This window comes from Peromyscus maniculatus, chromosome 9 (assembly GCF_049852395.1).
Source record: "Peromyscus maniculatus bairdii isolate BWxNUB_F1_BW_parent chromosome 9, HU_Pman_BW_mat_3.1, whole genome shotgun sequence".
In the NCBI taxonomy this organism is placed as follows: domain Eukaryota; kingdom Metazoa; phylum Chordata; class Mammalia; order Rodentia; family Cricetidae; genus Peromyscus; species Peromyscus maniculatus.
The window spans coordinates 48,838,411-48,908,166 of record NC_134860.1 but is presented as its reverse complement, the minus strand read 5'-3'; the positions used below and the strand labels follow the sequence as shown (position 1 = coordinate 48,908,166).

The window sequence follows — 69,756 nt, the reverse complement described above, 5'->3', positions numbered from 1 at the left end:
TTGTCTTGTCTGTCACTCCAGGGTCTCCCGTAGAACGCTACCACTGAGGAACAGCACTATGGCTAAGAGGAGGGGCTCTGGAAGAAGAAAGCCTTGGGACTGGGAGTGTAGCTCAGTGATAGAGGCTCACCTAAGTATGCACCAGACATCAGACACCCCAACAAACAAAAAAAACCTCCAAACCTAACACAAAAGGAAAACAAAACATCTTCCTTTAAAACAATGTTTTGAGAGTAACCCTAGAGATCGGCTTTGTTCGGTGTATCTCGGAAGACGGCATAGCATGGGTGTTAAGGAACACATGTAAGGCCTAGGGTGAACAACCCTGGTCAGGAGTGATAAGCAATAGAATGATGTAAGTAAACCACAAATGGAGTAGTGATAAGCTATAAGCTATGTGTGGAAGTAGGGATAAGACCAGAAACCCAGCCAGGAAAGAATATAAAAGATGAAGCCTCAGACCCGACCAACAGAGCTCGTCAGGCCCTTGCGCGAGACGACTCTCCTCTGAGATCCTGTCCCCAGTGCAGACGTGGCTGACCTGAGGAAGGCTGACCCAAGATCCAGAGGAACAGACATGGTGAGTCCAGACCTGTATACCTGGAGAGGTACTCCTGCTTCCATTTGGAAGACAGGATGAATATTGCTTGTAATCTTATTGTGTGAATAAATGAGTGTTATACCAAGTCTGAATCAAGAGTGACTATTCCTCCCCTGTAACCGGGGTATGTGCTCGCTACAATGGGGTAACTGAAGGGTGGCACATTTGCTGGCAGAAGTCAGTACTCGGGCACAGAGAGGACATGTGACTTGTCACTACAGGACCCTCCGACAAAGGCCATGGGAGTCAGTTTGGTCCATGTGGGATGCCCTCTTCTGCTCATGTGAGATAGCCAGAGCCCTGCTGAGCTCCGCTTTCCCATGCCTCTGTGAGGGATTAGAAATAACCACAGGAAGAAGAGAGAGACAGAGAGGGAAGGAAGGAGGAGGGAGGGAGGGAGTGTAAGGGACATCAACCATTAATTTTTTCTACCAAGCATGTAAAATTTGTGTTGATGACAAAAAATTTAAAAAAAAAATTTTTTTTTATTTTAATCTCCCTAGCTGTAAAGACTTTAATGTAAATGTTCCCCACCCTCAAATGCAGTCAAACCTTTGTTCACCCAAACAAAGTGCAGTTCTGCACACTTGTGGAACTCTGCTGCATTCTCAGAACTTAAACAAGGAAAGTAGCTGACACCCTCCCCTCCCCTTCATTTCCTCTGTGTGGATGAAGCTTTTAAAAGTAGCTAAAGTGAAGATGGACTGCAGCTGGAGTCTTATTCTAACAGTCACCACCTGGGTTAGAATAAAAACAAAGTGTACTTCCTGCCCAGCATGCTTGCTCTTCAGAGCACACACCCCTTCAGCAAGAGTCAAGTTCTGCCCTGGCCAGAAACTTCATTTAGAGTGCTGGTCTCTTTTGTTGTGACCTCAAACCTATTTTGTTGTTGTTTTGTTTTGTTTGTCTTTCTTTTTTTTTTTTTTTGACAGGGTTTCTCTGTAGTTCTGGCTGTCCTGGAACTCACTCTGTAGACCAGGCTGCCCTTGAAATCACAGAGATCCGCCTGCCTCTACCTCCCGAATGCTGGGATTAAAGACCTGAGCCACCACTGCCCTGCTCAAATCTATTTTTAACAGGAGGGAGGGAGAGAGAAAGAGATTTTGAGACTGGACTCTGACAGAAGCAGTAGATCACAGAGCAGTTAGGGATCAGCGTTTCTGGAGAGGTGAGAATCATCTTCAGGGAGGGGAATGAGCAAAGGTGTCAGGACTCTAAAGACCAATGCAGGTCCATCAGTAGGCCAAGACTGGAGGTAGTGGCTGATACAAAGATCCACCGAGGGTTGCTGTGAGACCTGTCCTCCAAACTAGACAGGCTGAACTCTGCGGACTTCTGCATAGACTCCCTCGTGTTATGGCTTCTCCTTTAACAGTGCTCTCCATTCCATTTGCAAAAAAGAAGCACTGTTGTGGTCCCTGTCATTGCCCTAGTGGTGAACTCAAGGAAAGCAGGATATGGAAGGTGTGTGCCTGAAGGTATGCCTACTGTCCTCAAAATCTAGTTTCCTTGATGGAACCATCATGTGCAGCCTCTTGGAAGGAAAGTGGTATGCTTGAAGAAGTTGTCTTCCTAGGAGCTGCCTGCCTGCCTCCTTCCTTCCTTCCTTCCTTCCTTCCTTCCTTCCTTCCTTCCTTCCTTCCTTCCTTCCTTCCTTCCTTTCTCCCTCCCTCCCTCCCTCCTTCCTTCCTTTTCTTCTTCTTCTTCTTCTTCTTCTTCTTCTTCTTCTTCTTCTTCTTCTTCTTCTTCTTCTTCTTCTTCTTCTTCTCTTCTTCTTCTTCTTCTTCTCTCCCTCCCCCCCCCCTCTCTCTGTGCGTGTGTTTTGCCTGCATATATGTTTTCTGTGAAAGAGAGAAGCATTTTTTTTCTGTATCTCCAAAAGCTCTCTGAGGAAACTCAAAGAGTCTGAGTGAGGCAGGAGGATGAGGGGAACTGCACACTTGTGGGCAGGTGAGAAGCAGGGGATGGATCCCAGGGCTCCTGAAAGGAGCAAACAACCCCTTCAGCATCTTGGAGGTTATCATTCTTCATTATTCCCATTTGAAAAGACTTCCCACTTCTCCTCTTGCCCCTCTCCACCCCTGCATGAACTATGAGAAAAGATGGTTCAAATGTCCAAGGCCCTGGCTGAGGCCGTGTTAGGCACAGTCTCCTTTCCAGATGGTTGCCCTGAGCTGCCTGTGAGTCCAGCAGGTGTGGACAACAGTTTAGTCTCCAGAACACACAGGGCCTTATCTCCTCGCCCCACCTCTCAGACTACTGACACGATCGGCTTTCTTCAATCCCAAGGACAAGGCTCATTCACCATATGCCCTTTCCCACTTGTATCAGCCCTAAGTCTTCCTAAGTGGAGCAGATATTACCCAGCATGCCAGAAGAAAAAGACATGTCTCTCTGTTTTTTTTTTTTTTTTTTTTTTTTTTTTTTTTTTTTAATTACAGCAGACCAAACTACCTTTCAACCTGGTTGTTCCCAGGTCTTCAGGGAAACTTTTACCTTTCTATGTCAACATTTCCCTTCAGAGCAGGTAGCAGGGATTCTGCCCAAAGCTGAGGGGCAACTCATATGTCCCAAGTCATTCTCTGCACAACTCACTGTGGGGCCCAGAACAGCTTGGCCACACTGCTGCCATGACAGGCTTGATAAAAACCAGCTAGTAGTTCCAGAAAAAGCCATAAGATGACTCCATCCAGGGATGGGCCTATATCTGAAGGGAAAGTATTTGACATTCCAAATATTCCAACTGTTAGATAAGATTAGATAAGATCACTAGATGTCCCTGAACCCAGCACACACCTATTTCCCTTTTACCAAGACACCCCTAGACAAATGTCAGTCAATCACGGTCCTGAACCCTGGGAATCCCCTCACCCCCAGCCTCTACTATGATGAAAAACCCCACCCTACCCGGGCTCAGCATTCTCAGATCCCACTGCTGCATTGGACACATGGAGGGTCCAAACTCGAGCTTGAATAAAGGCTTTTTGCTTTTTTTTTTTTTTTTTTTCCGAGACAGGGTTTCTCTGTGTAGCTTTGCACCTTTCCTGGAACTCACTTGGTAGCCCAGGCTGGCCTCAAACTCACAGAGATCCACCTGGCTCTGCCTCCTGAGTGCTGGGATTAAAGGCGTGCGCCACCACCGCCTGCATAGGCTTTTTGCTTTTTACATACAGGAATCTGTCTCCACGGTGGTCTTTTGGGAGTCCCTGTGATCTGAGCATAATACTAACCTCTCAGGATTTCTGTGTGAAAGAAACCACTATTAAGAGAAAGAAAGACATGAGAGAGTCCTGGAACCACCTTGTGTTTCTCCTGAGATGCAATTAAATTCAGAATGCAAGACTCACTAAGGTTGAGAATTCTGTGTAGCAGAGTACAACTGGACCTTGGTGGGAGCTAGGGCTGAATCCAGGATAGTCCTTAAGAGGCAAAAGTAGAGGGAGGAAGCAGGGGAAAATTTAGAGCAAATACACTGTGTTGAGGGGACTTTCATGGGGAAAAAAACACCCATGCACCTAAAAATAAACTTTAGTGACAAAGACAGGAGAATTTGGGCAGAAAAAGGGTTAAAAGGAGAAGCACTGATACTGGGCATTGTCCACTTAGAAAATACCAGGTTTCCATATGTGACTGGATGGATGATGATGACAAACAAAAAAGAAAATCTAAACCAGTGTAGAAACATCTTGACTGAAAACACTGCAGACAGCTGTGTTGGAGAGGATGTGGAGTAAGGGGGACACTCCTCCATTGCTGGTGGGAGGGCATACTTGTACAGCCACTTTGGAAATCAATATCGTGGCTTCTCAGAAAATTGGGAATCAATCTACCTCAAGACCCAGTGATACCACTCTTGGGCATATACCCAAAGGATGCTCAATCATACCACAAGGGCACTTGCTCAACCCATGTCAATAGCAGCATTATTTATAATAGCCTAACAACCTAGATATCCCTCAATTGAAGAATGGATAAAGAAAATGTGGTACATTTACATAATGGAATATTACTCAGCTATAAAAAACAATGACATCAGGAAATTTGCAGGCAAATGGATGGAACTAGAAAAAATCGTCCTCAATGAGGTTACCCAGACCCAGAGAGATAAACATGGTATGTACTCACTCATAAGTAGATAGTAGATGTAAAGCAAAGGATAACCAGGTTAAAATTCACAGCCCTCAAGAAACTAGGTAACAAGGGACACACTAAGAGGGACTCATGGTTGACCTGGGAAGGGGAAATAGATGAGATACCCTGGGTAAACTGGAGGGCGATTGGTAGAGGAGAGGGGATGGGATGGGAACATGAGGGATGGCAGATGGTCTGGTCAAGTTGGGGGAGGGATGGAGAGGGAAAGCAACAAAGGAGATACCTTGATAGAGGGGTCCATTATGGGGTTAGAGAGAAACCTAGTGCCAGGGAAAATCCCAGGAATCCACAAGGATGATCCCAGATAAGACTCCTGGTAATAGTGGAGAGGTTGCCTGAACTGGCCTTTACCTGTCATCAGATTGGTGGATACCCTAACTGTCATCATAGAAGCTTCACCTAGTAACTGATGGAGGCAGATGCAGAGATCCACAGCCAAGCACCAGGCCGAGCTCCGGGAGTCCAGTTGAAGAGAGGGAAGAGGGATTCAAGACCATGAAGGGGAAACCCAGAGACAGCTGACCCAAGCGCATGGAGCTCACTGACAGACTCTAAACCAACAGCTAGGAAGCTTGCATGGGACCGACCTAGACCCTCTGCATGTGGGTGACAGTTGTGTAGCTTGGTCTGTTTGTGGGCCCCTAGCAGTGGGACCAGGATCTGTCCCTGGCGCATGAGCTGGCTTTTTGGAATCTACATCCTATGGTGGAATATCTTGCTCAGCCTTGATGCGGATGGGACGAGCTTGGTCCTGACTCAGCTTGATATGCCATGCTTTGTTGACTCCCATGGGAGGCCTGCCCCTTTCTGAGGAGTGGATGGGGGGATAGAAAGGAGGTGTTGGTGGGGGGAACTGTGGTTGGTATGTAAAATAAAAAGAAATGTCTCGACTGCCTTATGAAACAACTGCCGCGTGCAAAAGGCAAACATTGACCTCTGAACTCAAGCGATGAAACTTCTTCCCACTGTGCACAGAGGAGACTGGTGGCCGAGGCAGCCCCGGGGCTGGACAGGCCTAGCAGCCGAGCAGAAACCAGCCTTCCACAGCTCTGAGAGACTCCGCCGGGGGACTGAAGAAAGCTGATAGTGTCAGTCGTCTGAGAGGTGGGGTTAGGAGATAAGGCCCTGTGTGTTCTGGAGACTAAACTGTTGTCCACACCTGCTGGACTCACAGGCAGCTCAGGGCAACCATCTGGAAAGGAGACTGTGCCTGCCAAGGCCTCAGCCAGGGCCTTGGACGTTTGAACCATCTTTTCTCATAGTTCCTGCAGGGGTGGAGAGGGGCAAGAGGAGAAGTGGGAAGGCTTTTAAAATGGGAATAATGAAGAAGAACGATAACCTCCAAGATGCTGAAGGAGGTTGTTTGCTCCTTTCAGGAGCACTGGGATCCATCCCCTGCTTCTCACCTGCCCACAAATGTGCAGTTCCCCTCATCCTCCTGCCTCACTCAGACTCTCCTCAGAGAGCTTTAGAGACACAGAAAGAAATGCTTCCCTCTTTCACAGAAAGTGGCCCATCTATATTCTCAGTGAATCAAAGTCTATGAGTAGGACATAAACATGTTACTCTGCTCTGGGAGGTAAGAGTTGGGACAAATATTCAAGTTGACTGGGCTATATACCATCTGGAGTTTCAAAAGGAAAGAATGAGGGAGGAGAGAGAAGGGGGGGCAGACGTAGGGAGGGTAAGAAGCCTGCGCAATGTGCCGAAGAGATGAGACAGGGGGGAAGCTCACAAAGAAGCGAGTCCTCAAGAGAAAGCCCAGCTTGATGAAGCGGCTGCCTTCCTCCCCACACCCCTGCAGTGACCTCCCTTCCTCCCCACACCCCTTCAGTGCCCTTCCTTCCTCCCCACACCCCTTCAGTGCCCTCCCTTCCTCCCCACACCCCTGCAGTGCCCTCCCTCCCTTCCTCCCCACACCCCTGCAGTGCCCTCCCTCCCTTCCTCCCCACACCCCTGCAGTGCCCTCTCTTCCTCCCCACACCCCTGCAGTGCCCTCCCTCCCTTCCTCCCCACACCCCTGCAGTGTCCTCCCTCCCCACACCCCTGCAGTGCCCTCTCTTCCTCCCCACACCCCTGCAGTGCCCTCTCTTCCTCCCCACACCCCTTCAGTGCCCTCCCTTCCTCCCCACACCCCTGCAGTGCCCTCCCTTCCTCCCCACACCCCTGCAGTGCCCTCCCTCCCTCCGTATACACCCCTGCAGTGCCCTCCCTCCCTCCCCACACCCCTGCAGTGCCCTCCCTCCCTCCGTATACACCCCTGCAGTGCCCTCCCTTCCTCCCCACACCCCTGCAGTGCCCTCCCTTCCTCCCCATACCCCTGCAGTGCCCTCTCTTCCTCCCCACACCCCTGCAGTGCCCTCTCTTCCTCCCCACACCCCTTCAGTGCCCTCCCTTCCTCCCCACACCCCTGCAGTGCCCTCCCTTCCTCCCCACACCCCTGCAGTGCCCTTCCTCCCTCCGTATACACCCCTGCAGTGCCCTCCCTCCCTCCCCACACCTCTGCAGTGACCTCCCTCCCTCCCCACACCCCTGCAGTGCCCTCCCTCCCTCCGTATACACCCCTAGCTACCTTTAGGCTCCTCAGTACTTACACATAACTGAGCATCAGCTCTTGTATCTGCCCCAGAGTCTTTTATTGTTGCGGACAGTGAGGGATGGAAGAGGAGAATCAATTCTCAGAACAGAGGGATGGTGAGATGGAGATGCCCACTCATCTCCTTCCCTTGATTCTTTTAAATACTTTGTGTTATTACTCAGAAATTGTTTGGTCCTCTTCATAGTGAACCGTGTTGAAAGACCTTCATCTTTCCATTGTACCATTATAATCATAAGACAGTGTTTACACAGAAATATTTGGATTCTGGATAATGGCTGCTGTCGCCCAAACAAGAAAAACAAATAGTCGCTCTGAGATGTTTCAGAATCAAAAGCCTCAGCCTACAGGCCATCATGACCAGCACTAGAGACACAAATGGCTTTTTGTTGTTGTTGTTTTTTAATCCGAGACAGGTTATATGTCATATGTTGTCATTGTTGGTCTCAAGCTCATGATATAGCTCAAGTTGATAAGCCTTCTCCTGTCCCTCAGTGCTAGGATTGTGGGCAAGCTCCACCTTGCCTGGACAAATAGCTCGCCCTTTAAGGTTTGTTTATTATTCATTTATTTTTATGTGTCTGGGTGTCCTGCCTGCATGTATGTTTGTACACCACCTGCGTGCAGTGTCCTCAGAGGCCAGAAGAAGGTGCTGGATCTTGTGGTGCTGGTGTTACAGGCAGTTGTGAGCTGCCATGCAGGTGTAGGAACTAGAACCCCAACCTGGCCCTCTTGAAGGTCAGCCAGTGTTATAAACTTCTGAGTCATCTCTTCGGTCCTTGTTTGTTTGTTTTTAACTGCGGACCACAGAACTGAGTCCTTTTTGTTTGTTTTTAACTGAGTACCACAGGAAATACTAGCAAGGGCAAAGATATGGCTTTCCAACTGTGTGGAATTCTGAATCATTTCTTTGTTGTGAAACATGAATCTAAGGATTGATTCCTCGAAGAATTCACCATTGCATTTCTTTGTAATAAATCTGATAAAGTCCATTCTAATGACATTCAAGAGTAGTTTTTTCTGATTTTTCTTCCAGACAAAATCTCCCAGGTTGAAAATCATGATGAGGTTGTTTAGAGTGACGTCATGGAAAAGGTGGTCTTAACTATTAGTAACAGGAAGAGTGTATTATGGGTAGTATTTTGACATGTTTACATGCAATAAGGTTGAATCCAGTATCAGAAGTGAAATTTCTAAATCTGTGGGCCCAAGAAGGAATAACATGTTATTTCCAAGCATTATTGTGGCTTGCTTGGTCACAAAAGATAATGGGACTGTCTGTGGACAAAGGGGCTCAAGAGTTCCTGCAGACTTTGCTGAGTTTAATCAGGACAACTCAACCTTTCCAGAAAATTGTAGAGAGTAAAGACAGTGTCATTTTTGAATGAGAATTATGGTGTTATGTTCCCTTAAAGTGCTTGTCCCAATCACTTGTGATAAACGTTGGGATATCTCAAGTTAAAAGCACAAAATTGAATAGCTTTTTAGGGGCTGTAAAAGTTGTAGCTTTTTGGAAAGAGAATTCTTCAAATCATCCTGAAATAAATGCACCACAATTAAAACATATTCATATTTCTGGAGGATGAGAGCTGAAGGAGTGTCAGAAGGTGTCCAAAGGACCCTTGATGAATTCTTGGCCATGTTCCTCCTGTACAGATTTTCTGTGGCGGAATAGTGCCTTATCAGTTTGCACCAATGTTGATTTATTCTATCAGTCCATCTGAATTTCATGGAGACATTTACGTAACACAGAGGAGGAAACAGTCTTGTCTCAGTTGCTGCAACAGATGACAGATAAGCATATATATGTGTGTGTGTGTGTATATATATATGTGTGTGTATATATATATATATATATACATATATATTTAATGTAAGTTTTACATGGCAGAAAGTTTGAGTTGGATATTTATGGATCAGATTGTCTTTGAGCACTGGAATGTGAATGAAGGGTCACGCAGACTTTGTCCATCTTTGTTTTTCAACATCAGGGACTGAATGCGGATACTTTATAGTGGTTTCTGATTATCTTCAGAGATTTATCCTTTGGAGTGTACATACACACAAACAAGCAAATATCATCATTGTTAGGTCTCAGGAAGTGCTAGGTCTAGTACACTGTGAGAACCAAACAGAGGGGTTTGAGCTTAGGCAGCTAATCTCGGGAAAGAAGATAGGAAGATAAGAGCTGGCTTAACAAGGCTGGCTTTGTAGCTCTTTCTTATCCTCAGCTTTCAGCTCTGCCTGTAAGAATTTCTCTCTCTACCCTACCACGGGGTAATTTACCTCCTGCTCCTAGGGAAGGTCAGATGCCTTTCTTTACCTGCTGGTTTTCACATGCCTTTAATTCAAAGCAATGATGAGCATGACAGAGTGGCTTATTTGAGTTGGTGTGTTCAAGCGCCTTCAGAAATACCCACCTGAAACTGCTTGATAGCTGAATGGCTGTCTTTGAGCACCAGGGAAGATGTAGGTGAAGGGTCATGCAGACTTTGTCCAGCCTTGTTTTTGAAAATCAGGGACTAAATGTGGATATTTTATAGTGGCTTCTGTTTATCTCCAGAGATTTATCCTTTAGAGTGTACATACACACAAATAAGTAAAGGTCATCATTGTTAGGTCTCAGGCAGTGCGTATATCCAGAAATGAGTTCAAGCTTGACTATAGAAGGATTTCTGGTGGTTTTATAAAAGCCAGCATTCCACAGGAACGTGTGACAGAACTTGTCCCTCTGGCAGAAAGGACTTATGGTTTTCCTTTGACATATACCTGTGGTTGCCCATCACAGCCCACACTGGCTTCCAGACTCCTACCGTCTCTAGTCACAAATACCCGTTACACATTTCAAAGCTGCCCAGAGTAGCATCCTGGCCCTCTCACCACCTCTGCTCCCACTCCCATTTACCCTAAACTCCCAGGCCTGCTCCAGCTGATGGGCTTCCCTCCACCCAGCTTCTCATCCTCCTTACAATCCACTACCCTCTACTATTCTTTCTCTTGCTAGTCGCTGCTCTCGTTTCCCTAGTCCTGGCCCTGTCCTGTGTGTTTTTTTTTCTTTCTGCTTAGTACTCTTCCAGATGTTTCTGCATATTTTCTCTGTCTTATCCATAATAAAAACCTTCCCCCTAATAGAGTAGCCATGTCAGTGCTTTCTTTACTGTATTCTTTGAGTACCATCATCATCATCATCATCATCATCACTATCATCCCATCATCATCATCACCACCACCACCACCATCATCATCATCATCACCATCACCACCACCACCACCACCGTTATTATCATCATCATCAAAGAGTGGGCTAGACATGGTGCTGTGGGATGTCTTTCTGTAAGCTATGAATACGTGTTGCTCTCATTGGTTGATAAATAAAGCTGTTGGATGATGATGACGAGTCAGAATAAGGTTAGGTGGTAAATTCAAACTGAAGACAGAGATGAAGAAGGGTGGAATCAAGGAGAGATGCCAGCCCACCGCCCAAGGAACAACAAGATGCCAGCAGACGGGTAACACTACAGCCACATGGCAACATATAGATGAATAGAAATGGGTTAATTTAAGATGAAAGAGCTAGCAAGAAGCCTGAGCCATAGGCCATACAGTTTGTAGTTAATATAAGCCTCTGTGTGCTTACTTGGGCCTGAGGGGCTGTGGGACTGGGTGGGACACAGGAAAACTTCTGACTACAGACATGAACTTGCATGGCTTTAACCTCAACACTCATAAACAGGCAGATAAATATCTGTGAGTTTAAGGCCAGCCTGGTCTACATAGAAAGTTCCAGGCTAGCTAAGGATACATAGTGAAATCCTGTCTCAACAAACAAAACACACAAAATCAGATAGATGTCAGGTTTTCACCCTCTTGTGGATGGAGAAGTCGTTCAGCACTTAAGAGCACTTTCTACTTACAGAGGAGACTAGTTTATGGGCCTCTGTACTCATGTGTGCATGTGCATGCACACACATACAAGCTTGTGCCTGGTCAGGTCTTCCTCACCCCCACCTCCACAGTGGCTTCCTAGATCCTAGGGATGTTGATCTTATTCGGACAACACATGAAAACAATCTTACGTTTCTTCGTTGAGGAAATTTTCCTTCTGGGACTGGGAATGTAGCTGACAGCGTGTTTGCTTTGCAGGCATGAAGCTCTGACTTCCGGCCCTCGCAACGCGTAAAACGAGGTGTGGTAGGTTGCTCAGAGGTGGAGGCAGGAGGGGCAGTTCAAGATCAGAATAGAAAGCAGGCTTCTGCCACAAAGGACTCTCAGCCCCAAAGTGCGGCAGGGTAGGGTTTTTCAAGTGCGGTCACTGCATCCCACCAGGTCCAGGCTAAGGAAATCATTTCCCACTGCTCGGTCCTCCTTGTTTGTTTACAAGGGACCACTTCCCAGCAGGGAAAGAGGAACCCTTTGATCCATGTACCTTATAAGCTTTAGAAGAGACCCTTTGTTTATGTTGGGTCCCGGGGACATGCAAACAATGGGGAACAGACCACTGAAGTCTTTTTAACCAGAAGCTACCTTTATTCCAGACACTGTGGGCAGAAAGAAACTTCCAGCTCAGGGGCGCCACAGGCAGAGTTCAGGCATCTCACATTGTGACAACAGGGGTGGGGGTGGGGAGGCAGGCGTGGGGGGCAGGTTTGGAGCCTCTCTTTACAGTGAAAACTAAGCATCAGGTGTGGGTCAAAGAGTTTTGGGTTTTTTTTTTTTTCAATCTTGAGGTCAGTCTCAGTCACATTACATTTTAAGACTTTCAATTTTTGCTTATAGAGTGCTAGTTTAAGATAATTGCAAAAGCCTGTAGCTTTCTTGACACAGCTGCGTTCCCCATGGCTGGAAAGAATGCAAGATGATGCAAAGCAGAAGGTCACATAGAGGAAATAGTTAAAGGTTAAGGGAACTTAACAGTTAAAGGTTAAGGGAATATAAGTCACGCAGAAGCAACTGTTAAAGGTTAATCTTGGTCCACTGTAGCTGTTGGTTGTCAGGCAGAGGGCTATCGTTAAAAGAATCTTTGTCCATAGTGGCGGCTGTCTGTCAGCGCCCATCTCCCTGGAATGTACAGGTTCATAATCTTCATATTTCTGGGCTCTTCTGTTTACAGGGCAGGATGTGGGTCCCTGGGAGAGGAGGTACGCGCCCAGTCAGGGTAACCTGACCTCCCCCAAGCCATTTCACTGCGTTTTCTCCAAAACCATTTGCAATTTGCAGCTTTGGTTAACTTCGGTTCTGCGCTGTTCCTGTCTTGAATACTCCAGACCACACGTGGAAGACGGTGGGAAGTGGCCAGAAGCAGCGGGCCTTGCCTTGGAGGTCCCCTCCCTACTCAGGCACTCTTCCCTTTCTTTTCCAAACCTCCTGTAACTGTTCTGGAAGATATCCTTCTTCCAGATGACCCCTCTGGTCATCGGCTGCCAGGTTGTGGAGACAATGGACCTGTCTCAGTTAGGGTGACTATTGCTACAAAGAAACACCATGCCAAAACACACTTCACCTCCACATCAATCACAGTTCATCATCACAGGAAGTCAGGTCGGGAACTCAAGCAGGGCAGGGACCTGGAGGCAGGAGCTGATGCAGGGACCATGGAGGGGTGCTGCTTACTGGCTTGTCCATCATGGCTTACTCAGCCTGCTTTCTTATAGAACCCAGGACCACCAGCTCAAGGATAGCACCACCCACAGAGGGCTGGACACCCCCCCCCCCCACACACACACCCCATTGATCACTGATAAAGAAAATGCTCTTCAGCCAGATCTTATTTTCTCAATTGAGGCTTCCTCCTTTCAGATAACTTTAGCTGTGTCAAACTGACATAAAACTATCTGGTACAGACCCCAACAAATGAGAATTTCTCCAGGCTGTCCTCAGCTGCTGTGAAGGTGCTTGGCTTCGAGGAAGTTAAGGCAGCCTGGGGTGAGGCCCTCCTTACAGCTAAGTGATCGGCACCGTGGTGGCAGTTGGCACCATTGTCTACATCTCCGAGCTAGCCTACATCCACTCTGCTCTCATCCTGCATGAGGTGATGGACACAGGAAGGTAAGCAACGCCCTCCTTAAAGCAGCTGGTGTCAGTGGTGACCCCTTCTGGCCCAGCGTCAACACTGGAAGCCTCGCTTGCAACATGGTGGGGGTGGGGGTGGGGTGGGGTGGGGGGAGGGTGGGGAGGATGGGGGTGGTGGTGGTGGGGGGAGCGCTGCCTGGCCCCTCCCACTGTCCCTGCCCCTGCCGAGGACAAAGTGGGAGCAAAGAAAGAAGAATCCTGGGAGTCTGGTGGCGATCTGGGCTTTGGTCTTTTTAACTGAACCTCTTTTGTTAACATGTTTAATTAAAAAGCTGAACCTGTAAAAACCACCAACAAGAAAAATAAATTTCCCCAGGAGTCTCATGCTGGGGAGATAAAAGGCTGGGTGGGAGCTTGTGCTAGCCAGAGGGAGAGCTGTCTCCTGGAAAGAGATTTCACACAGTTCTGACAACTTGTCAGACCACTTTGCAGTAGAGACTGGAGCCAAGACAAGGATGGGTCAGTGATGGGAGGGGCCCCACTTTGATCTGGACTGCTTATTCATGAATACCTCTTGTCCTCCATGTAAGCCTAAAGTTCATGCCAGGATCCTGAAGATGAACTCGGGGTCACGGGACTCTATATTCCTTTTCCCAAGTCGCCACGTTGAATACACTGCCTTTCTCTGCCTTTGCTGTTCCTTGTCCCTTTAATTGATCTATGGAGGATGATTTCCTGTGCCTGGCCTGGTAAGACTGCTACAGCCCAGACTTGGTTGGCCCTACCGACTCCATCAACACTAGAACCCTTCCAGCTGCGGACAGGCAGCAGCCCTCTTAATCCCTCTTTCCTCCCGAGAAAGGCACTGTGGGGAGACCTAGAATTCTGGCTACCATCAACTTGGTTCAGTACTGTAGAGGGGAAGGGCTTCCCTCTCCCATGATTCCCAGGATTGGTATGTGACCTTTTAAACCTCCAGGTTGTAATTGGTGCAAACGACATGCTCATAGGTTATGCGGCTTCGTGAAGGAATGTGGAGTGGTGTGTTTGCCATTGTTCCAGTGACTTGCTCTGCTGCCCGTTGGGAATCAGCACATGAGGTTCAAATGCTGTTTTCCCTTTCCTTGGCAGCCCTGGGCATTTCCCATCCAAGCTTGGCCTTGTTTTTATCCTTCAGGTAAAATCGGCCAAGATTTACTCCGCCCATTTTCCTTGGAAGCCACACCTTTGTCTTCCATATAAGTCCCACACCACAGGGACCGAGTGGCTGCAGAGGCTGGCTTCCAGTCTGCCCCGGAGTTTACTCAGAGTTTAGGTAAGTGGCCCAGAGATGGCATCAGAGACTATTTCCGCTTGAGAGTTGGAACTGAGAGAGGCAAGGCCAGTCACTCTTGACTGACACTAACTCCAGAAGAGCTGGGCCGGGCAAACAGCTGGAGGCAGGGGTGGAGGCAGGACATAGTTAGGTATAAAAAGCACCACCTAGAGAGGCAGGAAGGACAGAGCACCCAGGTTGGGGAAGGGAGCATGTGTCTTTAGAATACAACTCAATCCCTTTATAACGCCAGGGTCAGGCTCTGGACCAAGTTCCCCAGTACTGTGAGACAATGAAACTATCAGCCACAGTCCTAGGTGTCGGTAATGAGTGAGTAACACGACTTAGCTCTCGGCATATTCAAAATGACCTTCCGATGAGCCATCTGAACACTGTGTATAAATGTGTTCTATCTTTCAAATGTATTCTATACGAAAGAAACTCCGCTATTCAGCATACTGCCAAGAATTTAGGTGACGCAGCCCACCACCCAGAGAAAAGAATGACTTCTCTTCAGTAAGCAAGGAAGGAAAACAGTGTCAGCACTTCCAAGATATCTCAGTGGAGGGCAATCTTCCAGGCTCACCTGCAGAACTTAATTGTCCTGGGAGGCTGAGGTGGGGGCGTTGCTGGGGAGGCTGAGGTGGGGGCGTTGCTGGGGAGGCTGAGGTGGGGGGGTTGCTGGGGAGGCTGAGGTGGGGGGGTTGCTGGGGAGGCTGAGGTGGGTGCTGCAGTTCTTCTGAGGGTGTGTTCTTTTTTTTTTTTCCTCTCCTTTCTCTGTCAGGCTCCTCCGAGCAACAAAGCTACCATGGGTCTGGAGAAGTCCCTCATCCTGTTTCCATTGCTCGTCCTGGTGGTTGGATGGGTCCAGCCTTCCTTGGGCAAGGAAACTTCCGCCATGAAGTTCGAGCGGCAGCACGTGGACTCGGATTCCTCCAGCAGCAGCCCTACCTACTGCAACCAAATGATGAAGAGGCGGGAAATGACGAAGGGATCCTGCAAGCCTGTAAACACCTTTGTGCATGAATCCCTGCAGGACATCCACGCCGTCTGCTCCCAGGAAAACGTCAAATGCAAGAACGGGCAGACGAACTGCTACAAGAGCCACTCGGCCCTGCGCATCACCGACTGCCGCCTGACGGGCAGCTCCAAGTACCCCAACTGCGAGTACAAAACCAGCCAGCAGCAGAAGCACATCATTGTGGCCTGCGAGGGGAACCCCTCCGTGCCCGTCCACTTTGATGCTTCTGCATAGGGTCCCACCTAGGCCAAACCAGCGAGATGGCCCTGTCTCCCATCCTCGCCCAGTCGATACCTGCCTCTCCTCTCTTTCATTCTTTCCCGGAAGTAACCCCTGTTAGGGCTTCCCTATGAGAAAAGCATGCTTCCCTCTCCCGTGCTCCCCCCCTGGGACAGATGAAGCAAGACAGCCCTCACCAGAACGTGGTGTCCCTTCAACCTGAGACTCCCTTGACTTCAGAACGGCGAACCAAATAAAATTCTGTTCATTAGAAGTTGTGCGGCCCGTGGTGTCCTTTCAGGGCCGCTCACAAAGGACCGCGGACAACAGGCCAGTCACCTCATTGGTCCAGACCTTCCGCACCCCGGGCAGCTTTCACCATCCTCCCAAAGCGAGCATTTCCTGCCTCTTCTGACTCACTGATGGCTCCTCCTTCTCCTACTTTTCTGTATAAGTCTCGCATCTATTGCAGCACTCAGTGGCCCGGTCTCCCCGAGTCCGTCAGCTCCCCACACCAATCCAGACCCGCCGAGATCTGTAGCTGAGAGGAGGCCTTGCTTTTGCTTCCGCCTCCCTGTGAGCTTCCTCTAGCCAGTTTCACTTCACACTTTCTCAGGGTGGAGGAAAGGCAGCTTCCCGTCTCGCCCTCCAGGGCCTGCTTCCTCTTCTCTTGCCTTCTTAGACTGACTCAGACTTCGTGGAGCAAGTGGGAATGCGTGGGGGCCTTCAGTTTCAACAACCGCAGTGGGGATCAAGTTCCAGGGATGCTTTTGGGGAAGAGTCCCGTGGATGATCCAGGATCCACGTGGGATTCTGAGAGGAAGGAGTGAAGGGTTAGTTCTGTAGAGCTGGCCACTGTCACATCTGGAATAAACCGTACAGTTGCTCTGCAGATCGGTCAATAGTTTTAGATATATTGAGTTTTCTTTCTTTTTAGCCAATGATGGATGGTTTTGAACTCTTTTTTGTTTTTTTCTTTTTCGAGACAGGGTTTCTCTGTATATTCCTGCCTGTTCTGGATCTCACTCTGTCGACCAGACTGGCCTTGAACTCAGAGATCCACCTGCCACTGCCTCCAGAGTGCCAGGATTAAAGACGTGTGCCATCATTGCCTGGTGGCTTTGAACTCCTGATCCTCCTGCCTCCACCTCTCAAGTACAGGGCAAAAGGTGTGTGTGTGCCACCTTGTCCCAGAGATTGTGGGAAGGAACCTCTTCTACGATTATCTTCCCATTTCCTTGTCTTCTTAAAAAAGAAAGAAAGAAAAGAAAGAAAGCAGACCTAGATAATTCTTTAAAAAATAAAAAAAAAAAGCAGGACTAGATAGAATGATGGATTGTCAGTTAAAAGCAATTACTGCTTTATCAGAGGCTCCAAGTTTGGTTCTCAGTACCCACATGGCAGCTCACAACGCCATTTCCAGGGGTTCTGAGGTCCTCTTCTGGGCTCTGAGGGCATTTGCACAGATGTGGTGCACATAAACTCATACGGGCACATACACATAAATGAAAATAGAAGAAATAAAGAGATAGGCTTTATCTTTCAGAACAATTTTAGCATCGGTTGTATTTTAAAAACGGTGGGAGGCGGCCTTGGCGGGTTGGAGCCAAGGGGCCCTACAGAGCGGGTGAGATAAAGACGTATAGTGCAGACTGCGCTCACAGAGAGGATTTTATTGGGGGAAGGAAGGGAGAGGGGGAGAGATAAAGGGGGCACAGCAGAGCGGGAGAGAGAGAGAGAGAGAGAGAGAGAGAGAGAGAGAGAGAGAGAGAGAGAGAGAGAGAGAGAGAGAGAGAGAGAGAGAGAAGGGAAGGGGAGAGAAAGAGAGGGGAACGGTTATGTAGGATGATGTTGTCAGGACCCTGAGCTGGCCAAGGTACTGCCTGCTTACTGGCAAGGTTCCCAAGGGGCCGGCCAGGTAATGCTTAAAAGCTAACAGGCTCACATGCTAATCTAGCCATGATTGTCTTCATAACTAAGCAGAGGACTTGCTCCTCTGAGTGGATGGGAGCTAGTGTGGTGGCTATGTTTTAAAGTTCATGATACCCGTGAGTTGTCATTTTCTAGGTTTTCCTTGCAAGTTGGGAAGGGTTTATACTGAAAGTCGGTTTCTTTCCTTTTGCACCTGCCCTGAGTCTACAGTGTTAGAAAGTTTGGCCTGGGCCCCTGACTTAGTCTAGACAACTACAGCTCCCTACACTCATTTTTCCCTGTCCACACCACAGCTTCCTAACACATGGGGATCGGCTTGTGTGGTGGAGCATGGTGGCATGCAGGCAGACATGGTGCTGGCTACATTTGATCAGAAATGGTCTGTGACACTGAACGAAGCTTAAGCAAAAGAGACCTCAAAGCCTGCACAAGTGACGCACTTTCTTCAACAAGATCACGCCTGCTTCAACCAAGCCACTATGAGCTTTATGGGGGCCAATTTACATTCAAACTGCCACAACACCCTTTGTTGTGGGCTAAATCGTACTCTCTCAAAGCTCATATGCTGAGACCTTAACCCACAGACCCTCAGAATACGACGGTGTTTGGAAACAGAGCCTTTAAAAAAAGTGATTAGGTTAAAAATAGGTGATGAAGATAGGATACAACCTGAAGGTCGGACACATAGACAGACACACCTGTCACATGCATGCACAGAGGAAGGAGAGGAGTTGTTCATCTGAAAGTGAAGGAGAGACCCCAGAAGAAGCTAATCCCGCCAGCACTGTCATCCTGGACTTCCAGATCCTAGAATTGTCAGGGAATAACTTTATGTCATTCCAGCTGCATTGTCTGTGTGTTACATTAGGAAAGCCCAGGCTCCCCTCTAAACGATCCTCCAGCTTTATTGTATTGATGCTGTCTGTTGCTTGGACCAGTGCTGTAGGCCATCCTCTTACACCCTAGTTCTCCAAATGACTCCCTTCCACGCTGCTATCACGTCTCTGGGGTGAGTATGTTAAAGCTTGGTGTTGGTAAGAATGGGAAGAAAGACTCCATTCTTTACTTCTTCATCCCAAGAATATTCATTACCTTTGCTTCTTATGGCATGAAGAATAGAATTGTAGGGCTGGAGAGATGGCTCAGATGGTTAAGAGCATTGGCTGCTCTACCAGGGGTCCTGAGTTCAATTCCCAGCAACCGCGTGGTGGCTCACAACCCTCTGTAATGAGATCTGGTGCCCTCTTCTGGCATGCAGGCCTATGTGCAGATAGAACACTCATATACATAAAATATGTGAATAAAAACTAAAAAAAGGATTGTAGAAATCTCTCAGGAAAACAGGAGAGGGGCATGCATATAGGTTACTGGGCTCAGTAAATAAAAAGGCTCAGAACTCCAGGGACTTTCTGAGTATCATTAACCCGAGTGTCCCATGTTTTCTGCAGTGAAGGACACAGGCTTGTCATTCAAGGGGTGTTTAATGCTGCCTCTTTCTCTGCTGTCCTTGACATTCTACTATGTCTAGATGAGTGTTTCTCTCTCTAAGACTTCTGAAGACTAAAGACAGCCTGTGACTCCCAGAGGTTGCACACGTGTTGCTGACCTTCCTTTACCTCAGAACGTTAGCTCAGAAGACTGTATCTGATAACTATCCCTTCCCCTCCCAACATCAGATGAATAAACTGAAGACAAATCCTGAGAATCCTTAAATGTCCATGGCAAAAGAAAGGATGGGGAAAAAAAACAACTCTGTTCCACCTAACAGACTTCTTTATTTTCTCTAGTTTTTTTTTTTTTTTTTTTTTTAAGATTTATTTATTTATTATGTATACAGCAAGTATGACTGCAGGCCAGAAGAGGGCACCAGATCTTGTTACAGATGGTTGTGAGCCACCATGTGGTTGCTGGGAATTGAACTCAGGACCTCTGGAAGAGCAGTCAGTGCTCTTAACCTCTGAGCTATCTCTCCAGCCCCTAGCTTTTTTTTTTTTTTTTTAATTGAAAATGGATTTTTAATATATATTCTGATCATTGGTAGGGAAAAAAAACCAAAACAAATGAAAACAGAAAGGAAACAAAACCACCTCATATTATCTAAGCTGTCAAAATAGGAAAAAATCAAATAGCACAGTGACAGCGGCAGGGTCTAGACTCATCCGAGGAGGCCCTGGTGCGTCTCTAGCTTGTGTTAGGTGGGTGAGCAGAGGCCCCCTGGATGCCGGTGACGTACTCTGCGGTCTGACCAGAAGAGGAGGGTCAGTGAAGCACCAGCGTTCTTCACTCTGCCTTCCGACGGCAGACTCAGTGCGGCCTCACGCCTGCTGCCACACCCTCCTTTGCCATGGACTGTGCCCTTCTTAAACCTTTCCTCTTATTAGGTACTTGGTCACTGCCGTGAGAAAAGTAACAGATACAGTAGGCACAGCTACTCTTGATCACACGTAATCTCAGCACACACGAGCGCTCTTGACAAGGCCAAGGTGTGCTCTTCCCAGAGCCAGGAAAAAAGAGAGTGTGAGCAAGTGAGTGAGGTACCTGTCATCCCAGCGCTTGCCAAGTGGAGCCAAGGATCAGGAATTCAAGGCCAACTTCATTTCCTTAGTGCGTTCTAGGCCACCCTGAGTACATGGGATTCTGTCTTAAGAGAGGGGGGCTGGAGGAATGAGATCAAATTTCACCCAGAACAAACAGAAGAAATTAATGAAAATCAGCATTGAAATCAAGGAAAGAAAACAAAACCACCTTTGTGTGGTTTCTGTTTGATGTGATAAAACACTATGACCAAAAGCAACTTGGGAAGGAGAGGGTTAATTTTATCTTATAGCTTACAGTCAGTTATCCAGGGAAGTCAGGGCCTGCCTGAACTCAAGGCAGGAACTGATATAGAGCTCAGGAAGGGTGTTACTTACCCGCTTTCTCCTCTCCAGGATGACTTACTCATCCTGCCTTCTGATAGCATTCAGAATATCCGTCCAGTGATGGCCTTGCCCACAGTGAGCTGGGCCCTTCCACATCAACTGTCAATCAAGAAAACGCTTTACGTCAGGTACAGTGCCATACACTTTTGATCTCAGCACTCAGGAGGCAGAGGCAGGCAGATCTCTGTGAGTTTGAGGCCGACCTGGTCTACATAGGGAATTTTCCAGGGCAGACAGGACTACACAGAGACCCTGTCTCAAAAAAATAAAGTGAAATAAAATAGATTAAAATAAAATAAAGAAGCTCCACAGGCTTCCCACAGACCAGTCTGGTGGGAGCATTTTCTCAACTGAGGTAGCTCTTCCCAAGTAACTCTGTTGTGGTGGTTTGAATAAGAAAGGCTCATCATCTATTTGAATGCTTAGTCATCAGGGAGTGGCACTATTTGAAAAGGATTAGCAAACATGGTCTTATTGGAGGAAGTGTGTCACTGGGTTTGAGCTTTGAGGTTTCAAAAGGTCATGATGAGCCCAAAGTCTTTTCTTACTGCCTGCAGATTTGGAATTCTCAGCTCCTTCTCCAGCACCATGTCTGCCTGTGTGCCACCATGCTCCCTGCCGTGATGATAATGGACTGAACCTCTGAAGCTGTATGCCAACCCCCATTAAATGTTTTCTCTTAGGAGAATTGCCCAGGGCCTGGAGAGATGGCTGAGAGGTTAAGAGCCCTGGCTGTTCTTTCAGAGGTCCTGAGTTCAATTCCCAGCAACCACATGGTGACTCACAACCATCTTTAATGATGATCTGGTTTCTTCTTCTGGTATGCATACATACATGTAGGAAAAAATGCTGTATATAGAATAAATCCTTTTTTAAAAAATTGTTACTTATTCTACATAAAATAATTATAAAAAAATTGCTATGGTCATGGTGTCTTGTCACAGCAATTGAACACTGACTAAGACTACTGTATAAACACAGCCTTGAGGTCAGAGGTTTGAGCCTAGAACCTCCACCCTTACCTGCTTGGCTGTGTGTACCTTTAGGTCTATGTGCCTACTTAACTTCCACATGGCTTGTGTGCAGCCAGTGTGTGCCTGGTGCCTGCTAGTGGCTGCCTCCCTGGCGGGTTCACAGCTTTAGGCTGGAGTGAAAACTGACTCTGAGTCCTCAATAGCTCTCCAGGCTCCTGGCTTCCAGTGACCCTCCCTCTTTCTTGGTGTGGGAGCATGAACCTCACAGAGCAGAAGGAAGGGAGACTAGCTGGAAGAAGGGACCCCGACCGAGTAAGTGTGGGAGAATAAGAGAAGACAACAGGGAGTGAAATTGACTGTAATTGTCCAAGGTTTTTTTTTTTTTTAAATTTAATAAATGAGTTGATAACCATCCTTGACTACATAGTGGTGTTGAATCCTGCCTGACCAAACCAGATGCTGTCAAACAAACAAACAAACAAACAAACAACCCAAACCACCACCACCAAAACAAAACAAACAAACCAGCAAAAGTTATACTCATTATACTGAAAAAGGAAATGATTTTATTTCTATGAGCATAGTACAATAAAGCTTGATCCAAAAACATAGCAGGATACATTGTTCAACTGCTTGGACTTTTTTTTCTTCTTTTTTGGGGGGTGGGGACCAGTGATGGAACCCAGGGGCCTTTGTGCAGTAAGCAAGTGTTCAGTTACTGAGCTACATCGGAACCCATGTACCCTTTATCTTTTTGCCTTGACTCTCTTCTGATAGCTTAGGTTTTCTAATTCTTTCAGTGCCTTCCTTTCTCGGTAGGAGCAAAAGACAAAGTGGGAATAAACAGTAAGAGAACCTGTGTCAACCAGAAGACATGTGCCCTAAGCCTTAGACAATCTCATCTAAGTGCACAGGAACCAGCTGGTAAGGGGGGTCATCCTTCTTGGGACGCTCACAGGCCACAATGAAGTATTTGTACTGCACAGCACCTCTGTAGCGACAGTATGGATAGGTTTCTCCAGTGTGTGCGCAGTCAATCATGCTGACAGGCTTTGCACTCATGTGGCAGTTCTTTCGACCATTCTTGCAGGTGATGTTGGGCAAACCACAGGTAGCAGCCACATTCTCGAAGGATTCATGCAGAAAGGTGTTTTTCTGTTTACAGTGCCGGGTGTAATTGTTGACACCACGCATTGCTGTGTTGCATTGCTGAGGACTTATCTGTATGTGCTGAATTTCAAACCAGCGAGCCTTGGTGAGACCCTTAGGCTGAGTCCCAAGTGGACACACTGGCTCCCACAGCCCCAGCAGCAACAGGAGAGGAAAGGATCGCCGAAGGTCTAGGGCCATTTTTTTTTTTTTTTTTTCTGTGCAGGAAGAAGGAAGATCGTGCTAATAGAAGAAGTTTTAAGAACAAACAAATCATGACTAGTTTGTTGGGTTTTTTTTCTTCCTTTTAAGATTTCATAGCTCTCAAGAAAGAAAGAAAGCCAGTCTCATAATTCTATGAAAACTCTGAAATCCAGTGAGGAAGACAGGAGATGAGCACACAGCCCTCTGGCTGGCACAGCTCGTCCTTCTCTTTGACCTGTGATCATATGCACAACGCTTCCCTGCTTCCCCTCCCCGGGTAATCCCGGGGTAACGTGTTTGTTTGCCTTCCTTCCCCAACCAGCATTTCCCAGCCAGCTCCCCTGCCTGCCAGGGCCCTGAAGTGCCTCTCTTACCAGGTGTTTTTGCTGTGTTCCTACTGAGAACACGGGCAGTGGGTCAGTCCCAGGTTCTGAATGTTTTGTTGGCTTTTCTCCTCCAAGCCAGTCTAGACAGCTGTCTAGGTGGGGCAGGGCCAGAAGGATCCTTAAGCCCGTGAAAGAGAAACCTTAGATTTTGCAGAAGTACAGTGGAGCGAGACCCCACCTCCCAGCAAGCTCGTTGAACGTTTCGATGTCAGTGAAGAGGAAGAATTAACTCAACTTAAGAAACAAGTAGACTCAAAACTCAGTTTTAAGGACCTGTTCTCTTGCTAAGGGGTTATAATGAACTTCCTTTTTGACTGGAGTTTCAGGTTGTTTTGAAGCACTTTGATTTCAATTTCTTAATATATATATATACTTTGTATATGTGTATAATAGTTACCACATACTTGGCAGTGTGAGTTCCTGCAAGCACACATGAATACATCATTTGTTTGTATATATGTCTATGGGGCCAGATACGAGGCTACGCATATTTAGGAGTTTACAGTCTAATGAAAGATAGTCAGGTAAATAAGTATGTTATGAATTAATAACTACAAATAGCATTCTTGGTGTGGTTCACACTAAAGGGGACAAGAGTTATTTAAAGACACCCACCCAAGTTGAGCTGCATTTTGAGGAATAATTAATTAGATGAATAGAGGGGTAAGGACCTTTAAAGGGAGAACTGTGTGTGAAAAGACCCAAAAGCATGAAGAAGAAGAGAAAATGTAGGGTATTTGCATCTGAGTCTCTTGGCTGCTGACCACTGGTGTGTACTACAGGATCGCTGCACCACATCACCTCATGGAAGGCTGCACTGGGACTTCGCGCCTGGGACTCCCCGCCTCTGGGACTCCCCGCCTCTGGCCTTATTTCTTCTAATCAATTCTGTATATTTATTATGCGTTATTCCCAGATTAATACAGTTACAACAGTACACTTTTATTCAAAGAGGTGTTTTTGTTTGTTCTTTTTCAGATAGTGTCTTTTTCTTTTTTTAAAGATTTATTTATTTATTATGTATACAGTGTTCTGTCTGCACATATTCCCCCAAGCCAGAAGAGGGCACCAGATCTCATTACAGATGGTTGTGAGCCACCATGTGGCTGCTGGGAATTGAACTCAGGACCTTTGGAAGAACAAGCAGTGCTCTTAACCGCTGAGCCACCTCTCCAGCCCCTCAGATAGTGTCTTGATGCTTGCCTGGGACTCAGTATCTCCTTGCATCCCCCTCCTAAGTGCTGGGATGCAGGTGTACACTGTCGTGTTCTCTTTGACTAATAACCACAGAGGGAGGTGTTTATACATGATTTAACCACCGTGGTTTGAGTGTTTCCCCATAGACTTGAGTGTTTAAAATACTTCGGCCCCAGCTGGTGGGACTGTTTGGGGAAGTTGTGGAACCTTTAGGAGGTGGAGATTTGCTAGAGAAAGTGGGTCACTGCAAGGGGGTCTTGAGGTCACTACCTACTGTAATTCCATCATCAGGGAGAACCTGATGTCTTTGGCTTCTTTGGGCACTTGCAGCCACAATCATGTATCTCTCCAACACCATATGCACCTTAAGAAAAACTTTAAAAGTAGCTTTTAAGATTAGTTTCTTCTTGACAATGCCATAAACACACACACACACACACACACACACACACACACACACACACACACACCATTCTGATCACACTCCCGCCTCCACCCTCTCTTTTTTAAACTTACAATTTATTCATTTATTTAATGTGTGTTTTTGCACACATGTGCGCTCACACACACATGGACTTGTGCCATGGTGTGTGTGTGGAGATCAGAGGGCACTTTGCAGGAGTTGGCTTTCCCCTTCTACAGTGTGGCTCCCTGGGATTATTAACTCAGATAATCCAGCTTGATGGAGGCTCCTAATCTGTGGAGCCATCTCCCTCACCCCCCTCTTCATTCTCTCTTGTTCTCCTCACACCCCCCACCATTTCCGCCTTCCGACCACCAGGCACTTTCATGTATTTAGTTTAATTTTGTTTTTGTTTGCACTTTGTAACTCACTGGGCTTCAACAGGGCTGCTCATGTGGGCGTGGATATAAAGCTATCTACTGGAGCACAAGTAACTCACACCGGCTGCTGCGTCACTGAAGACAATGACTGCTCCAGCAAGCCATCGCCTCCAATTAGCTCCCCTTGGAGGGGGTCTCATGAGCCTCTCCCCTATCTGTGACTGAATGTTTATGGACTCAGTCTTGTGCAGTCCCTAGCAAGCAACCACGGATGTTGTGAGTTCAGGCATGCCATGGCCTTGTTGTGTCTGTAAGACAGCATTACATGGCCACCGCTGCCATCATCATCATCATCATCATCATCATCATCATCATCATCATCCAGCTGTTACATTCTTTCCTCCCCACTCTTTCTTGATGGTTTCTGAGCCTTGGAGAGGATGATATAGGTGGCCCATTCAGGACTGAGCACTTGATATTCACCTGTTCTTAACACCTTGACCAACCACGAGTCTCCATTAATTGCCATTAGATGTGATTTTTGTCTTTCTCTCTACAGCTTACAACATACTTTCTTTGTTCTGCATATTCAGGGTTTCAACCATGATATGGGGATTTTATTTTCTGGTTCTATTTGGTGTTCTAGGTGTTTCTTCTCTTTGGATGGGCACGTCTTTCCCTAGCTTTGGGAAATTTTCTTCAATGCATTCATGGAAAGTATTTTCTACATCTTTTGTGCGGACAATCTTTTTCTTCTAGTCCCACAGTTCATGTTGTCCCAGAGATTCTGTGTGCGCAGTTCGTAGTACATTTCAGACACACCGTGGACAACACAAATTGGACTTGGTTTTTCTTGGGGGAGCGCACAAGTGTGGGTGGGTGAACCTGGGAGGAATGGGAAGCAAGTGTGATCAAGGTGAATTGTATGAAATTCTCAAATAATTAATAAAAACATTATGTCGGGGAAGAAAAGAATTCATTCAGGAGTTTGTGTCTTCTTTGAGCATATTTAAGTTGTTTTTTATTATTTTTTTTGTTTGGATTTTCATTTAAAGGGTTCTTCCTAGAGGTTTCTGGATGTTAGAAGTCTTTGGAGGAGACATACTGTCATGGTTTTTCATGTTACTGGTGTTTCCTACTGAGCTCATCCTGTCAGGATTAGATCGTTGATTCCGTTTTTGCTGTTTTAACTCAGGTAACCTTCCTTCTTTCAGAAGTGTTGAGGTGACCTTTTCCTTTTAAGCTGGCCTTTAAGGCTTTCCCCCCAGAACTCTCCAAGGCTTGAGAACTGTTTCCAATAAAAAATCGCAATGCTGCAGTAAACCCACCTTGAAAGCAGGGTAAGTGTTTGTACCTCACAGTCGCTCCTTCAGTACCAAGTGTTCTCGGTGTGGAAGGAACATTAAATATTAGTCTTTCTGTCAGACCCCATGAAGCTTTTGTTCAAGACAAGGAATTTAAATTTTTTTTCCCTACCCGCTACCTGGTAAAACTTTTGTTTATCCACAGGCCCTGCTGCATTCTTGGATCTCCAGATGCCTGCCCAGGCTAGCTTTCCTTCATTTCACCTGTACCAGTTCTTCTCAAACTAAGCAACCATGACAGGCTGAGGTTGGAGCTCAGCCAGCAGGGGAAGGACACAGCACTCTTGCATTAAGATAAAGGCTGTTGAGTTTCTTACTCTGTGGGTTTGTTCTTGATTAGCTGTGAGCAGCTTGCCCTTACAAATCAAGCTTTGCCCAACCGAGAGGCTTTCATTAGATTAGTGGTGCTTACTTTTGGACCTCGAACCGACTTCTAACCGGTGGAAAAGGGAAACCAACAGTACTGTGTGTGCCCGTCTCTTGGTTACTGTGGATCTGGCTGGGGAAATAAAGAAAAAGCAGCGAGAAGTCACAGTGGGATCAATGATGAGTATTAGGGTTGTTAGTTTAGATAGGAAGCAGGAAAGGGAGAGGTTCCAGAGGAGGGGAAATGGTACAGGCAAATAAATAAAATAAAGAGTGGGGAAGTCTTAATTGAAGATAGACTAAAAAGAAAGCGATAAAGATACGTCTTCAGACACTGTAGACCGGTCTTGTCTCTCAGGAAGCTGAGTCATCAAGGCCCTATATACCAGGAAAGGTGGAAAGGGAGGGAAGAGTTTGGGGTAACGGGAAGAAAAATGAGACCAAGAAAAAAAAAAGAGAGGAACCAGAAAAGGCACAAGCAGTATGAGAGACAAGGGGCAGGACAGATCCCTGTCAGACAGATGAGGAAAGGGACCACTGATGGACAGATGAGGGGCGGGACAGATCCCTGTCAGATGAGGAAAGGGGCCACTGATGGACAGATGAGGGGCTGGGCAGATCCTTGTCAGACAGATGAGGAAAGGGGCCACTGATGGACAGACGAGGGGCTGGACGGATCCCTGTCAGACAGATGAGGAAAGGGGCCACTGATGGACAGATGAGGGGCAGAACAGATCCCTGTCAGATGAGGAAAGGGGCCACTGATGGACAGACGAGGGGCTGGACGGATCCCTGTCAGATGAGGAAAGGGGCCACTGATGGACAGCAAAGATGGCAAGTTTCCAACATCTTCCTCACTTCCCCGACCGGAGGCAAAGCCCCCAGAGCCTTTTTCTCCCACAAGCTGGGCCTCCTTGCCACTCTAGGTGGGTCAGATACGTTCAAGGTGGGTCCTGAACATGTTTACCTGAAGCTGTGGGCTGAAAAACTCTCCTTCCTTTGTTTAAACTGATCCATCAAAAAATTAGGGGAAAGTGTGTTAGTCATGATTCTCTAGAGGAACAGAACCAGTGGGACACACCACACACACACACACACACACACACACACACACACACACACACACACATCAGTTTTAAAAAAAAGTAATAACAGCTAAATCACGCCTGAGATCAGAGAAAGTAGTTACTCAGCCCTTAAGCATTCAGAATAGTCCATGGCGGCTGTCTCTCACTGAGGATGGGAAAGGGGTAACAACCAATAATCGCTCAGTCCACAAGACCTCAGCAGTCCCAGTCTGGTGCTGGGCCTTCAGAAGATTCCTGGAGAGCAGCTAGCCCAGTAGGAAAACTTGGAAAATCTGGTTCTTATAGCAGTGAAGGAACAGGAGAGGAAAGGCCCAGTAGGAGGAGAGCTGATTTGGGCCACTTCCCTTTGATCTGAGCTGCTACCAAAAGATGCCACCCACAACTGGGGAAAGTCTCCCACATCCATCAAGGCGGTCAGGACACTTCCTCCAGAGAGGCTCCTTGTTCAGGTGATTCTAATTTGTGGCAAGTTGACATTAAAACTAACCATTATAGAAGATGATCTATCTAAAGTCACCCAAACCACTTAAAACCCCCAGACCTCCATAGGAAAAATGGAGCTGCCCTCCACCCCCAGCTCTTCAGGGAGTTTTTCTTTTGGCGCCCCACCCCCCACTTTTTAACAAGTTTATGTTGCCTATGACTGCCTGCTGTGTCAGAGATTTTAATGTCTGCATAACACAAGCTAGAGTTATCTGAAAGGACAGAACCTCCATTGAAGAAAAAAGGCTCCATAAGATCTGGATGTAGGGCATGTTCTTAATTAGTGATTGAGGGGGGAGGGCTCAGGCTGTTGTAGGCAGTGCTATCCCTGGGCTGGTGGTCCTGAGTTCCTATAAGAAAGCAGGCTGAGCAAACCACGGGGAGCAAGCCAGTAAGCAGCACTCCTCCATGGCCTCTGCATCAGCTGCTGCCTCCAGGTTCCTGCCCTGTTTGATTTCCTGTCCTGACTTCCTTCAATGATGAACTACAAGGGGGAAATGTAAGTCAAATAAACCCTTTCTGCCTCAACATGCTTTTGGTCTTGGTGTTGCATTGCAGCAAGAGAAACCCGAACTAGGACAGAGTTACTAGTACAGTAGGTACAATGCAACCAGATGGGCCCCTTCTCCTCCCTTCCCTCACACCCACTTGATTCCTGTCAATGCAAGACTGCCTCCCCCTCCTCTGCATCTATCAGGAAATCATAGACAGCCTGGCTACAGGAAATCTTCCCCTTTCTCTGATACCCTAAGAAAGGACACCCCACTCTGTCCCAGGAGCTTGATCTCTCCTCAGAGCCCTTCCATGCTGCCCTCTGTCTGTGTGTCCACCCAGGGTGTTAATAACTCTTCTAACGAATCTCTCACCAAATGTTCCCCCAAGTCCCCCTGAACTCCAAACCACAAACTTTGAGGTCCTAGGGATCTGAATGCAAGCCTTCCTGCTTGTGTATCAAGTACTTCACCAAGTAACCCATCTCTCCAGGTCCTAAGACAAATGAGTGAGTCAGTCAATGCTGTCTGTTCATCTGTGGTTGATGCAAGAAAGGTTTTAAGGGTTTTGTTTGTTTGTTTTATTTTTTAATGTTTTTATGGGGCTAGAGAGATGCCTTAGTGGTTAAGAGTACTTGGAGAAGACCTGAGTTTTGTTCCCAACACCCATATTGAATGGCTCACAACTTCTGGGGGATCCAACACCTTTTGGCCTCCACAGCACCCTTCCACACATGCATACACCCCCCCATAATAAAATTTTTTTAATTGTTAAAATGTATTATTATTATTGTTGTTGTTAGTCTATATGTGACATGCACATGTGGTGTGGTGTGTGCATGGCATGACATGATGCATATGGAAGCCAGAGGACAATTTTGTGCCATTACCTCTCTCCTTCTACCTTTGGGGTAGTTTCCAGGGATCAGCCAGGTCACTAGGCCTGTTAGCACTATCCCTTACCTGTTGGATTAGTTACCCTTCTGTGACTGTGAGAAAAGACCATGACCAGAAGCAACTGATGCAAGAAGGAGTTTATGATGACTATGGTTTCCAGGAGAGAGTCCATGAAGGAGGGGAAGCATGGCTGCAGGTAGGTGGAGCAGGAAGCTGAGAGATCACAACTTCATCCACATTCAGAAAGCAGAGATCAAAGTGGAATTTGATGGGATTACAAACTCTCCAAGACTGCTCCACTGGTGTGGTTTCTCCTGCAAGCTCCACAGTCTAAAGGTTCCACAGCCCGCCAAAGAGTACACCAACTGGGGACTAAATGCTCAAGTACGGGAACTTACGGGAAATTCTCATTCAAACCTTGTTATTTGCTGCTTAACCACATGGAATTCTGTCTTGCTCAGGGTTACTATTGCTTGATGAAACACCATGACCAAAAGCAATTTGGGAGGAAAGGCTTTATTTGGCTTACACTTCCATCACTGTTCATCATTATTGAAAGAAGTCAGGACAGGAACTCAAACAGGGTAGGAACCTGGAGGCAGGAGCCGATGCAGATGTCATGGAGGAGTGCTGCTTACTGGCTCAGTCTGCTTGTTTTGTTAAAGAACCCAAGACCACCTTCCCAGGGGTGGCCTCACCCACAGTGCACTCAGCCCTCCCACATCAGTACAATCACTAATTAAGAAAATGACCTAAAGGCTTGCCTGCAGCCTGATCTTAAGTAGCCATTTACTCAATGGAGGCTCCCTCCTCTCTGATGACTCTAGCTCATGTCAAGTTGACACAAAACTAGCCAATCCAACACCCCAGGAAAGATTATTTTTGATCAGGCAGTGTTTATGGCTTGCACACCAACGAGAGCCTAATATCTGTCTTGTTTTTTAAAAAAGATTCATTTTTATCATTTTTGACCGTGTGCAGGTGTGTGTCTTCATGCAGTGACGTGCACAGGAGTGCAGGTGTGTGTCTTCATGCAGTGGTGTGCACAGAGTGCAGGTGCCCTTGGAGACTAAAGGTGTTGGATGCCCCAGAGTTGGAGTCATAGATGGTTGCAACACCCCTGATGTGGGTGCTGGGAACTGAGCTCGGGTGCTCCGGAAGAGCAGCAAGTGTTGTTATCTACTGAGCCATTTCTCCAGGACCCTAATATTTGTTTAGTGTTAGAAATCTTCTGCAGTCGGGGAGAGCAAATGATTGGAACACCTTTCATGTGTGTTTTATCAAAGCTAAAATTAAAATCCCAAGCCAAAGGATAAGAAAGGAAAACAAAACAAAGCAACAACAACAACAACAACAATAACAAAAAACAACTACTAACTTCCTGGACCACCACTTATGAGCCAGAGACCTACCATGTTACTTGATTGAACATGTTAGTTACCTGTTCCCCTCTGCTCTGATTTCCCATTTGGGTTGAGCTAAAGATGCCACCACAGTCACTGTCCAAGTCGAGACTTGACTCTACACATAGGTATATCCACATGTATGGAGGTGCCTATATAAAATGCACCTTGAGCCAAAGTATAAAATATTCACATCAGTCATACTTCATATGATATTCAACTTCACTGCTCACACCAATACACAACACAACTCAACACATGATGTGTATATGTATGACACACAGTGGGATAACAATTTATTTGTGATAGGGAGGATCATGGGGTTTGGATAGGCATAAAGATGGTGACTTGGGGAGGGGGGACACCCTGACTGAGTCAAGAGAAGATGCTGTGTGGTTTAGCTGTCCAATGTCCTCCCACAGGCTCTGTTGTTGAAGGCTTACTTGCTGGCTGGGCCACAAAGGCTGTAATTAGCTTTGGCAGTGGGTTAATCCAATGATGAACTCATAGCTGGGTGGGTCTGAGGACCCAGTTGGAAGGGGCAGGCCACTGGAACCACAGTTGTCACATCTTGTCCCCATGCCCTTCCCCGTCCTTCTCTTTCTACTTCCCAGGCTCTATGAAGTGAGCAGCTCTGCTCGGCCACATTTCTCTCATCATGATGTTCTGCCTCACTCTCCCTCAGGGACAACAGAGCCAACAGACCACAGACTGAAAGACCCGAGACGAGGAGGCGAATCACTCCTCCCTTGAGTGGGTTCTCTCAGATATGTTTTCCCAGCAGCAGAAGCCGTGTGAGCCGCGTCATGAAAAAGGTGAATAGAAGTAAGTAGACAAGGGAAGAATGTTATTTTAGGCAGAGATCAACATAAGCATGATGGTAATACTGAGAATCAACATGGCTGGGAAACACTGGCATTCAATTGTGAAGTGGAGTAACGGTAGCTATGGTAAGCAGGGGGTTGACGTTTGAGAATTACTAACGGCTTGCCCAGAGCTGGCCAGCTGGCGAGACTTTCTAGTCAAAGATGGGCTCCAGCATCTTCATGTCCTCTATGCTGTCGACATGCCCATGTGCATTACAGTGAAAGAGAACATAGTTGTAGCTCCTTGTCTCTATGTATCTACTTATGTAATTATCCCAATGGCACTGCAGGACCTTAATCGGCATCTGAGCCCAAACATAGGAGTTTTTGTAACGATCTTTGAAGTTGTTACTAATGCATACATGCTCAACTCTGTACCATGACATATGAACAAATAAGTGTGAGATCTTGGGTTTCAGACCTTTATCTGTCATGAGCTCATCACATCTGTATGCACTGAATGCTCTGTTTGGATTCAGGTGATGGTATTCCATGAACGCCCTCCTGGAAGTGCTCTGTGCAAGCAGGCTGTACCGCAGGCCCAGCAGGAGCAGAAGCGTGCCCCAGGACTTCAGAGAGGACGCCATAGCAGGCACCAGGGCCACCTAAGTGGGCACAGGAAAGAGAAGGCACAGTATTGAAACACTAACCTGTAGGCTGAGCTGTACTTTACATTTCTATTCCCACATAATTTTGTTTGTTTCCCAGCGATATCCCTCTAGATAGTAATGATAATTGCAAAAAAAAAAAAAAAAGTTGAAGACTGAATGAACCAAGAATAAAAGTGTTAAAAAAAAAAGATGGAATTTATTTTGAAAACTCTAAGTTCCTTTTATATGCCCTCACTTCTACTCAGTGGAAGGAGTCCATCACTCTCTCACCAGCTCTAGCTAACTCCTCAACACTCAGAAGATCGTATATCCAAGAGACTTGTCTTCAGAGTTCACAGACTAATCCCCAGTGAAGGAAACAGAGCTGCCTGGGAAATATGCCAAGCACCAAGGCATTTTGGTCTCTGAAATTGTAGCCCGGGTTGCATGTCACACTGGTTGCACCATGATGCTTCTCCTGTCTTGAGCCCTTACAGCATTTCCAGCAAACCTATGGGAAATGCAACAGCATTTCTAAAGTCTCAAATCTTTTCTCAGGAACTGTATCCCTGTGTTCATTTCAAACCATCATGAGTTGCCAGAACTGCTTGTTGAACATGTCTAAAGGAACAGAAGGTCTGAAATACTAATATTAATGCAATATTAACATTCAGTTAACCAAATACCAAGACTCAAACTGGCTTCACAGGAGTGACTCTGGGTAGAAGACAGAGTGTGACGTTTGCAGAGACTTCTGCTTAAACAGAGTCTGCCCTCATTACAGAGTGTACCTGGTCTTTTGAATCATTCCTTTTACTCACAGCCCTTAACTCATACAGGCCGATAGATCTTTGAGAGCCAACAAAAATACTTAGGTAGAATGTCTGAGGGTGAGGTAGTGAGGGAGCCACATCTGTGGGGTTAATGCTGAGCTGAGTCTTGTTCTCTATGATTTGGGTCAGTTTTCATTCTTAACCCTAAAATGTCAGTCAATCTCTTTCCTGTGATTCCTGGCCTTTCAATCAAGTTTCCTGTACACCAGTCCTTCTAACTCACCTAATCAGTGCCCACGTCGCTGGCTGCGGTGGGTGCAGAGATAGGGGGATCTGAAGAGCAGAGTCTCTGTGCTCTCTGGAAGTCCACAGCAGTAGAAAGAAGAATGACAATAGAAGGAGAGCACTTTGGGTTTGTGGGGGTGGTGGCATGGAGGGCAGGGTCAGGATCATCTTTTTATGCCAGCCTGTTTCCGTATCTTCTCATGTGGAACACTTGGGTTCACCCTGAGAACAGCCTTAAGCAAGGTCCGCAAACATCAAAGAAGGACGCCCAGGCACAAAGCAATTTCAAAGCATTGGAGAGAGGCGACCCCTGAGAGGGATTGTTGATGGACAGCCAGAAACCTGGCCCTGAAACTTGTTTCCTGGACAAGCTTTCTGGAGAATTCCCATGAATGGCCAGGCCATATTCTATAGGGAATTGGGCAAGGATGTGATCCGCGGCCATGACACCAAGAAGTGAGAGTAGGTATCGAAAGTGCAATTGGTTGATACGCTGAGATAATGGAGTGTGCTTTCTACAGGTGATACAAGGGCTGCTAGCAGTTCAGCTGCTCTGGTGGAGTGTCTTTCCAGTTTGCCTTGGCATGAAAATGTCTGCACGCATCAGTTTACACCCAGAACTTATTTCCAGAGCCAGGTGGGCTGTGTATGTTGGCAATTTAACTAAGTAGGGAGCTGAAGCAGAAGACTCAGTTGTTTCAGGCCAGCTTGTGCAATAACAAGGAAAGCTTCTCAGAGGAAAAAAAATCCACCAACTGTTATCTGTGGATGCTAGAATAATTGGGAAGCCTGCACTTATGGGCTGAGGTGGGGCATTGGCTCGAACTACATTCTGCACATCCTCCTATTTTCATTTGTTTGATTAATTATTTATTTATTTCGTTTTTTTTTTTTTTTTTTTTTTGAGACAGGGTTTCTCTGTGTAGTTTTGGTGCCTGTCCTAGATCACACTCTGTACCCCAGGCTGGTCTGGAACTCACAGAGAACCATCAGGCTCTGCCTCCCGAGTGCTGGGATTAAAGGCGTTCAACACCACCACCCAGCATCCTCCTATTCTCTAACTATTCAAGGGACAGGGAGAGAACACCCAGTGGGAAATTGTGAGCACCTGAGTTTGGATAACTTAGGATAAGTCTGAGGAAGGATAAAAAGGCAATCCTATGCACAGATGTCCAGAGCTCTTTCTAACAAGTTTACAGAAACTACTGAAGTGTTAAATGCAAGCAGTGACTTGATGGATCCAGAGAAGAGGGAAGGACCTACTGAGAGGTGACAGAGGGAAGGAAGGAAGGAAGGAAGGAAGGAAGGAAGGAAGGAAGGAAGGAAGGAAGGAGGGAAGGAAGGAGGGAAGGAGGGAAGGAGGGGAGGGAGGAAGGGATCGAGGGAGGGAGAAAGGGAGGGAGGGAGGGAGGGAGGGAGGGAGCCAAGAAGGAAGGAAGAAATAATTCTTCATTTTGGTGGTGCTGGGAATTGCACCTAAGACCTTGAGCATGCTGGGAGAACGCTGTATTCACAGACCTACTTCCCCAACCCAAGCCATAGTCTTTTAAAGCGTCTCTCCTAGAATATGTTATTGAGCATCAGCAAGCCGTTCTGGGAATTCTAAGAACGTGTGTGAGGGCAAAGTGCCGCAGCCAAGCCTGTCCTCAGGCTCAGGATCACGGGCAGAATTGCTCTACCACAGGCCTTTCTGTCACCTAGTCAACCCAGTGTTCAGCAAAGAAGTGATAATCTACATCAAATGGGGAAGAGTATTTTCTAGGCATGCGTCCACAGATTGTACTGTATTCGGAAGCTAATATTACAAAGGCCTTTTGGATACACAGCCATGTTAGGAAGCCACCTAAGCTGCAGAGCCCTGTGTAATGCTGTAGAATTGTGAAACTGTTGACCTAGCTGAGGAAGGTAAGGCAACCATTATTTCTGGAAACTTATCGGCTTGGGACTTGACTTCGGAAGCTAGGTAGATTGCCTGTGAGCTTTCAGCTGTTCATCTGTCTTGACCAACCATCTTGCCATTGCTGGGGTCACAGGCCACCATGACTCACCTTTTTTTTTTTCTTGAGACTGGATTTCTCTGTGTAGCTTTGGAGCCTGTCCTGGATCTCACTCTGTAGACCATGCTAGCCTGAAACTCACAGAGATCCACCTGCCTCTGCCACCTTGTCTACCCTTTTCTCTGAGAGCGAATAGTTTGGCAACATGGACCTCCCTGAGAAACGACCCACATTCTCTTTACTAAATGACACGTGGTATAGCAAACAGAGCAAGCCAGGTGAGAACTGACTGGGTGGTTAGTTTAGTTACCCAGGCCTGTGTGACTAGAGTGTAATACAAGGAAAGGAAAATCTGCAAAGAGCTGGAGTTTGAGGTTTGTAAGAGCATTAGATAGTAGGATCGGTAGGGACTGTTTGCTGTTCTGGAAATTTCCACTCTCAAAGGTGTAGACAGACTGGAGTCCAAGCAAGTCCATGTGTTACCGATTTGAATGCCCTGTGTCTAGGAAATGAGGAAGATAAAGTAGAGTGCTGGGATTAAAGGGGTGCACTTGTTCTTTTTTTAAGAGAGATTAGACTCCTAGAGGTTTTACACTGTGGTCGGGAACAATAGCTCATTGGCAAAGGCAAATGAGTGAGCCACTTCAGCAGCATTTGCAGGAAGAGCAGAGCTTTCCCGGATCTATTGCAACACCCGGATGGCCTCTTCAGTCCCCAGGGCAGTATCAGCCAACCCCTCTAGCCAGATTGCTCTCCTTAGCGATCACGCTTTATTTAATAACTGCTAACAAATCTTGCATCTCTGAACCTTTCAAGAGAAGCCCAGAGAGTTTGCATGGCTCTAGGTCAGTTGATGAGGACTTAGGTGTGAATCACTAAGAATACAGACATGAGTAAGCAAGTCTTCTTCTCTGGAAAGGTTCCCCCTAATGGAGAGACAATGAGATGAACTCCCAAAGCAGAGTTGACAGCCTGTGTCCTCAGTGCCACCAACCTGAAGTGAAACCAGCTCCATCCCCCCCACACTGTGGGAACTCTAGGTAAGAGCAGTCTTCTCCAAGTGTGCCTGTCTAGGTGTGAACATGCCTGCAAGTCAGCGCCCCAGGGCTGCCTGTTTGCATCTGTCCTGCCCCAGCTTCTGAGGGAGTTCTGTTCCTGCTACACAGAGGAACAGCCCTGCTGAGGGAGTCTGCAGATGCTGACAGGCTGTCTTCTTCCTCCTGCTAGAGCAAGTCAGTCAATGATGCCCTTGTTCCTGTGCCAGACTCAACATCCCCACCAGGGTTCTCATGTGGGCCAGGGCGCTTTGTCCCTCGCCTCTGCCTCTACCCCCTCATTATCAACCTGGAGGTGGGTTGTTTTTTTTTTCACTTTTTATTTAATTATTTATTTAAAAAAAATTAGTGCTGCTTATATTACCCACAAATATCTAGACAGAATAATGGAGCAAAATCTAGAAAATGACAAAAAGCTAAAATATCTCAACCTTGCCCTCCATACAAGATAAATGTGTAACAATTCTTTCAATTTTACATATTATTTACTTCCTGTGTGTGGGTATTTTGTCTGCATGTATGTCTGTGTACCAGGCATATGCAATGCCTGGGGAAGCCAGAAGAAGGCATCATTATACATGGTTATGAATTGCCATGTTGGTGCAGAGAATTGAGCTTGTGTCCATAACCACTGAGCCATCTGCCCAGCCCTGAAGATTAATATATAACAATTCTAGTGAACTTCCATACTACCACCCTATGTGCTTTTTGTGTCAGAAGTCTGACTCTGAGGTTTATCTACTGTGTAGTCTTGGTGATTCCTAATAAGCAGAGCAAAGGTACACAATACTTTCTTTACATACTTTCGGTGATGGTTAGATGAAGGCTATTGATTTTCTAATTGTACTTTAAAGAACAGAAGGTTGGTAGCAGGTTTTGTTTTCTGGGGTGGGATGGAGGGAAGTCAAGCCCGGGAAATGTTGTAAAGGTATTTCTGAGGCTTCCAGAGGTGGGCGCACAGCTGCCTCTCTCCGTCCTCTAGACTTCTTCCAGAGAAGTTCTTGAGATTGACCTTAAGATCAGAGATAATGGTTTTGCATCTACCATATGCCATATGAAGAGCGGAACCTCAGTCCTACTGTGAGCAAGGGGAAGGACCATGCACATTAGGAAGAGGCAGCTTTGGAACAGAAGACCATGCCTAGCAAACATCATCATCTCTGAGCAAACATCTGATCCACTAGGTGGTCAATATTTGGCCCGGGAATGCCCAAGGAAAAGAGAATGACTCCTTGTTTGTCCACTATTTCTGTCGTTGGTTTACATCTCTCTGACAAAGTACGTCCTTAGAAATGCTCTCCCCAACCCCCTCTCATGAGCCCTCTATATAACCAGACTGAGAGGAGCCTCTAGCTTCACACTGCTGGACCTGGTCTCCAGGAGCAAACAGCCAGACTCCACTCCAGTTGGAGGAAAGCTGGCCAACTTTGGTAAGACTCTTCCTCCTGGGTACTCGACTACTCTATTTCGAGCCATTCATCTATTTTAATGAAACCAATCATCTCTCCTTAGGACTTCTGGACCCAAGCTCAGGCATTAAAAAGAAAATGAGTCAGAGCCTAATTAATATGAAAGCAGGTTTCTTTGGGGATAGTTTGTACCTGGGTGAAGATAAGTGAATGGATTTGAGAGCAGTTGACAGAGGTGTAGGAGGGATTCCTCAGTTCTGATAAATTTCCAAAAGGCTTGGGAAACCCTTTGCCCAAGGGCATCTGACCTGTCCCGTTCCCTCCATAACAAGCGTATGGCTTGGTAGGAATAAAAAGAAAAACCCCGAACCAGGAAGGATGCTTTCAGCACTGTTTCCCACTCATTTCTTTCCTTTACAAAAATGAAGGATGCTCTTTAAAAACAAAGTGGAATGTGTCCCAAGATCCAAAGATGGTAGCTTGGGGGAAGGAAGGAGGAATGATTGGAAGGAAGACTAGGCATCTGGTGTTAGGGCTTCCCTCTGGGAGTGTTGCTGGAGATACACAAGTCAGTGAGGGTGCAGCTAGGAAAGGTTGCCACCGGACTGTCAACGCTGCTGCAGCTCTTGGGTACAAAGCGCTGCCAACGGGGAGAAGCAGGGAACATGTGTTCTTGTGAGGACTGTGAGATCAGTTTAAGAACGGATAGAATGAGTCTAGAGAAGAGTGGGAACGGGTTCTCCTGTCAGAAATCTGAATGACCATCATGTGCTGTGGATGGGACTAAGTTCAGCACCTTTGGCCTTGGCAGATTTACACCTGCACCCCAAATAATCTAGCTGTCACTTGTTTTCCCACTATTATACTTCACCTGGCTTTGGGGGAAATTTTACTGTGTTAGCGAGACAGTCGCAAGAGTGGACAGTAGACATTGGTGGTGATGGTGTGCTGCTGGGATTCGGTTTCTAGATCTTTTAGAGAAATGAAGTCATAATAAGCCTGAGAACTGTGTTAGGTGAGTTGGTAAAAATTAATGTGCAATTTCTGTAAATTAAAAACAAGTAACCGCTTTACCTGGCCACGTAGACCTGAGTGCTTTCGAAGTCTAAAAAGCAAGGGTCGTTTTGGGAGGTAAAGCCTCCCGTGTAGTGTTAGTCTACAGATGATATTGGAGCTTGGCTTACACAGACAACCTTCATGGAAGATGTGTTTCTGCCATCTAGGCCAAGGTTGTCCCATCACCTCTTCCTTCAGTGGGTGTCTTGTACCATCAACTAATTTATATAAATTTCTTCCATAATTTCAACACTGCTGAATCGTGATAAAGGATCTGTTAGCCTAGTGAGAACCATAGACTCCCAGATTTTCAAAGCTAGAACGCCTCATGTTTATGGATAGTAAAAGGCCTGAAGAAGAAAAGGAAGTAATTCCCCAAGGGGATTATTGAGAGTCTGCTGTGAAGCCAGCACTATGATTCAAGGTAAAGAATGCAAATACCGCTCAATTGTAGATTATACAGCATCAGGAGAAATGGACGGGAAAATGGTTGTTTGCCCAAGATCACATGAGTAATGGTGTGCTTGGAAACAGAGGCCATGAAATCTGATAGCCAGTAAATATCTGCTTTGTAAATTCCTTAGCGTTTGGATCCTCCACGTTATGGCTTTTGCTTTGGTGTCCTAACTACCTAAAGCCTGGCAAGTTTGCTTGCCAGTTCACATTCCCCACAATCTGTACTCCTTCCTACAATGTTTTAAGTACAGGTTGGTGCCTCCACAAAGGTCAACTGTCCTCCTACCAAATGGCAACATCCTAGCCACTGCTTCCACCTGCTGATTCTTTCAGGTATTACCAGCATTTGTTATTGTGTGTGTTTAGGTTGGCATGGAGCTCACTAGGTAGCCAGGCTAGCCCCAATCTTCCATTAGTCCTTTTGCCTGTTTTATGATTGCTTGCATGCATATATTGTTCCTAATTTCTGAAGAGAAATCAGCCCAGGAAAGATAACCCCAAGACAAATGTGAAGAGCTCAGCAAGAGGGTTTCCCGCAGCTGGGTTTCTCTCTGCCAAGCGGCTCTGCTAGAGCAGCCGCTGCACGTGAATGCTGGTTATTCTTCAGGGTGGCTGTCCCTTCTACATTCGGGCACCATCTTTTCTCAATAGACAACAAAACACACTGGAGTTTGATTCTGTTACAGATTATCATCTGCATGCTTAAGGGAAGCTTGTTATTTCAGGACTGTGAAATCACAAGAAGTTGGTGTTCTTTAGCCATGTACCGAGATGGTCTACAGTTATCATGAAACAGACAGGGTGGGTTAGCGTCAGAGGCTAATTAGGAAGACAGCACATTTCCTTCTCCATCACGTGTCTCCCACATGCTCAGTAAGGTCTTAGACACACTGGCCTCAGAGATTCCTGCCACCTTCCTCAGCCTGCACTACGTACAGGCTGAGTGCCTTCTTCAGACACACACACACACACACACACACACACACACACACACACACACACACACACACGGTTAAAGTAAAACTGTTCAGACTAACAAGCAAGAAAAAAACAAAATAAAATTAATGATTAACTCAAAGCAGCTGAAATGTACATTATAGGGAAATGAAGAAAAAAAACCCACTTTTTGGTAGGGCTGATCTTCCCTTTCAGTAACATATCTTCAGGCTGAAAGATGCAACGTTCTTTGTAATTATTTATTTACAGACAAGGTCTCATGTATCCCAAGCTGCCCTTGAGCTGGCTATAGAACCAAGATGAACTTGAACTTCCGATTCTCCTACCTCCATTTCTCCAGAACTACATTAACTGGGCCTGGTGGTTCTTAATCAGAGTTTGAGGCCAGCCTGGGCTACAGAGCAAGACCCTGTATACAAAAAAAATATTCAAAACTTAAAAGTTGATTGTTGTTGTTGTTAAATGTGGGGCCATTTGTATATTGGGGTATAGGCCTATATGGGTTTTGTAGTGAGGCGCATATTTGGATATATGTTCCTCAGAAGCCATCTACCATGTTTTCTAGGACCCTAAACTCACCGGTTACTGGGCCGGGGAGTAGGGGAACCCCATGTTTCCCTTTCACAGCAGGTCCTCAAGCTCAGCTTTTTACCTACTGAACCACTTTCTCCCTATAGAGCTTTAAAAAAAATTATTATTATTATTATTATTATTATTATTATTATTATTATAAGTGTATGCATGCGTGTCTGTGGACAGGTATGTGTCCTGTGGACAGGTGTCCACACAGGCCAGAAGCATTAGATCCCCTGGAGTGGGGTTGCAGGTAGATGTGAGCTGCTGCTCAGTGTGAGTGTTGGGACCCAAACTCAGGGCCTCGGGAAGAGCAGTATGTGCTTTTACCTGCCAAGCCATCTCTGCAGACCCACTATGAGGAGGGCTGTTAGGTTTTGGGGTGATCTTTACATTTTTCTCCAAAGACCTAAGGGTATTATCAGACACTGCTCAGCACAGACAACCTAATGCCTCTTGATTCTCTGAATTCCAAATTTCATGAGAAATAACATCTTTTAAAAGCCCACAAGGGGGTCAAGCTCCAGCAGAGGTACCTTTGGCCCTAAGGTGTGTGGTCTGTGATGGATGCATGTGGTGCCAGGTGAGCTGAGAGGCTCTCGAAAGATGAAGGAGGCAGTCTTCGCTCTGTCCTTTCCAGAGAGATCTTACAGCATATTGTAAGTCCTTTGGCTTCATGAAGCAATCTCAGTTTCGTTTTGTCATGGTTTGTTGTACCACACTGGAAGATCTTGTGCCTGTGTTGACCACATTACAAACCCAGGGCAGACTAGAAACTGTTCTCCCGAGTCATCCAAGGGCTTCTGAAGAGACTGAGGAACAAGCCGGAATTCCCCCGTTCACTCCTAAGCTTCTCTTCCAGGTCCACTGCTCCATTCTTCCTGTGCACTGAATGGCAACTCTGCCCTCTGGGAGAAGCAGACCTGCCCCCCTTCACGCCAGGGTGACTTCCTCTCAACAGCTTTCCTCATTGGTGTGGAACTTAGAGACCCGAGTGCCTGGAACCCCATCTCTGTAGCCTTGGGGGATTGGCTGCCCCTTGTGCTCATGGTCCCCGGATGTCATTTCTCATGGCTCTCAGCTCCTGTGTTAGCACCTGTCTCACCTCAAGAGGCCCCATTGTTTCCCCTGGATGCCACATCTCTATTCTATTCTTCTCTGTCTTCCCCAAAGGGAGTTTTCTATGTTGCCCAAGCCTGTGTGGAACTCCAGGGCTTGAGTAATCCTCCTGCCTCAGTTTCCTAAGTAGCTGGGACTTACAGACACACACCACTGCCCCTGTCCTTGGTATATCTTAAAGGTCTTTGTGTCCCAGGATCTAGCACAGTTCCTGGGCCCAACAGGGAGTTGAGTAGTAGTTATCAAGTTAAGTAATAAGTGACTACGAATATAACTAGTTTTTAACTGTGCTATGGCGCATGGTGATCCTGAAAGACAGAGGGAGATGGCTGGGTCCTGCAGTCCATTAGGAAGGCCCAAGCAGAGGATGAGTTAGATGACTGAGGACTACTGATTTATAATGTCCTATCAGAAGGAAGTCCCCACACTTCTAGCCTAAGTTAGAATGTGGTTCCAAGACCCTACCATTCCTCCTTTTTTGTTTTTGGCAGGAATCTCTATTGGAACGATGACCATGAGTCTGGGCCCCTTGTTGTTGGTCTTTGTGCTGGGTCTCGTTGTGACCCCATCAACTCTGGCTCAAAATGACGCCAGGTATATCAAATTCCTGACTCAGCACTATGATGCCAATCCGACGGGCCGGAACGACAGATACTGTGATAGTATGATGAGACAACGAGGACTCACTTCTCCCTGCAAAGATCGCAACACCTTCATTCATGGCAACAAGGACAGCATCAAGGCCGTCTGTGGAGAAAACGGAAACCCTTACAAAAATAACTTAAGAATAAGCATCTCTGAATTCCAGGTCACCACTTGCAGTCATAGAGGAGGGTCTCCCCGGCCTCCGTGCCGGTACCGAGCCTTCAGAGGTTTCAGACGCATTGTTATTGCCTGTGAAAACGGCCTGCCTGTCCACTTTGATGAGTCTATTATTAGACCAAGGTAGGCAGGCCCCTCACCCAGAAATGGCTCTGCTTCCTTTTTATCCCCTCTTAACCCAGAACAATGATGGCAACTTTCACTGTCAATGGCCAGAAAATGAAGTATCTGAAACTTAGGTCTCAGATTGATGATGCACATAAATAAAGATGTCTCTAAAGCCATTAACAATCCGTCTGGAAGAATCACTAGTTCCTAGATAATTTACCTTTTCGTATATTTTCTACTCAGCTGCTCCCTGGGGTGAGGGGCAGGAGCAGAGATGTTCTTCCTTACCTGCCAGTCAGTGGGACGGTGGACTTCATCTTTCTGTGGTGGTGAGGATGATAACTGATTTACAGATGGGACAGATGAGAATTTTTGAAAGAGTCAAGTAATAGGTCACCAAAGGAGCCTTTAGAGAAAGGAGTTACAGTTAAATGCTGGTACACCAAAGATATCCTCCCCACCCACTCCTCCTTTCTCTTACACACAGCACACAAACCAGCAGAGATGTGAGCACTGGGGGGGCAGACACAGCTTCATGCTGCCCATCCTCAGCAACTTAATGAGTTCCATTAATTTCTTTAAGGACCTCAACTCTGGCCAAATCAGATTCATGGTTTCACACACAGAAAAGAATTTCAAGACTAGCCTGTGTGAAGCAGAGTTGGGGATTTTTATCAAGGATAATTTTAACATAGACTATCAACATCAAGGTTGTGAGAGAGGCACTCAGAAAGTGAGACATCCCAAATGTGGGTATGGGCTTCCCAGCCGAGTTGCCCTAAACTGGGCCCAAAGTTCCACTTTTCCAGTCTTCAAGCTGTGGACCAGTACTTGAGTGAGCCCAGCCTTCCTGACAGTATTCAAAGTGGGGGAGTCAGCTGCTGATGCTCAGCCCAGGAATCACCACCATCTCTTCAGAAAACAAGAGGAAGTTTCCCTATGTCTCTCATTACAAAAATTATCTTTTAAATAAAAATTCAAAGGCCAGTGAGGTCATTCAGTGAGGTAACGTGGTGGCCACCAAGAGGGATGACCCAAGGTTTTTCAGGGACTCACATGGTAGAAGGAGACATCCTGCAACAAACAAACAAACAACAATAACAATAAAAATCACATGCCTGGATGGGTCTTTCTCACCCATTGATGGAGAAGCAGTCCAACACAGTCTTGGTGTGTTTGAACTGAGTCTCTTGCTCTATCATAATGCAAAGCTATTTAGAGTGAAATGTCAATTTACAGGGAAGGCATTGTGTCTCAATAAGACATTTGAGAAACAGAAGACGGAATCATAGGTAATTGCTGGCTGTACAAGGAACAGACAAGAAACACTCTCAAATTTCACAGAATGGTGACCATGTGAGGGCGAAAATTTCATGCAACTGGAGAGGAAATTCTCCCAGGGGACACAACATGAATAACTAGACCTCCGATTTTTTCAGAGTGTGATCAACTCTCTAAAATAAAGAGAGTCAATAATACTGAGCATAACACACTGTAGTCAGATGCTATTTTCTGCTAAGTGAAGAAAACAGAGGAAGAAAAAAGAAAGAAAGGGAAGATAGTTGGCTCTGAAGACCAAGCTGGCATTCCTTTTTCTGTTCTGCAGTAGTCGGTTTCTGGCCCATCTCACCCACGGCCTGCTTCTTCCCTGTTCTTCCTATGCACTTCCTATTACTATGTAGTTATTCTGCCTCCTGGAAGCAGTGGACCTGTCCCCCTCCATCCCAAAGTGACCCTGCTTTCAACTCCTTTCCTCATAGATACATGCTCAAGGATAATACTGGACACATGAGAAGCCATTGCCAGCCTTTACTGATCACTTACTGTGTGCTAGGCTTTGTGATAAGACCTCCCATTAAACTGTTTAAATTTTGTTTCTCACAATATTGCAACAGACAGGTGTCATGATGGCTGTGTAACTTACAAAGTGATATGCTGAGAGAGGTTGAGGAATCTCCCAAAGCCACGCACCGTGTTAGTCTTCTTTCCATTGCTAGGATGACATATTTGAGCTAATCAGCTTAGAAAGAGGAAAGAACACTTGGACCTGTAGATGTAACCAACCGTCTTATTAAATAAGAAACACAGAACCATTGTAAAAGAGAAAGCCGAGAGGTCAGAGCTCAGAGCTAAAATCTCACCCTTCCTCCTGTGGTGTCCCAGCTTCCCGAAAGAGAGCTATTTTCCTGTGTGTAAGTCGTTTCATAGTCATTCTGCCTTCTCATTGGTTGTAAACCCAAACACATGACTGCCTCGTCACTGTCTGTATGTACAGGCCCCAGGTCTTAAAGGCATTTATCTCCAATGCTAGCTGTATCCCTGAACACACAGAGATCTAGGGGATTAAAGTCGTGCGCCACCCCCGCCACACTCTGTCTATGGCTCTAATAGCTCTGACCCCCAGGCAACTTTATTTATTAACATACAATCAAAATCACATTTCAGTACAATTAGAATACCACCACATGGACCCGTTTCTCTTGTACCTATGGAGAGACAGTGATTTATAGCAGGAGAGCATGGCAGAATGGATTCTCACCTCACAGCATCAGGAGAACAAAAAGGAAGGAACTGAGGTCGATGTAAGGACTCTTCAAGGGCATGCCCTCAGTGACCTCACTTCCTCCCCGAGGACCTTGGACACATGGGCCTTTGAGGAACTTTGAAACTCTGAACTGTGTAGCAGCTAGCACAGGAGACTCATGGAGTCAAAAGAAGTTCTTATTGAGAATCTTTGACACAGCGGGAGAGCCTTCGGGGAGAGTTCTGGTTAAAACTATACTAAATAGGAAAGCCTCTCTCTTTCCTGGAGCCAGAGCTGGCCTGGACTTCTGCTATTCCCTCCTTTACCTCCTAAGCATTGGGTGCCCCAGCATGCCTGGCTGCGTGTGCTGCTGGCAATAGAACCCAGGGCTCCATGCATGCTAGGCAAGCCCTCTGCTGACCATCACAGCTTCATCTCTAGCTCCTTCATTTTCTCTGATAGTGAGAGTCTTTGAGATGCACCTAAGCGTGTCCGCGTTGGACTGCTCCCCTAGGATGTCGTACTATGTCTTACTTACTCATTGGTTAGAATATCTGAAGTGTGTGTTTGCTTTTACATGAATACCTTAGGTTTTCTGTGGAGCCAATTATCTAATCCAGATTTTAAGTTTAAAAGAAAGCATGAGTAGAGAAAGTAATTAAGACCCAGGTAAAATGGGAGGGGGTGGCAAATAAGCACCCCGTTCAGCTGAAGCTAAAACATAAGTACTGGGTGTCCCTGCAGAATCTGTGTCTGCGATCTTGGAGAGAGAGTTTTCTGGTTTTTTTTTGTTTTGTTTTGTTTTGTTTTTCCCACAGGTCCAGCAATTTAGTAAGAGTTGCCCTCACACCACCCCCGCTGTCCATGTCTGTGGCCTCACCAATTGCATGGGGGCTCACATGGGAAGTGCTCTGCCAGAGCAAGTGTGGATGTCTGTGAGAAAGGCTCATCAGTGACCCACTTCCACTAAGTGTCCCCATGGCTCTGAGAGCTGGCAAGTGATCAAATCAAAGCCACCTGTGCTGGGGGGATGGGTGTGCAAGGCTACCGAGTGTCTGCGCGCCCCAGCCATGCTGTTCACGCTTTCACAGCTGGTCCAAAATCTCTCTCTAGAGGTTGGACCACGGTTCCTCAATGCGCTCCACTTCCCTCTGCAGCCGAGTTTTCTGTTTTGATCCCTGCTGCTGTGATGAATCCTTGGCGAACATAAAGTATTGGGGTGCAGGAGGGTCTGCTTGACTTACACCTCTAGGTCACAAAAGGTCACTGAAGGAGGTCAGAGCAGGACTGTAAGTAGGTGGAAGCAGAAACCATGGAGGAATACTGCTGGCCGGCTGGCTTGCAGACTCATGTCTAGCAGTTTTTTCCCACAGTCCTTGGAACAGTGTTGCTCACAGTGGGTTGGGTACCTCGACATCAATTAACCATCAAGACCCCCAAACCAGACCTGCCCATAGGCCAGTCTGACATGGGAAATCTCTTAAGTGACTCTTGGCCAGTGGTTCTCAACCTTCCTAATGCTGCAGCCCTTTAATACAGATCCTCATGTTGTGGTGACCACCCAACATAAAATTATTTCGTTGCTACTTTATAATTGTAATTTTACTATTGTTATAAACAATTACAAAAATATCTGATATGCAGGATATCTGATACGTGACCCCCAAAGGGGTCGTGACCCACAGGTTGAGTACTGCTGCTCTAGGCTAAGACAAGCTGATAGAACTAACTGGGCCAGAAGTAAATCAAACAGCAGCTTTCTCTGCCTCCGTTCCTCTCAGGACCACGTACTTCCCCTCTGCCTGACATGCTGTTAGCAGAATGTGCTGTTCCCTCTTTTGGGTGCCCTTGATAAAGAAGAACTTAGAGTCAGACTCAGAAGGAAGCTTGAGAATAATTTTATTGGAGTTTAAAAGAAAAATAATGGAGGGCAAGCTGTAAACCTTGGCAGCTACCAGAGGAAGAAGATGGAGAAGAGGAGACAAAAAGAATATCTTCTGAGTTAGGGTCTAGGAAAGCAGCCATGTCCAGCAGTGGAGTTCAGCAAGCAGCACAAGGTAGGGGTGGAGGCAGGGGGTTAGGGGAAGAGTAAGAAAGCCCCGAGTTCTGGGAAGGCGTGGTTAGCAATCTGGCCAGTATCTGAAAGAAAGGGATAGAATGGACAACAAAGAAAACACGGCTTTCTGAGTAATCCAGAAGACTTAGCAGGCTGCAGGCCAGCGGCGCGGTAAGTGGCTGTGCTGGGGGATGGACTTCTGGGAAGGTTAACTGCACTAGCTCATTAAAGGAATAATCGCCCATCCCTCTCCTTAGTGTGCTTTTAGATCATCAGTCTTTCTGAGGGTCGGTTTCTTGGCCAGGTGATTGACAAGTAGAGCTGGATTAACCCCTAAGGAGGAGAAAATAGTAGGTTATGTTCGAATCTTTGGAGTGGAACAGAATATCACCTAACCACCCAGGGCAGATATTCCACTCTTAACCAGGAAGCCCACAGAGTGCCAAGCTGATGCTCACCTGTCTAGTGTTACCAGGGAAACAGGAGGTAGAGCCCAAACCAAACATGAGGGAGGGCCCAACCTCAAGTCCCTCAAGGCCACTAATAACTGTGGTAATGCTGTCTCAAATCTGTAGCTGGGGGCACAGAAGTGGTCATAGACATGGCTGTGAAATTGGGGGGATGTTAAAGAGTAATACTTGCATTTGGTATTGGTAATTATCACCTACCAAAGCATAGGCTTCAGGTGGGATGAAGTACACATGACCATAAGGCATTTCAGCCATGTGCGGGATCTGCCATCCTGGAGCCGCATCTTTGAAGAGAAGGACGATGGTGTCTCTGTACTCAAACAAGCTCTGAAGAAGGCAGCTCTTGGACTGTGCTTGCATTGTTAAGTCTGCTTGATCTTAAACAACTGTCCTGTTACTTTGAGGTGTCCACTTCTCTTACATCAGGGATGGTTTTTATTTGCTCTTGTCAACGCACCTGGGAGTCAATCTGAGGACTGACCGCCAGAGGGCAGCATCTGATAGCCATTTCTTAAACCATTCCCAAACTTTTCTTGAAGTACTGGCCATGTCTTTATGGTCCTGTTTTGTTTGTTTAAATAATTTTTTTTTATTAATTCTTTGAGAATTTATACAATGTATTTGATCATATTCACTGTCCTCTCCCAGCTCTTCCTAGATCTACCCCCCTCATCCTACCCACCCAGCTTCATAGCCCCCTTTTTTATTTTTTAAACCCATTGAGTTCAGTTTGTTCTACCCAAATACTCTTGGGTGCGGACTATCCTCTGGAGCGATCAACGTACCAGGGGTCACACATCCTTAACGAAAACTGACTCTTCCTCTCTAAGCCGATATCATTTGCCAATGGCTCCTGAGTTAGGGGTGAGACTTCATGCCCACCTCTCCCCTCCAGGCTGGGATTTTGTCTGGCTTGAGTCCACATAGGTCTTGTGCATGCTGTCTAAACAGCTGTGAGTTCATATGTTCAAGTTGCCTGTTGTGCCCAGAAAACCCCGGCTTCAGTGCAGTCACCCCTTGCCTTTCAATCTCTTCCCTCCCTCCCTCCCAATGATCCCCTGAGCTTTGGGAGGAAGAGGGTATTTGTTTGGTTTGGTTTTTTGAGACAGAGTTTCTCTGTGTAACAGTCCTGGTTATCCCAGAACTCACTCTGTAGACTAGGCCTGCCTCGAACTCACAGAGACAAGTATTTGTTTTTAACAGAGGTGTAAAGAGTTTCCCCCAAACACCCTGGAACATGAGATTTACTCCACTAACAAAATAGTCACGGGAGAGGAAAGGCTAGATGGAAGTCTGTTCTACTTTATCTTCCTCAGTTCCTAGACACACGGCATTCAAATCGGCAACAGGTAGACTTGCTTGGACTTGAGTCTATCTATACCTTTGGGAATGGAAATTTCTGGAACACCAAACACTCCCTACCGATCCTACTAGCTAATGTTCTTACAAACCTCAAACTCCAGCTCTTTGCAGATTTACCTTTCCTTGTTTTACACTCCTGTCACACAGGCCTGGATAACTAAACTAACCACCCAGTCAGTTCTGCCCTGGCTTGCTCTGGTGGCTGGCTATACCACCTGTTATTTAGTAAAGAGAATGGGTCGTTTCTCAGGGAGGTCCATGTTGCTAAACTATTCGCTCTCAAAGAAAAGGGTGGACAAGGTGGGAGCAGGAAAAAGTGAGCAGACTGTGAGGGGAAGGAAGGGGGAAGGGAAGAGTCTCCTGAGACTTCACCTTACCATTCTGAGAACCTCTCCAGTGCCCAGTCCTTACCCTTTCCTCCTCTTCTTGCTTCCTTCTCAGGCCCTTCCTAGGTGGTGATGGCTCTGCAGAGGACCCAGTCTTGGCTTCTGCTCTTGGTGCTGACCCTGCTGGGGTTAGGGCTTATGCAGCCCTCCTCTGGCCAAGATCCAATGTACCAGAGGTTCCTGAGACAGCATGTTGCCCCCCAGGACACGGGTGGCGATGACAGGTACTGCAACATGATGATGCAGAGAAGGAAGATGACTGCTCCTCAGTGCAAGCGCTTCAACACCTTCATCCACGAAGACATCTGGAATATCCGCGGCATCTGCAGCACCGCCAATATCCAGTGCAAGAACAGCAATCTGAACTGTCACGAGGGCGTGGTGAAGGTCACCGACTGCAGGGAGACAGGGGGCTCTCGGGCTCCCAACTGCAGATACAGGGCCAGGGCCAGCACCAGGCGGGTGGTCATAGCCTGTGAGGGTAACCCAGAGGTCCCGGTGCACTTTGACAGATAGAGGTCATCCCGCAGCTGCAGCAGCAGGTCACCAACCGGTGGTTTACCTCGGAGTCAGTGAGAGTCGCAATGAGGGATGTATTGAAATGCCTCGAGCTTTGTTCCCGTTGCCCATGTCGTATACCCACAGATACCCACTGTAACCCATTGCATGAAGTGCAGCACATCCAAGAGAGGAAGAAAACCTCCCCTGACAGCTTGCTTCTCCCTGATTCTATCCTGAGGAACGTACGCGAGACAAGTATTGAGATAGTATTTCAACTGTTACAAAGTGCCTTTTTTGTCCCCGATGTTTCATTCCAATGCCCTCACCCCTCCCTTGATGCCAATACCGTTACTGTGATCAGAAGTTTAGAGTTAAGGGATTTGAAGACCATGAGAACAGTGGAAGATCTCAGACAAAAATCCAGCTGAACTGGCTACTCACCCAGGGCTCCCCCTCCTTCACTATGTATGTGTCCTGCTATTCCTAAATGTCCTCCTTAGGGAAACCTTTAAGAACTTGGAAATAACATGCTGGCACAATGAAAGATATGAGTTACTTGATATTATTATAGCTTGTGGTTACTAAGGTTTTTAAAATGCTGTGTCAAAAATGTAGTAGATCACCAGGATTTTTTTTAACCCTCCCCTTAACTGAAAGATTTTCCGCATGTTCATCATAATAAAGAGCTGTCTGTGGAACCCACTGTGTCATGGATTTGTGTTCCCTGCTCTTTCAGTGACTCTCCAGTCTGTGGACACTCCTGCCCCTGAGTGTCCCTATCCACCTGGTCAAAGACAAATACTCATCAGATCCATTACAACAGAGAAACTTTGTCTCCTTCACGGCACAGAACGTGATCCCACTCAAGACGAGACCTGGAACAAGAACCTGGAGGCAGCCTTGTTTACCGCCTCCAGCTCTTCACGTGGCAAATCAGAGTGCTGCATTATTGGCTTTTTCTTTCTTTCTTCTTTTTTTCATTTTTCTTTTTCCTTTCTTTTCTTTTTTCCAAGACAGGGTTTCTCTGTGAAACAGTCCTGGCTGTCCTGGAACTCACTTTGGTAGATCAGGCTGGCCTCAAACTCACAAAGATCTGCCTGGCTCTGCCTCCTGAGTGCTGGGATTAAAGGCGTGCGCCACCACCGCCTGGCTTTTTTTCTTTCTTTTTTTTTTTGTTTGTTTTTTTGGGTTTTTGGGTTTTTGGGTTTTTCGATTTGTCAAGACAGAGTTTCTCTGTGGAGCTCTGGTTGTCCGGGAATTCAGTCTGTAGACCAGGCTGGCCTCACACTCAGAGATCCACCCCCCTTTTCTCCCAAGTACTGGGATTACAGGCAGGTACCACCACCACCCAGTTTTCAGTGTGGAACACTTCATAGATTTATGTGTCATCATTGTACAGAAGCCATGCTAATCTTCTCTGTGTCATTCCAATCTTTCTTTCTCTCTCTCTGCCTTTCTCTGTGTCTCTCTCTCTTTCTTTCTAATGTGGTGCTGGAATTCGAACCTATGGCCTTCTGTATGATAGACCAAATCCATGCTCCCGAACTACGTTCCCACCCCTTTTGGCATCACTAATGTTTGTGACTGCATGTGCCCAGTGGGTGCCTGACAGTAAGGTAACCAGTGTGAAGTTTCTGGCCGAGTGTGATTTGTCCTTCGTGAGTCTTCTGTGGTGAAATGGAGTCCAAGATCAACATGTGGGTAAACAGAGAGTAATGGCTTTCCTCTTCAGGATTTTACATGTGTGTGTGTGTGTGTGTGTGTGTGAGTGTGTGAGTGTGTGTGAGTATGTGTGTGTATGAGTGTGAGTGTGTGTGTGAGTGTGTGTGTGTGGTGAGTGTGTGTGTGCGTATGTGTGTGTGTGAGTGTGTGTGTGTGAGTGTGGGTGTGAGTGAATGTGTGTGTGAGTGTGTGTTTTTGGTGAGTGTATGTGTGTGTGTGAGTGTGTGTGAGTGTGTGGTGAATGTGTGTGAGTGTGTGTGGTGAGTGTGTGTGAGTGTGTATGTGTGTGTGTGGTGAGTATGTGTGAGTGTGTGTGTGTGTGGTGAGTGTGTGGTGAGTGTGTGGTATGTGTGTGTGTGAGTGTGTGTGTGTGAATGTGTATGTGAGTGTGTGTGTGTTTGTGGTGAATGTATGTGTGTGTGTGAGTGTGTGTGAGTGTGTGGTGAGTGTGTGTGAGTGTGTATGTGTGTGTGTGGTAAGTGTGTGTGTGGTGTTGTGTGAGTGTGTGTGTGTGAGTGTGTGTGTGTGGTGAGTGTGTGTGTGTGAGTGTGTGTGTGGTGTGTGCACAGGTATTAGCAAGAGGTCACAGGACAACTCTGGGAGTTGGTGCTCTTTTCACCGTGGATTCCAGGGAATGAACTCAGGTTGTTGCTTGCAGGGCAAACATTTCCCCACCGCGCCGTCTCCCTGGCTCAGACAATGCGTCTGACCATCCAGACATCACAGTGGCCTGACCACAGCTGGACAGAAACTGCTCACTACTTCCTGCCTCCATCCATTCCCTGTGTAATCTCAGCACTTTGGCTCGCCCCTCAGAGACAGGATCAAGACGTCAGTGTCCTGGCCTTCTCAGCACACTGACACTGGTTAGAGCTCCTCTGTGGTTCCCATGTTGCCTTTCCTGTTTGGTTTGGTGATTCAGTGGCAGGACCTCACATACTGGGACCACAAGAGTAAAGCCCCGAGCCCAGCGCTCCAATAACACCTGTTCCTTCCCACTTTGGACACTTAAGGGGACATTAGTGTACAAATATTGGCTGCTCACCAGGGCAAACAAGAGGTGGTGAGAGGCAGGAATGACAGAGTAGTGAAAGCTTTTTGTTTTGTTTTTGTTTTTATTGGTTTGCTTGCTTTTTTGTTTAAGTTTGATTTTTCTATATTTTCTTTTGGGGTGCTGCATGCATGAGGGGAGGACATGAGTTGAGTATGACATGAGCGGGATTAAAGTGCATGATGTGAAATTCCCAAAAAATAAATAAAGAAATTATGTTAAAAAAAAGATGACATTTGAATAATAGGAACTAGAAAAAGAACACGGTCCTTGAAGCATAGGATGCCAGTTGATACAAGAGAAGATTTTCCTCCCAATGTCATATCTGCGTAAACACATTAGAGTGAGGAGACAGGGTGGGAAGAGAAATCCTCCCCTGGGTACCCTCCAGGGAGCCATGAGAGCTGGTCATTCATGTGTCACCTTAGTTCGGGCACAGAGTTCCTGCCTGCTGTTTCCCGAGTAATAGCACTGATCAGGCCTGCGTTTATGCTAATGAAGTGACTTAAAGACCTAAAAATCTCAAGATAAGTAAGTCAGGAAAAACACCCAGTGTTGAGACAGTTGAAACGCACAGCCCTTCCCACCAGTCTCCAGGAATAAGGGTGGAGATTTAACTCTATAAATCTCCCGGACAAGGCCCTTTGCTGAGCCTTTAAGGACTGAGTATGTGGAGATGCTGCATGAGTGACGTGCCCAACGAACCTGGACAAACCTCATTCCATGCTCTATACCTTGCCTTATGCATCATTTCTGCCAGTGGAAGTGGAAATGCTCACAATACACAATGGACTTCTTACATCAAGATCCTACAAGTGGAGCCACAGAGGTGCACAAGAAGCTTGCATGCACATTCCTCTCTCTGCAGTCCAGGAGGCCTTGACCTTCCGCCAGCCTCCCACGGAGCTGGCATGACCTGTGCCGCCAGGCCCAGCTTCACCAAGTATTTCTGAGGAATCCTCAAATATTGCTTGCCATCTTGTAACAGGCCTAGCCCCAGAACTCCTGCAGTATTCCAGATAAGCCAGGATGGTTGCCTGCCAATGGCCGTCTCCAGCAATGAGCTAATGCCACCTTTTCCCATGTGCTCCTGAGGCAATGAACTTTGGTTTTGTTTGTTCTGTGTTTTTCCCAGACAGGGTTCACCTATGTAGTCCTGGCTGCCTTGGAACTCACTATGTAGACCAGGTTGCCCTGGAACTCACAGAGATCCACCTGCCTCTGCCTCCGGAGTGCTGGGATTAAAGGTATGCCACCATGCCTGGCTATGAGCTTTTCTGAAGCTGTTCACCTGCATTTCTTTTGTTTAAAATTCCTATTTTCCCCAACTCCTTCTACTGTGTTTGTATTAGTCAGTATTCTCTAGGGGAGCAGAAGTGATAGAATATATATACATATAATATATATAATAGATATATGGTATTATTAATCAAGAGTACTAGGTGCTGGAGGCTGGAGAGATGGCTCAGCAGTTAAAAGCACTGGCTGCTCTTCCAGAGGACCCAGCTCTGATTCCATCACCGGAGCAGCAGCTCACAACTGTTTATAACACCAGTTTCGGGGATTCAATTCCCAGCATCCAAATGGTGGCTCACAATTGTCTGTAACTCTAGTTCCAGGGAAACTCACTCCCTCTTCTGACCTCTGTAGGCACCGCGCACACACGTGATACCCATGCAGGGAAACACTCATGAGCATGGAATAATAAAATCATTTTAAAATAAAAAAGGAGACAATAATACTTATTATTTTTTATATCATTCTTTGAGAGAGTGCCTCATGCTGTAGCCCAGGCTATCCTGGAATTTATTTGTGCAGCCCAGGCTGACCTTGCATCAGTCTTTCTGTCTTCACTTTCTGAGTGCTGAGATTATACGTGGGAAACACCCTGCACATCAATGATAGCAATGTAACAATCCTAATTTGCAAAATGGTTTTGAAACAGGCACTTAGAAGCTGTTTCAGGAGAGAGAGAGGGGTATGGGGGTGTGGGGGTGAGGGTAGGAGATGAAGGCAACTAAATACCAGATAAAATTCCCTCTACCAAGATTAGTTAGCCTGATTCCTTGTCGTTCTTTCTCTGTATAATCTGTTTTTCATTTTGCGGAAATAAAGCTTCCCACAAACCTTCTAAGTAGTGCAGCCGCTCACCTCTAGCAATTTGTCCTCAGCCTTTCAGTTAAGACGGTATCCAGACAGTGGTTCAGGAGAAATGTGAGGCTCGGTGGCCTTGGTGTAGGTGAACTTACCTCCAGTACACAAAAAGAGACGATAATGAAGACCAAGGGAATCTCAGACACAAGGCTGATGACCTGGACAGAAGGACAAGCCTAGACTTTGGAATGGTTTTTGTTCTCATTTGCTAGGAAATACACTTAGGAGAGAGACAGACTTCCCTCTGATTTCCCAGACAGCCAACTCTCTGAGTGCAGCAGAGTTTAAAGATGGGAAGGATTGGTTTATTCCGGCAGACATTATGAGCCCAATTCTGACTTCAGCATCACTGGCCTAGTCAGTGCTTTGAAATGATAGCCAGTGTTCAGAGAGCAGAAAGAGAGTGGAATTTAATAATAAACTCCATCCTGTCTTAGCCCACCTGTTTCCGGTTCCAGCCCTCTTATTACTAAGATGTGACTGAAAGCTATTTTTGTTTGTTTGTCTCTGTTTTCTGTTTGTTTTTGAAGGAGATTCATAGTTATTCCAGATTTCCCCCTTGAATGTGGGACTAGGTCAGACAGACCATGTCCACCCGGGCAAGAGCGACACTACCCGACCGCGGGAGAGTGACCCCAGAGGAACCGGTCTTCGGATGGTGAAAGGCACATGGTGAATCAAACCAAATGGAGCTTCAAGGTGTCCCAGCCTCAAGGGGAATGGAGTCTGGGAAGGCCAGAATGAAGCGCTCATGCGAGCCTTCCCGAGCAGCCTGCATGTTCTCTTTTCTCTGTGCGACAATGTCCTCTCAGGGGCCGCCTGGCTGAAGCAGTTGGGACAGGGCAGAGCCCGGCCTGGCAGCAGCTGTCCTCAGTCCTGAGCAAACAGCAAAAATCCACCTTGAGCTCCTGGCCCTGGTGAGAAGGTAACCTGGAGATGGTGGTTGAAAATTCTCCCAGACTTGCAGTGACAGCCTCCTTTCTACCCAGCACGTCCCCCTTAGGAATCGAAGCAATATTGATTTCTAGCTGTAGTTTAGTGAAAATTAAAAAAAAAAAAAAAAAAAAAAAAAAAATTCCTGAATTGTGTTTGCAGCCGCCGCCGCCGCCGCCGCTCCCTCACGCCAGCGCCACCTCTCCCTTGCAGAGCTCCAGCCGAAGGAAGGAGAAGGGGTGGGGGTGGGGATAAGTAAGGAGGTGCCCATACCATGGCTCCTACAAAGCAGACTGCCCGCAAATCCACCGGTGGTAAAGCACCCAGGAAACAACTGGCTACTAAAGCCGCTCGCAAGCGTGCGCCCTCTACTGGAGTGGTGAAGAAACCTCATCGTTACAGGCCTGGTACTGTGGCACTCCGTGAAATCAGACATTATCAGAAGTCCACTGAACTTCTGATTCGCAAGCTCCCCTTCCAGCATCTGGTGCGAGAAATTGCTCAGGACTTCAAAACGGATCTGCGCTTCCAGAGTGCAGCTATTGGTGCTTTGCAGGAGGCAAGTGAGGCCTATCTGGTTGGCCTTTTTGAAGATACCAACCTGTGTGCTATCCATGCCAAACGTGTAACAAATATGCCAAAAGGTATACAGCTAGCACGCCGCATACGCGGAGAACCTGCTTAAGAGTCCACTATGAGGGGAAATATTTCATTCTCAAAAATTTTTTCCCTCTTATTGTTGGCTCTCAAAGATCTATCAGGCCTGTATGAGATAAGGGCTGTGAGTAAAAGGAATGATTCAAATGACCAGGTACACTCTGTAATGAGGTCAGACTCTGTTTAAGCAGAAGTCTTTGCAAACATCACACTCTGTCTTCTACCCAGAGTTACTCCTGTGAAGCCAGTTTTAGTCTTGGTCTTTGGTTAATTGAATATTAATATGACATTAATATTACACATTTGATTGAGGGGGTCAAGACATGAGAAGCATCATGGCGCAACCAGTGTGACATGCAACCCGGGCTACAATTTCAGGGACCAAAGCCTTCCTGCTTGGCAATATCTCCCAGGCAGCTCTGTTTCCTTCACTGGGGATTAGTCTGTGAACTCTGAAGACAAGTCTCTTGGATATACGATCTTCTGAGCGTTGAGCAGTTAACTAGACCTGGTGAGAGAGTGATGGACTCCTTCCACTGAGTAGAAGTGAGGGCATATAAAAGGAACTTAGAGTTTTCAAAATAAATTCCATCTTTTTTTTTTTTTTAGCAATTTTATTCTTGGTTCACTCAGTCTAAAAAATATATATATTTTTTGCAATTATCATTACTATCTAGAGGGATATCGCTGGGAAACAAAATTATGTGGGAATAGAAACGTAAAGTACAGCTCAGCCTACAGGTTAGTGTTTCAGTACTGTCCCTTCTCTTTCCTGTGCCCACTTAGGTGGCCCTGGTGCCTGCTACGGCGTCCTCTCTGAAGTCCTGGGGCACGCTTCTGCTCCTGCTGGGCCTGCAGTACAGCCTGCTTGCACAGAGCACTTCCAGGAGGGCGTTCATGGAATACCATCACCTGAATCCAAACAGAGCATTCAGTGCATACAGATGTGATGAGGTCGTGAAAGAGAAACGTCTGATGAGAAGGATCTCATACACATTTCTTCATATGTCACGGTATGAACTTGAGCAGGTATGCATTAGTGGCAACTTGACAGATCGCCTCAAAAACCCTATTTTTGGCCTCGGGTGCGGATTAAGGTTCTGCAGTGCAATTGGGTTAGGTATACCTATAAAGACACAAAGAGACACAACCACGTTCTGTTTCACTGTGGTGATGAGGGCTATGTCGACAGAATAGAGGATGTGACAGTTTTGGAGTCCATCACTGACTACAAAGTCTCGCCAGCTGGCCAGCTCTGGGCAAGCCGTTAGTAATTCTCAAACGTCAACCCCCTGCTTACGATGGCTACCGTTTCTTGCACTTCACAATTGAATGCCATTGTTTCCCAACCATGTTGATTCTCAGTATTACGATCATGCTGATGTTGATCTCTGCCTAAAATAACATTCTTCCCTTGTCTACCTACTTCTCTTCACCTTTTTCATGACTCGGCTCACACGGCTTCTGCTGCTGGGAAAACATATCTGAGAGAACCCACTCAAGGGAGGAGTGATTCGCCTCCTCATCTCGGGGCTTTCAGTCTGTGGTCTGTTGGCTCTGTTGTCCGTGAGGGAGAGTGCGGTAGAACATCATGATGAGAAAAATGTGGCCGAGCAGAGCTGCTCACTTCATAGAGACTGGGAAGTAGAAAGAAGGACGGGGAAGGGCATGGGGACAAGATGTGACAACTGTGGTTCCAGTGGCCTGCCCCCTCAACTGGGTCCTCGGACCCACCCAGCTATGGGTTCATCATTGGATTAACCCACTGCCAAAGCTAATTACAGCCTTTGTGGCCCAGCCAGCAAGTAAGCCTTCAAAAAAGGAGCCTGTGGGAGGACATTGGACAGCTAAACCACACAGCATCTTCTCTTGACTCAGTCAGGGTGTCCCCCCTCACCAAGTCACGATCTTTATGCCTATCCAAATCCCATGATCCTCCCTTCCACAAATAAATTGTTATTCCACTGTGTGTCGCACATATACACATTATGTGTGTTGAGTTGTGGTGTGTATTGGTGTGAGTACTGCAGTTGAATGTCATATGAAGTATGACTAGACGTGAATATTTTATACTTTGGCTCAAGGTGCATTTTATATAGGCACCTCCATACATGTGGATATACCTATGTGTAGAGTCAAGTCTCGACTTGGACAGTGACTGTGGTGGCATCTTTAGCTCTACCCAAATGGGAAATCAGGGCAGAGGGGAACAGGGAACTAACATGTACGGTCAAGTAATGTGGTAGGTCTCTGGCTCATAAGCAGTGGTCCAGGAAGTTGGGGGTTTTTTTTCTCTCTTAGTTTTTGGCTTGGGATTTTAATTTTAGCTTTGATAAAACATACATGAAAAGTGTTCCAATCAGTTGCTCTCCCCGACTGCAGAGATTTCTAATACTAACAAATATTAGGGATCCTGGAGAAATGGCTCAGTAGATAACAACACTTGCTGCTCTTCCGGAGCACCCGAGCTCAGTTCCCAGCACCCACCTCAGGGGTGTTGCAACCATCTATGACTCCAGCTCTAGGGCATCCAACACCTTTAGTCTCCAAGGGCACCTGCACTCTGTGCACACCACTGCATGAAGACACACACATGCACTCCTGTGCACATCACATCACTGCATGAAGACACACACCTGCACTCATGTGCACATTACTGCGTGAAGACACACACCTGCACTCCTGTGCATGTCACTGCTTGAAGACACACACCTGCACTCCTCTGCACACCACTGCATGAAGACACACACCTGCACTCCTCTGCACGTCACTGCGTGAAGACACACACCTGCACTCCTGTGCACATCACTGCATGAAGACACACACCTGTACTCTTGTGCACGTCACTGCATGAAGACACACACCTGCACTGCTGTGCACATCACTGCATGAAGACACACACCTGCACTGCTGTGCACATCACTGCATGAAGACACACACCTGCACTGCTGTGCACATCACTGCATGAAGACACACACCTGCACTCCTGTACACACCACTGCATGAAGACACACACCTACACACGGTCACAAATGATAAAAATGAATCTTTTTTAAAAAACAAGACAGATATTAGGCTGTCATTGGTATGCAAGCCATAAACACTGCCTGATCAAAAATAATCTTTCTTGAGGTGTTGGATTGGCTAGTTTTGTGTCAACTTGACACAAGCCAGAGTCATCAGAGAGGAGGGAGCCTCCACTGAGTAAATGGCTACTTAAGGTCAGGCTGCAGGCAAGCCTTTAGGTCATTTTCTTAATTAGTGATTGTATTGATGTGGGAGGGCTGAGTTGTAGATGTAACCAACCGTCTTATTAAATAAGAAACACAGAACCAATGTAAAAGAGAAAGCCAAGAGATCAGAGCTCAGAGCTAAAATCTCACCCTTCCTCCTGCAGTGGTCCTAGCTTCCCAAAAGAGAGCTATTTCCCTGTGTGTAAGTCGTTTCATTTTCATTCTGCCTTCTCATGGTTGTAAACCCAAACACGTGACTGCCTCGTCACTGTCTGAATGTACAGCCCCCTAGGTCTTAAAGGCATATGTCTCCAATGCTGGCTTTATCCCTGAACACACAGAGATCTATGGGGTTAAAGGCGTGCGCCACCACCGTCACACTCTATCTACGGCTCTAATAGCTCTGACCCCCAGGCAACTTTATTTATTAACATACAATCAAAATCACATTTCAGTACAATTAGAATACCACCACATTTTCCCTTTTCTATTTTAATAAAAAGGAAAAAAAAGCAAAAGGTTATAACTAACAAAAGAAAAACTATATACAAAAGTACAATAACAAGTAATAAATACCTAAACAGGTATTTGACAAATCAAAGAACATAATTCCATTATCTATCGTTTTTGGTAAATCCAAGATGTATCTAATGCACTTTCTATCCTAATTAATTTTCAACTATAACTAACTAATCTTCAACCATAACTAACTAATCTTCAACTCCCTCAGAGACCCAAGAAGGAAATAATATTAGCTAACAAAAATAAAAACAGGAAGTGCATGCAAGCAACTTCCAAAAAATTTGTGAGTTGACAGAAACAGCCAGCTGCCTGGGCAGTCACCTGAGGTTTCTCTGCAGTGTTGGGGCATCATCTTCAGCCTATAGGCTTAGTGTATCTGACAGACTCATTTGTGAAGTAGGATGTACACAAGGTCAACAGTTCAACCTCACATTGGGTGAGAGCAGTCCACGTACCAGAAACACCTGAATTCCACTAGTGTCCTGTCACGATTCAGGATTTTAAATTCTGGAAATTGTTGACAGTTTTTGAATTCATCTGTCCATTCTTCTTGTCTGTGTATATATGGCTTCATCTCAGCATCCCCTTCTTCTCCATATCCCTCTATTAAATGCCAGTCTACTATCGAGAGGCGTGAGCTTTCAGCTGCTGTTCCATTGCACAACAGAAGCCATCGGCCCTCTGCCTGTTAAGCTGCCTTCGAAGAAAAGGGCACTGCACCTTTTCTGGATTGCGAAGGCCACTTCAGGGATGGGGCCGTATTGTCCTGGCCTCAGAAGATTCCTTTTGATAAAGATATAACCACACTTGTTTTGGCAAGAATCAGTAGTCCTTTGTTTCGTGTTCTGTCTGTCCATTTTGTCCTGTTGATTCGAGGATACTTTGTTGTCCAGTGGCTAACTTTTGCCACAATGAAAGTTGACTCCATATGCAGTTTCTTCAATGCCCATATTTTCTCTGAAGTAGATTGGTACTGCCAGGAGCCGACATGTCTCAAAAAAGAAAAATTTTCTAAGTCATTAAAACATTTTAAATGCCATATTCTGTAGATCTCTGAAGGGTTTGAAGATGACCTGTCTAAAACATCTCTGCTCAATTTTTAAAACATATCTAACATGACTACAAGTTCTATTGTAATGTCTAACTACTAACTTTCATTTCTTTATATCCTAATAGTTGGTAATAATAACATTCAAAAATGAGAAAATTGCATTACATTGTTAAATGAATGGTATAAATACAATTAGAAATATACATATAGCATTTTCTAACAATATCATTTTCAAATTTGTATACAATATAAAACAATCCAATCCAATGTAAAGTATTTAAAACTAGTAATTGTCTTTCTCTTTTCTTTCTTTCTTTCTTTCTTTCTTTCTTTCTTTCTTTCTTTCTTTCTTTCTTTCTTTCTTTCTTTCTTTCTCTCTCTCTCTCTCTCTCTCTCTCTCTCTCTCTCTCTCTCTTTCTTTCTTTCTTTCTTTCTTTCTTTTTAAACAAGAACCTTAAATCTAATCTCCTTTTCTTAGCCTTTTTCCTAACCCTTGACAACAACTTGTAACCAAACCCCCTAAACAATGAAAATTATCCCAGACCCAAAACCCATTAAAAAGACCAAAATACCACCTGCCCCACACCACCTCTTTGGGAATGTGGGCGTCGTATTCTTAAAATTGTTTCCTACTGGATATGGGTGAAGTTTTCTTTATCCTGAAAGAAAAATTTTAGGTTAATTGTCAAATTCTAGGAAAGGTAACTATATCCTTCATTATCCAGTCTGTGTATAAAGCCATAGTTCAGGCTTTATCTCAAGTCCTTATTCAAGTAGTCATTGAGACTTCATCATCTCAGCTAGTCATCTCAAAATTGCTCTGAGCACCTTGTAGTTCAAAGCTGATCTATAGATGATGTTTGTCAGCTTAATGATATTATTACTGTCCAGGTGGAATTGTTGTTGTTGTGGGGCCCCATCTTCTTCCTGGAGACTTCAGTTGATGTTAGGCCTGGCTGTGATTTCCTGCAAAAAACTGATAAGAGACTCAAACACAAAGACATATGTACTCTATATGACCATTCATATCTTAACAAAGTTTAAAATGTATATATATATATGTTAATCTTGTAAATTTTGATATAAAATTCATACATTAAGAAAAGTTTAAAGAATCAGAATAGAATCAAAGAGTTGAGATTAGTAATAGAATAGTCCCTTAATTAATTTGGCTTTTTTCCTGTCCCATAGCAGAAGATGGCTCTTTTATTCTGGCATGATACAGGGAGTTTGCATTTTCCTTTTAACAACATGCTTGAGTTTAAAGAAGGAGAGAGCCATTCTCCAACTACAAAGTCAGCTTTAAATTTTAATTGAACTGGGACTATTAGAAGACCAATAGTGCTAAATCTTTAGAGAAAAGCAGAAACAAACATTTAGGAAGACATAAAATTTTTTGGATAATATATACCCATACGCCGTTTCACTCTGTTTCTTGGGATAGATGATTTGTCCCTTTTCTTCAGTTGTCTCATTTGTCCAGTGTTCTTCAGATTCTTTAACCTTCATTCTCCTAAAAGACAAAAACAAAAACCTTTCCCCAAGACTAATTTTGGGGATGTTCCTTTTTGGCAAATTATTATCTGATTAAATGCAAAGGCATGTGTTACTGATACAAGTTAGTTCAAATTGGATGCTCATGCTGGTTGACGAACTATCACCTCCTCTAAATAAGAGGTTTCTCTTGTTCAAATTGAACCTTTATCAATTTTGATGGTACCCAGAGCTTATCTTCTCCTGTAGAAACAAAAGCAAAACCTCGTCCCCAATGTAATACATACCCTGGTTTCCATTCTGAGGTCAGCATATCCTTAAAGTATATAGGCTGATTTAATTCTGTAGTTTTTTTCTATTATCCAATGTCTCTCTGCAGCTGTTGTTCCTTTCTCATTGGCATTGAGAAAATTCAAAGTTAGAAGAGCATTATGGAGTCTATTTCTGGGGTTTTTTGTTACCCCTTTCTGTTTATTTAGCATATCCTTTAGAGTTCTGTTTGATCTTTCTATAACTGCTTGACCTGTAGGATTATGTGGTATGCCTGTAATATGTTTATATTGTAATAAGCAAAAAACTGTTTCATTTTAACAGAGACATATGATGGAGCATTGTCAGTTTTGATTTGTGCAGGTATACCCATGATGGCCATAACTTCTAGCAAATGAGTGATTACAGAATCAACTTTTTCAGAACTCAAACAGTTGCCCATTGAAATCCTGAATAAGTATCGATGGTGTGGAGTACATATTTCAATTTTCCAAATTCTGCAAAGTAAAACACGTCCATCTGCCAGATTTCATTCCTCTGAGTACCCTTTGGGTTACATCCTGCTGGTAATGGCGTTTGATTGTAGAAGGAACAAGTAGGACATTTCTTTACTATTTCTTTGGCTTGTTGCCAGGTTATGGAAAAATCCTTTTTTAAGCCTTTACTATTGACATGATGTTTTTTGTGAAATTCTGAGGCCTCCAGCACATTTCCTATCAATAATTTATCAATCTCATCATTGCCTTGTGCTAGAGGGCCTGGCACACCAGTATGGGATCGAATGTGAGTTATATATAAAGGATGACTCCTTTTCCTGATTGTATCTTGTAATTGAATAAATAGTGAAGTTACTTCTGAAGCATCAGGGATAAATTCTGCAGTCTCAATATGTAATACCACTCTTTCAGCATACTGAGAGTCAGTTACTATGTTGAGAGGTTCTGAAAAATCCATTAATACCAACAGAATAGCATACAGTTCTGATTTTTGAACTGAATTATACGGACTTTGAACCACTTTACTTAAATTTTCTGATTTGTAACCTGCCTTTCCTTCTTTGTTGGCATCTGTATAAAATGTAAGAACTCCAGATATGGGTTTTTGCCGTACAATCGAGGCAAGATCCAATCAGCTCTCTTTATAAGATCAATTCTATCACTTTTGGGATATTTGCTGTTAATTTCTCCCAAAAAATTACTGCAAGTTCTTTGCCAAAGTTCACTTTCTGTCCATAATTTTTCAATGTCCTCTTTAGTTAATGGCATGGCAATTTCTGCTGGGTCTATTCCTGCTAATTGACGAAGTCTCAATTTTCCTTTGCAAATCAAGTCAGAGATTTTTTTTCCACATAAGTTTTTAATTTTTTATTTGGTTTATTTGGTAAAAATATCCATTCCAATATAATATCTTCCCTCTGCATTAATAATCCAGTAGGAGAACGCCTAGAAGGTAAAATGACCAAAATGCAATCCAGCTTTGGATCAATATGATCCACGTGCCCTTCATGTACTTTCTTTTCTACCAAAGCCAATTCCTTCTCAGCTTCAGGTGATAATTCTCTTGGACTATTTAAGTCCTTGTCACCTTCTAAGGTTTTGAACAAATTAGTCAGTTCACCATTTTTTAACCCAACAATAGTTCATAGATGAGAAATATCTCCAAATAATCTTTGAAAGTCATTAAGAGTCTGTAGTCTATCTCTCCTAATTTGCACCTTTTGGGGTCTAATTTTTTGTAGCTCTATTTTATATCCTAAATAATTAATAGAATCTCCTCTTTGTATCTTTTCAGGAGCAATTTGTAATCCCCACCATGGCAAAATTTTCTTTACTTCTTCAAACATTCTTTCTAAAGTATCTGCATTTGAGTCAGCTAGTAAAATATCATTCATATAATGATAAATTATAGATTTAGGAAATTTTTTACATATCACTTCCAATGGCTGTTGTACAAAATATTGGCACAGAGTTGGGCTATTCAACATTTCCTGTGGGAGGACCCTCCATTGAAATCTTTTAACCGGTTGAGAATTATTATAAGTAGGCACTGTGAAAGCAAATCTTTCTCTGTCTTTTTCTTGTAAGGGTATTGAAAAGAAACAGTCTTTTAAATCAATAACTTTGAGAGGTCATCCTTTTGGTAACAGAGTAGGCAAAGGCATCCCAGATTGTAGAGAGCCCATTGGCTGAATTACTTTGTTAATTGCTCTAAAGTCTGTTACCATTCTCCATTTACCAGATTTCTTTCTAATAACAAATACAGGAGAATTCCAAGGGCTGGTTGATTCTTCAATATGCTGAGCATTTAACTGTTCTTTTACCAGCTCTTCTAAAGCTTGGAGTTTCTCTGTTGTTAAAGGCCATTGCTGGACCCATACAGGCTTGTCTCTTAACCATTTTAAAGGTAGAGCTGTTGGTGTCTTTGGAAGATCATCAGTTGTTGTGTCCTGTTCTTGTATAATATAGATGGCTGGTGACCACTCATTAGAACAATATCTTCTAATATTTCTCTCAGTAACATGTGCTAGTTTATGATTTGTTTCTGAAATTGGAGGGATATTAATCTGAGTATTCCATTGTTGCAACAAGTCTTGACCCCACAGGTTCATAGTTATGTTAGCCACATATGGTTTTAATTTTCTTCTCCGTCCTTCTGGACCTATACATTCGAGCCATCTTGCACTCTGTTTCACCTGAGATAATGTCCCAATTCCTAACAGTTGAATGTTTACCTCCTGAAGAGGCCAAGTTGGATGCCAAAATTCTGGTGCAATTATGGTAATGTCCGCACCTGTGTCTACCAGACCAGACAACAAAACACCATTTATTTTTATCATAAATTTTGGTCTTTGTTCATTAATAGAAGTTTGCCAAAAATTTTTCTTTATGTTTTCTCCTGAATTGTCTATTCTCTCTGTTTCATCATCCTGACCAGCATGATTTATTCCAATAGGCATTTGGTTATTTAATCGCTCAGAGCAGGGATTTCCTCTATGGCTGCAGGAAAGGTTTGAACTGGATTTGCAATGGGGGCCTGCATGAGGCCCCTCTGGGTGTTTCCCGAAGACTGAGGCAAAGGATTACCTTGTCTGCCCTTTGTTGATCTACATTACTTGGTCCAGTATTTTTCTTTACCACACCTTCTGCATACTCCAGAAGGAAGGGGCATTCTGTTGCCATTGTTCCTTGAAGAAACATTGTTTCTAGGAATGACCTGTTTACAGTCCCTTTTCAAATGTCCTTGCTTTCCACATCCAAAACATCTAACATTACTCAAACCCTTTGAAATTGCTTCTCATACCCACATATCATCATGCTCATCAACCTCAACATTAACTGTGTCTCTAATCCAATCTTCCAAAGGTGCAGATCTTGCCCTTAATGGCCTGATTATTCTTTTGAATGCTGCATTTGCTATCTCCAAGGCCAAAGATTTAATTATTGCCTTACTAGCTTCTAAACCCGAGACCATTCTCTGTACTGCTGAAGCCAGTCTTTGTAAAAAATCTGTAAAAGATTCTTTTGGACCTTGTATAACCTTTGTAAATGACTCAGATTTTTTTTTCCTGTTTCCTCAACTCTGTCCCATGCATTCAAGGCTGCTGTTCGACATTAAATTAGGGTTTGGATATCATATAAACATTGTGTTTGTACTGAAGCATATTGGCCTTCTCCAATAAGCTGATCCTGGCAAACTTGTATTCCTTTATCCCTCCATTGTTTTTCTATGTTTTTAGCCTCAATCCTTGAACCACGTTAGAAATTGAAGTCTCTGCCTGGGTTCCATAACAGCTTGTGCAAGGTCCCGCCAGTCCTGTGGTACAATCCTATTATATGTTGACCAAGAGTTTAACATTTGCTTTACATATGGGGAATGCATGCCATAAGATACTATTGCTTCCTTAAACCTTTTTAAATCCAACATTCAATTGGAGCCCAAATATTTTGTGTAGCCATTTGATCAGGCATCTGCTGTACCTTTACAGGATAAATTAAGGGTGACTGTGTGAAAACAGGCTTTCTTTCCGTAACCTTATGATCCAGACTTGAAACAACTTCACTGTTAGTTTCTTCTGTCTGAATTTTTACAGGTTTAACAATTTTTTCTAAAGCTGTCATCCTGGCACTTAAATTGGCTATGTTTTTAAATTGTAAAATGAGGATAAGCATGGTGATAAACTGCATAATTCCAACAATACTAATCTTCTCATATAGTTGTTACATTGTCAGACTGCCTAAAATTTCGAACAAAACCCAATTTTCTTCCAATGTACACATAAAACCCATTTTCTTTTAAATGTGGAAAAAAATTCTCTTTTAAATAGTTTCCTTTAAAATATCTGATATGTTATGACTTACCAAATATGCATAGAACATTAGAAATCCGAGAAAATTTCAAAACAGCCACCTAGTGTCCGAGGTATAAATCCAGAGAGAGAGAGAGAGAGAGAGAGAGAGAGAGAGAGAGAGAGAGAGAGCAGGTAAGAAAGCATAGCTGGCTGAAGCTTAAATCCAGCCATGTGTTCCCTCTTGAGCTGAGTCAAAGCTTGCCTCTAGCTTCCTTAAGCTCCGACCATGTGCGTGTGTTGGCTTTACAGGCGGGGCCCTGTTCAGCGGGGCAGGTCTGAGTTGTTTGTAGCACGGCTTTAAGCAAGCAGGCTTTAAGAAAGCAGCTCACAGTTAGTCCGGCCTGAGGCCAAGCAGATCTAGGCCCAGGCTAGGAAGCCAACCGCCCGGCCTGCCGCCCTTGTGGGAAAGCAGACCTGCCACCAAGCCAAGCGGTTTTTAATGGATTCTTGTCACATTGGGCGCCAGATGTAGATGTAACCAACCGTCTTATTAAATAAGAAACACAGAACCAATGTAAAAGAGAAAGCCAAGAGATCAGAGCTCAGAGCTAAAATCTCACCCTTCCTCCTGCTGTCCCAGCTTCCTAAAAGAGAGCTATTTCCTTGTGTGTCAGTCATTTCAAAGTCATTCTGCCTTCTCATTGGTTGTAAACCCAAACACGTGACTGCCTCGTCACTGTCTGTATGTACAGCCCGCCAGGTCTTAAAGGCGTATGTCTCCAATGCTGGCTATATCCCTGAACACACGGAGATCTATGGGGTTAAAGGCGTGTGCCACCACCGCCACACTCTGTCTATGGCTCTAATAGCTCTGACCCCCGGGGCAACTTTATTTATTAACATACAATCAAAATCACATTTCAGTACAATTAGAATATCACCACACTGAGTGCACTGTGGGTGAGGCCACCCCTGGGAAGGTGGTCTTGGGTTCTGTAAGAAAACAAGTAGATTGAGCCAGTAAGCAGCATTCCTCAATGAAATCATCATCAGCTCTGCCTCAGGTTCCTGCCCTGTTTGAGTATCTGTCCTGACTTCTTTCCATAATGAACAGTGATATGGAAGTGTAAGCCAAAAATAGCCTTTCTTCCCCACTTGCTTTTGGTCATGGTGTTTCATCAAGCAATAGTAACCCTGACCAAGACAGAAGTTGTAGCAGTAAAACCCGAGCTACCACCACCCGTACACCATGTCCAAGCGAGGGGCTGGCTCTGCATCAAAAAACAGAGACAAGAGACAGCGGGTCATTCGCCTCAGCAGAATGCCCAATGCCATTTATTGAAGGAGGGAGGAAGCCTTAAATGCAGGCTTACAGCACAATGGGAGAACCCCGGAGGGCACAAGTTTGCTACCTATGTTCTACATTCTTGCATCTAAGCTGTTAACACCCAATATGCAGGATACA

General features: G+C 45.5%; 6 protein-coding genes, 1 long non-coding RNA gene and 2 pseudogenes across 9 annotated transcripts; 5 read left to right on the top strand and 4 right to left on the bottom strand.

Annotated features, from left to right (window-relative positions):
* The first annotated feature begins 6,453 nt into the window (after window positions 1-6,453).
* LOC121832152 (large ribosomal subunit protein P1 pseudogene) lies at window positions 6,454-13,728 on the top strand (annotated as a pseudogene).
* An 807-nt stretch (window positions 13,729-14,535) lies between these two features.
* Rnase1 (ribonuclease A family member 1, pancreatic) lies at window positions 14,536-16,187 on the top strand. The gene is made up of 2 exons (XM_006997599.4): window positions 14,536-14,673; window positions 15,458-16,187. Exon 2 carries the CDS (start codon window positions 15,482-15,484, stop codon window positions 15,926-15,928), a length of 447 nt encoding a protein of 148 aa, XP_006997661.3. The 5' UTR covers window positions 14,536-14,673; window positions 15,458-15,481; the 3' UTR covers window positions 15,929-16,187.
* A 6,087-nt stretch (window positions 16,188-22,274) lies between these two features.
* Window positions 22,275-23,121, bottom strand: Rnase6 (ribonuclease A family member 6). Its single transcript, XM_042284846.2, has one exon. It carries the CDS (start codon window positions 23,088-23,090, stop codon window positions 22,629-22,631), a length of 462 nt encoding a protein of 153 aa, XP_042140780.2. The 5' UTR covers window positions 23,091-23,121; the 3' UTR covers window positions 22,275-22,628.
* Window positions 23,122-31,815: 8,694 nt separating this feature from the next.
* On the bottom strand, window positions 31,816-34,219 carry Eddm3b (epididymal protein 3B). The gene is made up of 2 exons (XM_076544919.1): window positions 34,064-34,219; window positions 31,816-33,022 (listed from the first exon to the last, which is right to left on the bottom strand). Exon 2 carries the CDS (start codon window positions 33,002-33,004, stop codon window positions 32,570-32,572), a length of 435 nt encoding a protein of 144 aa, XP_076401034.1. The 5' UTR covers window positions 33,005-33,022; window positions 34,064-34,219; the 3' UTR covers window positions 31,816-32,569.
* A 2,680-nt stretch (window positions 34,220-36,899) lies between these two features.
* Window positions 36,900-43,800, top strand: LOC121832277 (angiogenin-like). 3 transcript variants are annotated; one of them, XM_042284851.2, is made up of 2 exons: window positions 36,900-37,102; window positions 43,179-43,800. In XM_042284851.2, the coding sequence occupies exon 2, from the start codon at window positions 43,196-43,198 to the stop codon at window positions 43,634-43,636; it is 441 nt and encodes a 146-aa protein (XP_042140785.2). In that variant the 5' UTR covers window positions 36,900-37,102; window positions 43,179-43,195; the 3' UTR covers window positions 43,637-43,800. The 3 variants fall into 3 exon arrangements, with proteins under 3 accessions (XP_042140785.2, XP_042140783.2, XP_076401033.1); XM_042284849.2 differs by lacking the exon at window positions 36,900-37,102 and adding an exon at window positions 38,413-38,547; XM_076544918.1 differs by lacking the exon at window positions 36,900-37,102 and adding an exon at window positions 42,220-42,511.
* Window positions 38,431-51,614, top strand: LOC143267365 (ribonuclease 4-like). Its single transcript, XM_076544917.1, has 2 exons — window positions 38,431-38,547; window positions 50,471-51,614. The coding sequence occupies exon 2, from the start codon at window positions 50,488-50,490 to the stop codon at window positions 50,929-50,931; it is 444 nt and encodes a 147-aa protein (XP_076401032.1). The 5' UTR covers window positions 38,431-38,547; window positions 50,471-50,487; the 3' UTR covers window positions 50,932-51,614.
* On the bottom strand, window positions 48,024-50,521 carry LOC143267366 (uncharacterized). Its single transcript, XR_013042371.1, has 2 exons — window positions 50,441-50,521; window positions 48,024-48,530 (listed from the first exon to the last, which is right to left on the bottom strand). It is a non-coding gene; the product is annotated as an uncharacterized LOC143267366 (long non-coding RNA).
* A 656-nt stretch (window positions 51,615-52,270) lies between the features above and the next one.
* On the bottom strand, window positions 52,271-52,358 carry LOC121832517 (U6 spliceosomal RNA; annotated as a pseudogene).
* A 4,676-nt stretch (window positions 52,359-57,034) lies between these two features.
* Window positions 57,035-57,471, top strand: LOC102903297 (histone H3.3A-like). The gene has a single exon (XM_006997605.4). It carries the CDS (start codon window positions 57,051-57,053, stop codon window positions 57,459-57,461), a length of 411 nt encoding a protein of 136 aa, XP_006997667.1. The 5' UTR covers window positions 57,035-57,050; the 3' UTR covers window positions 57,462-57,471.
* Window positions 57,472-69,756: the final 12,285 nt, after the last annotated feature.

Bases quoted from the DNA above. Each gene is read 5' to 3' on its own strand.
- Rnase1 (XM_006997599.4), top strand. From the start codon at position 15,482: ATGGGTCTGGAGAAGTCCCTCATCCTGTTTCCATTGCTCGTCCTGGTG.
- Rnase6 (XM_042284846.2), bottom strand. From the start codon at position 23,090: ATGGCCCTAGACCTTCGGCGATCCTTTCCTCTCCTGTTGCTGCTGGGG.
- Eddm3b (XM_076544919.1), bottom strand. From the start codon at position 33,004: ATGGCGTCCTCTCTGAAGTCCTGGGGCACGCTTCTGCTCCTGCTGGGC.
- LOC121832277 (XM_042284851.2), top strand. From the start codon at position 43,196: ATGACCATGAGTCTGGGCCCCTTGTTGTTGGTCTTTGTGCTGGGTCTC.
- LOC143267365 (XM_076544917.1), top strand. From the start codon at position 50,488: ATGGCTCTGCAGAGGACCCAGTCTTGGCTTCTGCTCTTGGTGCTGACC.
- LOC102903297 (XM_006997605.4), top strand. From the start codon at position 57,051: ATGGCTCCTACAAAGCAGACTGCCCGCAAATCCACCGGTGGTAAAGCA.